Genomic DNA, 56,894 nt, shown 5'->3' with positions numbered 1-56,894 from the left:
AGGCAGAGAGGCAGGCAGAGAGAGAGAAGGAAGCAGGCTCCCCGCTGAGCAGAGAGCCCGACGCGGGACTTGATCCCAGGACCCTGGGACCATGACCTGAGCTGAAGGCAGAGGCTTTAACCACTGAGCCACCCAGCGCCCCTCCACAGCAGTTCTTAATCCCTGCCACATTCTCTTCACCAAAGCAAGTCATAAGCCCAGAGCAGTTTTTAAAAACACTGCAACCAAACCGAAACATTTCTTCCCGCAGGACTGATTTTGCGACTTCCTAGTGTCAGAGACAGCAGGGTATACCCGACTTCCCACCCCAGGACCAGGAACTGCTCACAGTGCCTCCGTAACTGCCATACCCACGTCGTTCCATTAGCTCTACACTCCTCAGCTGAGATAACCCGGCTGAGTTAGTCTGGGGTCCTCCAAGATGGCCCGTCTGCACTGAACAGAGCTTCATACTAAATCATCATGTGAACCAACAAATCGCTTCACTTTTACGCCGTTTACTCTGCACTTTCCCGGACAGTGTCAGTTTCATCAGTCTTTTAACAAATACCTGTGGAGGTTCTGTCTCATGTTCCAGCCAGAACGTGCAAGAAGCACTGCGTTGTACCAGGGATTGAGAAAAACCCTTTATTTGAGACTGAGCTCTACTGCCTACCAGGTGTGAGATCTTACGGGGTTTGCCTTTCTTCAGTTAAATTAGGAAACCAATGTATGCTTTAAACATCAGGGGAGTCTCAAAAAAAGTACCATTTAAAATTCAACAAATATTCACTGATTCAAATCCACATGTATTTCCTGTTGGCGGGGGTTGTGCTAGATTATGGGCACACAGTAACGGACAAACAAAATCACACTCTCCCAGGTCTGAAGACAGACATTAAGTCATTTCACAAAACATAGGATCATAAATGAACGTGGTGCTGTGACGAAATCGTGTAGGCACCCTAATGACACAGGAAAAGCTTCCCCCCTGTTCTGGGAGGATCAACTAAGCTAACAGCGAGGATGATCTGCGCGTTAATGGACTGGGAGGGAAGGTCCTATTCGGGCATTCCGTGAGTCCCTCTTTAAATACCTATCAAGTACCTACTGCGCGCTGTGTTGCCACCACCAGGTGGGGATCGGTCTCCGGGTCACTCATTTAGGAAAACAAACAGGAGAATGCGTGCTACTTCAAGGAAGGACGTCTTACCTACCTGGCAAGCCGACTCCTCAGGTCACGGCTGGCCTCGAGGACCGAGGAGGGAAGAAGCAATGGTTTCGCGGTAGCCCCAGCATTCCGATGCGGGTCCCACCGCTGGAAGCCACGCTCCGGCCATTTCTCAGGGACACACTCACTCCACCACGTGCCGGTCACTGTCGCAGGTGCTATGGGCGCGATGAAGACGACGACACGTTAGAACCCTGCCACAGTGCAGCTAGTACCTGTGCGGACCAGGACAAGCCGGGGAGGGGGCGAAGGGGGACACCCCCGAAAACTGTGGCAGGTGCTACGGAGAGACGGAGAGGGCACCGGGATGGGGGCGGGTGCACTTCAGACGGGACGGCCGCGACAGGCTCACAGGGAGCGACACCTGAGCTGAGGGGCGAAGGGCAGCGGGAAGCCGTCCCTGTGACAAGGACACGGGCTCTGAGCCTGGCTTCTGGGACAGCGGTCCTTGGTAGGGACCCCCGGGAAACCCTGCAGTGTGGCCGCCAGCCCGGGAGGCGGGCGTGGAGCCGGCAACCGGCGGACAGCGGAACCTAGGGGTGCCGCTCACCGTCCCGGCGCGCACGGGGTAGCCGGCCACACGGAACTCAGCCCCGACAGTCAGCGCCGCGCCTGCAGACACCCCGTCCGGGGCGCGGAGGAAGCCGGGGGCAGGCGCCAGCTTCGCAAAGCAGCCTGGAGCGCGGGCACAGTCCGGGGCCACCATAACGGTCTACGTTTCCGTAACCGAGGGCTGACGACTTGGCCGTGCCAGGCGACACTCTACTTTTTAAAAACTCTGCGGGTGGGGACGCCGGGACTCTGACGCGCCACGCACGCCGGAAGCGGGAGCCCACCGGAACCGGAAGTCACCGGCGGCCGCTGCCAATAAGGGTACTGAGACGGGGGCGGGCCGAGGCGTGGCAGGACGGGTTTCGCGAGAAGGGCCGTAGCCAATAGGGACGCCGCGGGGGCGGGCCGAGGCGTGGCCGGGCGGGTCTCGCGAGAAAGGCGGCGGCGGCCAGGGCGGCTGCGGCGCGGAGCGGCGGGCCGAGCGGCGGCTGGGGCATGGAGGGCGCGGCGGGCGAGCGGGCCCCGCTGCTGGGCGCGCGGCGGGAGGCATTCGCGGGCCGGCGCGCGGCGTGCGCGGCCGTGCTGCTGACGGAGCTGCTGGAGCGCGCCGCCTTCTACGGCGTCACGGCCAACCTGGTGCTGTTCCTGAACGGCGCGCCGTTCGGCTGGGAGGGCGCGCAGGCCAGCCAGGCGCTGCTGCTCTTCATGGGCCTCGCCTACCTGGTGTCGCCGTTCGGCGGCTGGTTGGCCGACGCGCAGCTCGGCCGCGCGCGCGCCATCCTGCTCAGCCTGGCGCTCTACCTGCTCGGCATGCTGGCCTTCCCGCTGCTGGCCGCGCCCGCCACGCGCGCCGCGCTCTGCGGGGCCCCGCGCCCCACGCGCCTCCGCAACTGCTCGGCGCCGCCCTGCCCCGACGCGCCCGCCCGCTACTGCGCGCCCGCCGCGCTGGGCGCGCTGGCCCTCGTCGGCCTGGGCGTGGGCGCCGTCAAGGCCAACGTCACGCCCTTCGGCGCTGACCAGGTGAGCGCCGCGCGGGAGCGCCAGGTGCGCCCAGGTGCGCGCGCGGGGCGCCGGGGAGGGACGGCCCCGTCGGTGGACGGGCGCTGCCCTCAGGGGAGGGGCCTCCGGGAATGAGGGCGAGGTGGCGGCTGTCAGAAGAGCGGTCCGGGACACGCCGGCAACAGGTGCAAAGGCCCTGGGGCCGGGAAGGGAGCGATGCCCTCGTCGCAGAAGCCGCTTCAGTAACAGTCCTGCAGCGGTCTATAAATGGATCAAGTCAACACGGGTGGTACACGCTTCAAGTTCCCCAACGTTCTATATCAAATACCTTTCAGAGAACCTAAAACAGAAGTGGGGAGAGCGGTGGTAGGCTGGGGCCAGGTCCTGTGAAGCCTTTAAAAGACTTTGAGGCGTGTTTTGAATAGAGTAGGAAGCCTTTGTGGGTTCGGGTGGGAGTAACATGATCTGCTGTTCGTTTCTATAAGCGGGGCTTCAAGAGCCCAGGTGTGTGCCTGGCAGCTGAGGCCTGACAGCCAAATCTGGTCCACTTCCCGTTTTCGGGGCGCCCATAGGCTGAGAATGTCGGTGGTTCTTAGGTTCCTGAGTGGTAGAAAAAAAGCAGAGTCTTTTGTAGCAAGGGAAAGTTTTAGGAAATTCAGATTTCGGTCGCCGTAGATAAAGCTTTATTGGAACAGTCCTGCCTGTTGCTTTTCGCACACTGGTCTGGGCGGGGGCCACTTTCACGTGCCGCAGCAGCAGAACAGGGAGTTGTGACCAAGACTGGATGTCTCTTAGAACCCAAAGTCCTTACGTCCTGTTTCGTCACAGAAAACGTTTGTGGCGTGGTGAGGAGATGGGCAAGGGAAGTGATGACCACCGGCGTACCAGGTGGGAGTCCATTACACTGGCCCAGTTAGAGGGACTTGGACTAGGGTGGACTTGGTGGACGCGGATTCAGGAGGGCGCATTTAGGACAAGTCGTGTTGTAGAGTCTGCAGCAGTAGGGAGGACGATGCCTAGGATTTTGTGCTGAAGAACCGTGTGATTGTACCGACGGTGCTGTGCACCAGGCCCTGTGCGCCATCCGGTCTTAGTCCTTGTGATACCGCTGCTGCTGTTGTGCCCATGTCAGAGATGAGGAAACCAAGGCTCGAGAGGATAAAGCATTTGCCGCAAGTCGCACAGCTAGTACAGGACTGAGCCAGCGTGCAGAAGCCTGTGCTTTGAATGTGAGCTTTAGGTAAAGGACCTGTGTCAGGCTCCCCTCGAAACAAGGTGGCACATCCTAATGATGTTGGGAGTGATAGCTGCCTCGTGTCCCAAATTCTTCCTTCTCTGCACCAGGAAATGTGCTTTACCCACATGAACTCATCGGACCTCATGTGAATCCATACCTGCTTTTCCAGTAAGAAGATGGAGGTACAAAAGATGACTTCTTTTTGTTGTAGGGCGTGGTCAGGCCAGCGGGGTAGTCTGGGTCTGATTTCTCGATCTCTGCTTTAACTGTGGCTTCGAGATGGGCATTGTGGGACACAGTGTGGCTGGGGCGGACTTGGGTGTCTGGGTCCAGGCTGGTGGCTTCGGCCCTGCTGCCGTCAGTGAAGGCACAGCCTTAGCAGCACAGTGAAGCACCTTTAAAACCGGCCCTGTGGGCCACGAGCCTCATGAATGTTTGTCGTGCCCCTCAGTGTCCTTGTTATACTGCCTTAGCTACGCCTCAGGACAGCTTACAGACTGCGCTTGTGTCTTTTACCGGAAACACCTGGGGAGAAGGTTCGACCCACCCAGAACCACAGCAGGGAAGTGGGAGCTGGGTTTGGACCCAGGCAGTCCGACTTAAACGTCTGTTCCCTCCAGGCAGTAACGGACCAGCAGTTAACGTTTCATAAAGGAATGGTGTTCTTGTAGAGGTTATCGAGAATGCGAGACGGAATGGGAACTTTTTTCACGTGTAATAACACTTGGACGTTAAAAACAAACAAACAAAAACACTCTTTCTTCTATGAGATAACTGGTCTAATCTCTTCAAATATTTAAAAAAAATTTTTTTTGTTCGTTTTCATTATGTTCGGTTGGCCAACACGGAGGGCTTCATAAGTTCTCGTGGTAGCGTTCAACGATTCACGAGTTGCTTATGACACCCAGTGCTCACTCCAACACGTGTCCTCCTTGGCTTTATTTTTAGGTTCCCGGGTGTTGCAACTTTTAAATCTTTCAGCCTGATGAGTATTTCATTTATAGCTACAGAAAAAGAGAACCAAGGATCTAGATGCAGGGTCTATAAAAGCGTATGTTTCACTGTTCCCTTCAGTTTGGGCATAAGATTAAAACGTTGAAGTGCACGGTTGAGATCATACCCTGAAGTGATGTGTGGACAAAGTAGATGGGATAAAGTGATGGGATAATGTAGATGGGGTCCCTGGGCGCCCTGGCACCTCCCCCAGCCGTGGGCATCGGTACGGGCTATGGTGGGAAGGAAGGCTGGGCACGCCATGCCACGTGATCCAGAAGTGAATGCTGATACGTCCTTCCGTTCCTGTTGTACGAAAGTGCCTGGAATGGACAAACCCATAAAGACTGGAAGAGCAGTGGCAGCAGGGGGCCGGTGGAGAGCGACTGGGAAGTGCCCGTGAAGGAACTGGGTTTCTTGGTGGTGTGATGAAATGTGGAATCGGATAGTGCTTGTGGTTCCTCAAGTGTGGGGAGGCTCAAACCCACGGAGACAATTGTACCTCAGAATGGTGAATTGTTTCATATGTGGACTGCGTCGGCAACAAAGCATTTAGGAGGGAAACGTTGGTGCCCTTCTGCCAGGGTCCTAGCTCCGTGGCCAGCGGTGCTGGCTTGGGGCAGGGGGTGTGACTCCGAGACCCGGGTCTGGGCAGGAAGCCCGCTGGGCTGGACGACTGCACTCGTCCTCAGGATGACTTACCTGCTCCTCTCCTGGCTCTTCTCATTTTGAGGAACTCTGACTGTGTTTCTAAAGTACTTTTTATGCTCTCTCACTCCCCGCACCCCTTATCTCTGAAACAGGGCCTATAGGGATTGTTCTGAATGAGAGATGGCCGGGGTCAGGCTGTGCAGCTCTGGGGGGTGTCTGCTGGCTTGGGACGGTAGGTGTGCGGCTGACGACGCCGAGGTGATCCACAAGGACCCCGGTCGCGCCAGCCCCTTCATTCCGCCCAGTGCCCCACCTGTTGCAGAGATCACAGTGTCCTTTCGAACAGAGAACTGAAAGAAGAGCTTACTGCACAGATGGCAGAGAGCAAATGATACATTTTTTTTTCTGATGGAAAAGAAGTGGCAGCCTTGCGCATCTGAAGGAGTCTTTCCGAGCCAGCCGGCTGTCTGCCTTACTGGGCCGGTCTCTGGTCTTCGAGCTGCGCTTTTCTGAGCTGACTGCAGTGGCCTCTGTTGACCAGTCACATGAGAGGCTGTTTGCCCTCGCTGGGGAGGGCGGGAGGCCCCCCACACTGGTGCTGATGTAATGGGACCAGCGACGGGCTCGCCAGCTCTGGGCACAGAAGCATGTGATGTGTAGTTTGTAGGAGCTGGCTTCCCATTTCTAGAAAAAAAGCCACTGGTGTGTTGTTACTTCGGGCCTTAGTAAGAGGCTTCGATTTCTCGAGTAATGTTGGAGAATTCGACGTGGACGTTCCAAGCACTTGACTTGTTCCCGCCAAGTTCTCGCAGGACGATATGCGCAGTGTCGCCGTAGGTGACGAACAGGGCTGATGTGCTTGAGCTAATAATGTATGTTGTCTGCATTAATCGCAGATGTTCTGTTTACCGGCCCTCCTCCTTTTGAGGTTCGCCGAGTCCGCCCCTCCCCCCCATTGCTGGTTCTTATATCTTTAGTTACATTTTCTCTGAAACCATTTCTCAGCTTATGGTTTTTTCTTCCCTCTGGTCTGTCTTTGGGTAGCGTGAATATTTGCGTCCAGTTTAGTAACATTCATATATTTTGTGTCCCCATGAGGAGCCGTCTTAGAAATAAGAGAAATTCCCAGGACGACTCACTGATTCTGTCCTCACACCAGCATTGGGTCTAGGACCTCCGCCCAGATCTGACATAGGTGGGAGACAACTTGAAGTTCCTCCTGAGAATGGGTGGTTTATTTAAAACTCAGATTTTCAGTTTGGGATGCTGGTTAGCATGTCATCAGCTCAAGCATGTCTCTTGCCATCACAGTAGCCGTACTAAATAATTTTGGAATACAATTTTTTTTTCTTTTGAGGAGCACACAATTTTGGCTGTTTTATACCAGCAACTTCGATCTCAGAAAAATAGCGATTACGATGTTATACCAAGTTACAGGAATGCTGACAGGGTGCTTTTTTGTATCGGGTACTTGGTTGTCCAGGCCCCACTGAAAACCTTTGTGCTTTGCTGATGGGGATTGTTCTGTGGAACATGTCAGATCTGTGACCTGGACAGAAATCAGCCTCTTAATAACTTGTAAGGAGGAGACAATAGAGGTTCCTCGGACAGCAAGCCTAGGACTGTCTTTGTATGCAACCCAGCATTGACCTTTAGGTAATGAGCTTGTTGAGAAATTGTGTGAGATCACTGGCTAGAGTAGACTGGTGTCTGTGTAAACGTGGACGTTATGGTGAGAAAGGAAGGCGTGTGGGATGTCTGCCCCCCACGTGGGGAATGTTACCTGGTGCCTCTGCTGAGTTCTGGAGATGAACGGTTGTCGAACCCTCCAGGAATCTCTGTCCTTAAGCAGCACGTCTCCTGATTCCCTCCATAGCCTTCTTGGTCTGTGCAGTGTTGGTTTCGGTGTGGGATTTCCTCCGTGCCCCAGATTGATCAAGGCGTGAGCTACACAGCAGTGGTTCTGAAACTTGACTGTGAGTAGAAGTGCCTGGAAAATGTTTAAAAGGCCTGTTCCTCGCCCCCAACCCCAGAGATGGTGACTCGGTAAGTCTGGCCTGAGAGCCTTGTGACTCGGCCTTTCAGGCCGCGTTCTGGTGTTTCCAGAGCACGCGGTCCCCAGATGTTGCTTTGAGAAGCTCTCTTGGATTTCTTGGATGTGAGCTCACTTAAGAAAAACACCACGCAGACAGCATAGTGATTGAAGTTATCAGGTGCTCCTTTGTCAGGGACCCGAGCGTACGTGTAAGCGGACTGTGCTGCGTTTCCTGCAGGTCGCCGTGATGACCGTGACCGTCGTCACCTCATTCTACAGGCTTTTCATCCTCGAAGGTTACCACATTTCAAAGTCTGTTTCCTCCCTGTTGCTTTAGGTTAAAGACCGAGGTCCAGAAGCCACAAGAAGGTTTTTTAATTGGTTTTATTGGAGCATCAATCTGGGGGCAATCGTCTCGCTGGGAGGCATCGCCTACGTCCAGCAGAACGTGGGTTTTGTGACCGGCTATCTCATCCCAGCGGTCTGCATAGGCGTCGCCTTCCTGGTCTTCCTCTGCGGCCAGAGCGTCTTCATCACCAAGCCTCCCGATGGCAGCGCCTTCACCTATGTGTTCAAGATCCTGGCATATTTGTGCCGGCCCCAGAAGCGACTCGGAGAGCAGAGTCACAGTGGGTGAGTGCCCAGTTGTGATCGTAGGCTCGGCCCAACACGACTTCCCCATCGCTGTGAATAAAGTGCTTGTTTCGGTCTGACGCAGGCTGATGTGCAGAGCTCCGGGCTAGTGGTTTAATGGCTCACGTCGGCTCGAGCATGTGCTGTGGCATTACTGTCTTCCCGCAGCCAGACTCCAGAGCTCATGCTTCGTGTATAACTTCCACATTGAACTTGCTCTCACTGCTGATTTAGATGGACCTCTTGCTTGTAGAAAGATGAGGGAGGTAGGGGCGCCTGGGTGGCTCAGTGGGTTAAGCTGCTGCCTTCAGCTCAGGTTATGATCCTAGAGTCCTGGGATCGAGTCCCGCATTGGGCTCCTTGCACAGCGGGGAGCCTGCTTCTCCATCTGCCTCCCCTCCCCCTGCTCATGGTGTGTCTGTGTGTGTGTGTGTCTCTGTCTCTCAAATAAATAAAGTCTTTCAAAAATAAAAAAGGTGATGGAGGTAGAAATTAGCAGAGAGCACAGGAGAGATACTATACATACTGTCTACATTTCTCTTATATTCTAGAAGCTTGGAATTTATTTGAATGAGCAATAAAGCAGTTGCTTACTTTGTAGGTGCCCTTCTGTGCTCTAAGCTGTTGTTTCTCACTTGTGAGTCAACAGCTTTGTGGGTCAGCCTGGACCCCATTGTCCCATGGTCACTGCAACTGCTCTGTGACAGAAGGACATAATAATACTTTGAGATGCAGGTAGGGGAACTACATCATCCCCTTTGCATGGGACTTTCCCTGTTTTAGCACCAAAAGCCCCATGGTCCTGAGGGTTTTAGTGCTGAAAGCCCCGTGTCCCGGGGAAGTCCCAGCAAACTGGGACGGATGGTAGGTCACCGTAGATGCCCGTTAACAAGGGCAAGTCTGGACCTTCAGAGACCTCAGCAGTCCTGGTGTTTATTGAAGCGTAATCTATGGGTAGTACAGTGCGTCCGTCCTAGCTGTACGGTTCTGGAATTATGAGCTTATTTAACCATGGAACCGCGATATGGTCAGGACAGAGAATATTTCCATCACCCCAGAGGAGTCCCAGGGACCCTTTGTGAGCGACTCCCTTGGAACATTGTGATCAAAGTAGGCATCTCTGAGGGGCAGTCTGTCCCGGAGCCAGATGCTGACCCCGCAGGGCAGCACACTCCTGGCTGGGTGGCTCTGACTGCCAGAAGGTTCTGCAGGCCGACTCCCAGACCTGCCTCCTTGTGGCTGGTCTGCTTGTGTCTTACGTGTGCCCTTGGAGTCACATGAATGTCTGATACTGGCTTCCATGTGGGAGGTTTGAAGCTGTCCCAGAAGAGCTCTGATGGCCCTGCCCCTTGGCTCCAGGCTGCTGTGCTTCCCGCCGGTCTCCCAGCTGGTCCTGGAATCCGAAGGGCTCAGTGTGGCCTTCGGACTCCTCATTGAGCACTAGCCGTGGTGGCATCGCACTGGAGAAGCCGTAAAGATTCGGACAGCGCTGCCTTCCTGCTGCAGTGCCAGGACCTGACTTCAGGCAGAAGCGGGTTCACACCCAGATGCTTGTCCTGCGGGTTGGTTACTCACGAGCAACATGAGTTCCTCTGCAGGTTCAGTGTGTCGGTGCGGGTGGCCCCTGGCAGACATTTCCGCAGGAGGACAGTCCTGCTTTGTGGATGGTGTTGGGTTCTGGATGCACACGTGGCCTGACGAAAGAGACTGGGACCTACTGCCACTCGGGAGTCTGATTTCCCATTAGGTTTGGTTTGGGACAGCTGGCACAGTTAAGATAAAACGGGCTGTCTTGAGAGAGGTTGGCGGTCCAGAGAATTCTCAAATTACGCTCTCCTCGTGCACAGAGTCCGAGTTCTGTGACCTTGGGCAGGTGAGTGACCTTGCCAAGCCTGCATTCCCGTTTTGTACAGCGGACAGGGGCTCGTCTTACGCGGTCATTGTGAGGCCTGAGAAGCTGATGTGTGCACAGCTATCAGCTGTGGCGCGTGGCGCGTGAGGAGCGCCTGCTGGCGTCAAGGGCTCGGTCAGGATGCGCTTGCAAACGGTCGGGTCCAGAAACCCAGGCAAGTGCAGCATTGCCCAGCGCTCCTTCATCTGGCCCAGGCTGATCTGTGTCTCCAAGAGGTTGACGCGTGGCAAGTCCACGTGTGTTGTTCAGTTCATCGAACTGAGTGGGACGAGTTGTAAACCTTTCCTGAGGTACATACCTCGTTGAGTTGAGAGTCTGAGAATTCATAGCCCCTCTTCCTGGGAGAGAGCCGCCGTGTGTGCACTCAGACCTGGGGAGTGGGGACACTTCTGGGTCCTGTTTGTGTTTCGTGTCATTTGTGTCTGTGGTTCCACAGTGAACCCTCACGTGTTGCAAAATAATACACCGACACTGTGTGTGAGTTAGGGAAGGCGTCAGGTGCCCGTCAACTTGGCACTTCTTTTCAGAATGTCTTGATGGTACAAGACGAGTAACGTGACCAGTAACATTTCTGGGTGGTTCCCTGTGTAAACATGGGTTTCCTACTGGACACTGACATGTTTTTGGAGAAAAACACGTAGGATGTAATGACTCACTGATAGTATCTGAAATAGGTACGCAAGAACTTTACATTTGCTTTTGCACCCCACCCCCAAATTGGAGAAGCTCTGAATATCTTCAAATAAAGTATGACAGTATCTTTAGAGTTTAGAGTTTCTCTCTGAGTGTAGTTTTCCTGGTTATTTTCCCTGCTAGATAAACCACGTATGATTAGGAGTAGTATTTTTCTGAATTAATTTGTGTCTCTCTAGCACCAGGTAGAAGAGACCTGGGCATGGAGTATGTGCTCAGTAAATGTTTGTTAAATTTAACTTAGCTGTCCTGTCCAAAATTCGGCTAAAATACTAAGTTACAGTTTTCAGTTTTTTGCTTCCTCCTCCTGTTCAGATGAAAAAATATCAATGTTTTATGAGACAAAAATGATTTATAATAGTTGTAAATTGGGTAGGAGTTTATAAACTAGAAAGCATGCACTGCCATTTTTTTCCTGAGTCCCAGAACGGAAGAAGGGAAGAATTCTTGAAGGTAATTATTCATGTCCTGGTATTTCTGACTTTAGAGAATATTTGGCAAATACAGCAGCTTTTTCTGTTTCATCCTTAAGAGTCTAGGAGCATGCCTCACTGTTAGAGTGTTTTGGACCTGTTCATTTTATAAGTAGTGAGACTGTCCTAGAGTAAGCGAGCGCCACTGCTCACACACAAGCTGTGATCGAAATGCCTGAGTTCTGAGCCGACACACCTGAGCCTGAGCGTGAGGCCTGTGGCTGGCAGCAGAGGGTGGGTGGCGTCCCTGGTACCTGGGTGTTGGGCTTTGTGGCCAAGGCCCTCTGGCTCAAATCCCAGACCTGTTCTCCAGCTTTGTTACCTTGGGCACATTCTTGCCCTCTCTGACTGGCTTCCTCCTTGGGGCAGTGGGGCCAGAACACTGTCCTGATGCCTCCTCCCAGGGTCGTGGTCCAGGGTAATGAGAAAGCACCCAGTGGACCCGGCTGCCTGTGACATCGTCACGTTACCATCAACACCACAGCTCTCCCTCCCAGAACAGAGCCCTTCCTCCCGGGCCCTTCGTGGCTGCACTTTCCGTCAACAGCTTTAATAGCAACATGGGTGTTGTGGTTGTGAAGTTTTAAAGCCACCTGCTTCAAAATCCCCATACTCCAGCCTGGTTTTTTTCCCCTCAAACGCTTGTCCAGCGATGTCGCTGGCGTAGTGGCCAGCCTTGTTCGGCGCGGGTGACGGGAGCTGGAGAAGAGACCGGTAGTGTGGCAGGAGCCGCGGGTGCCCTTTGTGGCGAGGCCCTTTATTGGCCCTGTTGGCGCATGCGCAGTGCTGGCCGCTGTGTTGGGTTTGCACAGCTAGTGAGCAGGAGGGCCGGAAAGCAGAGCAGTGCAGCAAGCCGGTTCCCCGCCTCCCTGCTTAATTTGTTGCCACGTACCTGATTTCTGGGGCTGGAAGAAAACTAACTCCTTCATTTTATCTCCCAAAGTGAAGGCCTTGGAGTCCTTCAGCACTCTTCTAAACACAGTCTGTTTGATTCATGTAAGAGGTCTCGCGGAGGGCCGTTTACGGAGGACACGGTGGAGGACGTGAAGGCCCTTGTGAAGATCATCCCCGTGTTCTTGGCTTTGATCCCCTACTGGACAGTGTATTTCCAAGTGAGTCGTGACTGTCACGTAGCCATAGCTTTCTGTCCCCGCCTTCGCTTTGGGCGCCACCAAAGTGCAGGGGTGCTGTGCCCTCCTCTGCGGAGTCTCTGGGATCTTGGAATCCTGTTTCCAGTCGTGGAACTCACTCCTGCTGACTTAGGTGTCCTGAAACCCTTTCCATGAGAGATGCTAAGAGCTGCGGGTGTGCTGCTGTTTTTCCAGGCCCCACCTTTGGGTTTAGTCTCCGTGACTTCTGTTCTAAAGTTGCTCTCCAGGGGACTTGTGCGATGACCAAAGAATTGCTCTGTTCTCAGACCTGAGCCCCACGCACGTCCTCGCGGGGCGGCCTGGGGTGGGCGGCCCGCTGGAGAGCTCCCGCACCTAACGGCACCACTTTTCACATGCAGATGCAGACGACGTACGTTCTGCAGAGTCTCCATTTGAAGATCCCGGCAATTTCCAGTATCACAGCCACTCCTCATACGGTGAGAACTGCTGCGATGATGCGAAAATGCTCCCCGGAGCTTACGTGAGAGGCGGTGCCTGCGGCCGGTCGCAGGTCCTTCTCAGGGCTCCGCGGCTGCTCTGACGGGCGGCATTGTCACTGGAGTGGGGACTTGCGCTTGCTTTAGAGACTGTTCTCCTGTGGGCCGTGTTGTTTCCTGGATGGTTGACAGGTGCCAACCAAACGCTAGTCTTCCTACCTGACTTTTTTCTCTGTGAATGCATAGAGGGACAAACCGCAAACGCACTTAGAAGTGAAAATCTTTTTCAGCTCCAGTATCTTGATACTGAGACTTTTCCCTTAGGAGGTTATACTTTGTGGGAATGGACTTCGCTAGAATAAAGATTTTCTCAGTTAGACATTAGTTGTGAGGTGAGCGACTCACTCCTCCCAAGAACTAACCTTGTCTCGTGCATTTCGATTCCAGTTCCCGGCGGCCTGGCTGACCATGTTCGACGCAGTTCTCATCCTCCTGTTAATTCCCTTAAAGGATAAACTGGTTGATCCCATTCTGAGAAGAAATGGCTTGCTCCCGTCATCCCTAAAAAGGATCGCCGTTGGAATGTTCTTTGTGATGTGTTCTGCCTTCGCTGCAGGTGGGGAGGCGTTTTGGTCTCATTTCTGGAGCTCGGAACTGGCCTTAGCCGCTGTGGGTGACCCGGGGCCCCGTGACGGGCCCCTGGGCACTCTGTGTAGGCGCACCCTAAGAGGACGGGGGTGGGGTGTTGTGAGCAGGAGTTGTTCGTCGCTTTCTGGTTTCCATGATGTGAAGGTTAAGATTTTCTCCCTACGGTTCCGCTGTTTTTCTTCTAGAGCCGAAAGCAGTAAAGTGCTCTGGAAAGTGACTTCTGGCGTGGATCAGAGGAGGCTTGTTCTCTCCCTTCTGTTGAGATCGTGGGCGGCGGTCGATAGCTGAATGGATGAATTTTTATATCGGTCTCAAAGTCGTGGGTTCACCCTTGGCGTTCTTAACTTAGGTCCGCTGGTGACTTTGGTCTGTCCCTGAACAATCGCGTGTGTGTTTCGTGAAGAGAAAGGTTTCCTCAAGTCCAGGTTCACGACCAGCACCCACGCCCAGAGAAGGAGGGGATGCGAGCCAGTGTCTGCAGCTCCCCAGGGCCGATGAGGGGAGTTTTCCGTTGGGGGCCTCACTGTGTTTTCACGGTTCTTACATTCCGGACTGGTAGGTTGGAATATCTTCGCCGACATTCTCAGCTCGCTCTGGAGTTCTTCCTTCATTAATATTTGAAATCATTGGACCATAAGACAGCTTAGTTACATAACAAGAACAGAAAAGCTGATCCTCCCAAACCAACCACGTATCACCCACTGTTATGAGGAATTTAACGGTAAGCACTGCTGAGACAGGATTTAATATTCTGCAGCCGGGTTTCCCAGCAGCCTCCGTGTGCCGTCCCCGGAGTGAACATATTGATATAGTACTTAATAGATACAAAGAAATGAGTCTCTAGGCTTAAGAAATCTATATTCCAGGGACTGGGACATTTTAGAAGACAATTACGTTTTCTCTTGATCAAATAGATAATTAAAGCGAGCTTGTGTCTGGATGAAGTGTTTCCTGTGTGCTCTGTTCATGGTTCTGTTTCTCCTCCAGTCCCGTGGCACAGGGGGATTCAGAGCAAATAAAAACTGAATGGCAGTGGGGCTGTGACTGCGGGTCTCATTAAAGCAGGTCCAGAGATCGTCAGGGCTGTCTGGAGTAACTGCTGGCCGGGGATGCTGTTTGTCTGTCCTGCCTCTTTTGAGCAGCTGCCGCAGGCTCAGCTTTGGCCCCGCAGCTCCCTTCTGTCCCTGTACCGGTGGGGCTCTCTCTGCACCACAGCCATGCTGGTCACATGCCAAGGAAGGGGGTCCTAGTTCTCTCCCTCTGTGAAGGGACGTATCCTTGGTTTTCAGGCATTTCCTGGGAGATTCTGGGTTTGGGCTCCTTTAATACCGTCTTGTCTTTCGATTTGATTCCTGGCTGGGTAGCTTCTGGGGGCCGCTCCGAGAAACAGGGAGGGCATTCCTGTGGTGTCTGCACGTGTTTGTGTAGGAGGCAGCTGACAGCTGAGTGACTGCGGAGAGTGCCCCGTGGGCATGGCAGCCAGTGCTCACCAGTGCCAGTGGAGCGCTCGGCACTTCTCGCCCAGCGCTGGGCAGGACGGGCCGTGCTCTGCGGGGTGGCCTGTGCCTCGGGGCGGGGGCTTGGGGCAGCTGGTGTGGTCACACGGCCCTGAGGCTTTGGAGTTGGAGAGTCTCCCGTAGGAACAGGAACCGCCCACCGTACTCGTGTTATTATACTCGTGTTCTCAAACAGCGGAAAGGAGACTCAGAGTCACTAGTTCAGGGATTTTAAGTCTCTGGTACTTGATTTAGGCACAGTTTATTAAGTTAACAGTGGCACGAGCTTCATGCAGCTTTACTTCCAGCTCAAGCGAGCATTTAAGTGGAACATTAGTAAGCTTTGAGTAGAGATTGAAACTCTCAGCAAACCAACATCTTAATAGAAAAGAAACTTTGCCTTTGAACTTACTCCTCTCCCCCATAATCAATCAATATCTTCCATCTAGAATCACGCCTGCTGGGAATGGTTCGTTCTTTCAAGTCTCTTGGATGAGAATGAGGCAGGTCCTAGGGGTTTCTCAAGCACGCATAAGGGAAAAGGAAGTGTGCTCGTTAGTTAGATTTCCTTTCCCCTTAAAGAACCGTGTGCCCCAGAAAGGACTGTGTGCGTACAGTTCTGGGTTACCGGAGCAGCAGATGCTCGCTGGAGGGAAGGCGAACTCAGAAGCATAAAGAACGAAATAAAAACCAGCCGTGATTGCCCTAGAGGCACTCAGCATTACGGCGGTGTGAACCTGCCTGGTCTTGTGTGTCTGCCCACACCCCCTCTGTGTTTTTGCAAGAACGGGATCCCGTTGCTCAAGCCTGATTGAGAAAGTAAGTGTCAGAAAAACCCGAGGAGCATAGTGAAAGCCGTGTGTGTTACATGTAAGGAGGGAAAATCGTAGATAGAGAGGAGCCGTGGCGCGCGCACACACACGCTCATTCACGGGTCGTTCTCCCACCACCGTCAGAGACCCATGGTTACCGCTCTGCGGGCGCTGGGGAAATGACGGATATGATACATGGTAGATATGTTGTATTTCCTTTGCCCCCTTCGATGACCAGCCCTGAAGCGTCGTGACTGTCCTTCCCCGTCAGCTGTTCCTCTGCAGTCCTCTGTGGTTGGGGCTCGGGGTGCCTGGGAGCATGACTGGGCATTCCTGCGGGGGTTTCTGCAAGTGTAAGCAGGGCGTCCCTTTAAGGCGTTGGACGAGCCGACAGAGTTCCCTTACGGGAAGCCTGTGACTCCGCCCTCATCCCAGCCATGGGCCCACCCATCCGCGTGCCGGCCCCTCCATACCTTTGGTGGTGTTGTGGGTGCTGGTCAGCACGGGCGTAGGCGGGACTCTGTGTGCGGCCTTCGGGGCCGAGAGCATCCTGAAGTTGGGGCAGAGCCTGCTGAGAGCCTTTCCCTGGCTCATATCTGGCATTAGTTAAGCGCGGGTCCGCAGCACGTTTTCAAAAATTAGTATGACATAGTCGATCCGTGGTCATGACAGACGCACGGAGGAGAGCCGGGGAGCCCCCAGAGCATCCGTAACCCCCCCTTCCAGGGTGACCGCGTGATGTCTTCCAAGGACATTTGCTGTTACAGCTAAGTATGTCCTTTTTTTTAAAGAGAAATGAAACCGACTATTCACAGCTTATGACTTAACTCTTCCTGATTCTGTTTTTCTATGTCAATTACACTTAAGTCACGGTGTTTAACAGCTAAACGCGCCGTGTTAAATACACCATCAGTTCTTCCGTCCTCTCGGAGCGGGTGGTGGCTCACTCCAGTCTGTCTCCCGCCAGACCCGCTTGTGCACACGCCCCGGCCATCTGCATGTCTGCCTCGGCTCTCTGTGCCCTCAGTGGAAGGTGTTCAGGCCACGGGCACGAGTTCCGCTGCCAGCTCTCTTGTCAGTGCTCGTTACTTTCTCTGCGAATCTCTTCCCTGAAGGATTTAAACACGGAACGTCTTTGTTTGGAGGCATGTTACAGTGATGACGATTCCCCCCGTTATCGGACCCCAGATTCTGTGTGCAGTTAGGCCCTGTGGCATTTTGTGCCGGCGTTTTCTTGTTCGTGGTGACATGCAGTCAGACCTTTCATTGGAGGAATATTCTTTCTAGTAATTTCCTGTTTTCTTGAACTTTATTTACGGTATTTTGCAGTTTTACGCATGTCTTCATTTTAGGTGCTGTGCATTTTGTACTAGGTTTATTCCTAACCCCTTGGTGTATTTTTGCTCGCTCCCATAAGGAATTTTTTTTAAAAATTCTGAGTTCAAATGAATTCTTTTCAAACGGTCACTTGTTTTCTTCAGACAGCATGGGTTCCCTTCCTGCCGGCAGGTGACTCTCCCTCCCTGCCTCTCTGGTGGGCGGTGTTGGTGGGACTATGGGTTAGTGCTGGGAGAGCTGGCGGTTGTGGAGAGCCCGCCGCCCCCTGGGCTCTGACAGGCGCCTCCAGGGCAGCTCCCCGAAGCTTAGAACTGGAGTTTGAGATGCATATTCATGGTGATGCTAAATTTCTAACCTTTATTTCAAGGTTACTGGGTCTGTTTTGGTTTCCAAGAGGATTGCATCCTCCCCCCACCGCCCCATCTCCGGAAATTGATGGTTTAGTTTTATTAAATTCTTGATGCTCGGGCCTCCTGGGTGGCTCAGTGGGTTAAGCCTCTGCCTTTGGCTCAGGTCATGATCCCAGAGTCCTGGGATTGAGCCACGCATTGGGCTCTCTGCTCAGCGGGGAGCCTGCTTCCCCCTCGCTCTCTGCCTGCCTCTCTGCCTACTTGTGATCTCTGTCTGTCAAATAAATAAATCAAATCTTAAAAAAAAAAAAATTCTTAATGCTCCTTCCTGCATTTCTGAAACAAATGAGTCTGTCCAGAGGGCAGCCTGTGGCAGTCTGCGTTCCTCCACCGCTAGCTGACAGCGGTCTGCGGTCTGACGTTGGGGTCGTATGGCTTCAGAAAGGGAGTTGGTCGGCCCCCAGTTTCTCTGGGCAGGAGAGTGTCACACCGGGGGAATTCCTGTGCTCCCAGGGGAGTTCAGGTCTTTGCCTTGAAAATCACATGAGCCTGTTACTCTCTCAGGAGAAATGGGATGATGTTTTCACCTTTTCCTCAATTTTGTGCAGATTGTGTTTTCTCTTGAAACACTTAGGTGTTTTGTTTTTTTTTTTAATGTCCTGAGTAAACTGTTCATTTTATTGAGTTTTAGAAAAATTATTGGACTGGAGATAAAAATTACCTTTTCAATAAATGCGTTTCCTTCCTCTTTTCCAGTTTCGTGTATTTATGTGCTTTTTTTTTTCTTTTTAAATCAGGCTTGCCAGAACTGTGTGTATGTGATGATTTTTCCGTAGAAGTATGTCTTGAATTTATCAATTTGACTTTCTTTGTGTTTTCTAACAACAGAGAACAAGACAGGATTTCTATTACCTTGGGTTTGTTTTGTGATTTTCTCTCTCGTGAGTTACTCCAGCCTTCATTTACTTTTGCTTTTTCTTCCCCATTTAATAGTGAAAACCGTGGAATGGCATGAATTTGCCTGTCACTGACACTTTGGCAGGTCTCATGTGCTTGGATTTGTTGTAATTTTGTCGTCTTCTAAGGCGCCTGAACCTGCGTTTTACTTCGTGACCCTGCTTGATTCGGAGAGCGGTTTTCCTCGTACTGAGGCTGATCCGTGGGTCGGTGGTGTCTCGTCTTACTGTGGAGTTGGGAGAGGTCATGGCTTTACAACTCCCGCCTTTGGACTGCAGGCCCTCCTTTCTGGCCTGGTGGCACTTTCTGGAAATGTTCATAGGGAGCGGAACAGGATAGATCCTCTGTTGGAGCTCCATGGGCTGTTTTATCGGACGCGTTCTAGCAGGAGCCCCGACCCGTGCGGCCTGCGAGGGGCGCCAGAGCCCTGCGGATAAGCGTGCAGCCCAGGAGCGAGTGGCGGACTGCGCATCGTCTGCTGAATGGGCCTGGGTCCTGCCACACCCTCTGTCAAACACCGTGTGGGTCTCCCAGTGCGACCCCACGAGCACACACCTTTGTGTCCCCAACCCGTTCACTGAATCCTGAGCTGTGGGTCGTGGCCACGGGGGCCAGGGTTTGCCTTTGGGCCTCCGGATGGCAACCCTTGCACCAAGCAAGCCTCGTGGTTTTTGTCCACTTGTTCGGCTGACAGGGACTTGGAGAGCCGTGTGTCTGTCACGGTGTCACTGTGTCTTTCTTCTCTGGGGTTAACTGTGTCCCCTGGGGGAGAAGCAGTCCCGAGCCCGCGCCTGCAGCCAGATTTTCGTGCCGTTCCCCTTTCCAGAGCGTGGCGCGTCCGTCTCTCCGTTCGGGGAGGATGGTGCCGGCGTGTCTGTGACGCTGTGGGCAGAGGGCCGTGCGTCGGTGCAGAGGGCGCGTGTGAAATAGAGCGCATCTGTGATGTCCTGTGGGCTTCTCTTGAATCTTTCTCTCTGCTCGTGTCACGTGGCGTCACCTCGTCCTTTGCTGGTGACTGCAGGCCGTCGTCCGCCAGTCCTTCCCCTCCCCGCCCCCCGCCGTGCTGGTACGCCTTCCACCCTCGTCCTACCCACACCCACGGGTTTGCTTTCCTCTGACCTCTGCAGAGCCGTGGGTCACTGAGGAGTGTGCTGTGTCGGCCATTCCGGCCCCTAACGTCACGTGCGTGTGGGTGCTGCCTTGTTAGTTCCCTGCTGTTACCTCCTGACGTCCTGCGCGGGGCCTCAGTGCTGGCGACTCCCTTCCTCCATGAGCAGCGTCTGCGAACAGCGCTCTGTGCCGCTGCCGTCTGCGTGGTCAGCCACGCGCAGCACACCTCCGGATCCTTCCCGACCCACCACAGGAGAGCCCTCCCTCTCCCCACTGGCCTCGTCCTCTGTGTCCCCTGGCCAGCACCTCTGTTTCAGCCTCTCCCCTGATCTGCACAGCGTGCGTGTCGCGGGTAAGACCACGAAGCAGGTCTTGTCCCCATTGGCACCCCCAGGCCCCGCACGCAGGCACACATGTCCTCTCACTGGTCCAGCCTTGCGTGTGGAGAAGAGTGTCTCCAGCTTCAGTTTGCAGCCCTCAGCACGGGCTGAGAGAGTCCTTCCTGCAGACCGGGCTGCTCTAGAATTGCCCAGAACCTTCCAGCTGCACGCTGGTGGCTGGTGCGGTGACCTTGCAGTGTGAGGGGAGCCTCTGCTGACCCAGAGGAAGCCACTCACACTTTGTCCCATGCCCAGAGGACAGCTGTCCCTTGTAGACAAGACCCTTCATGCCACTACCAGAGTCCTGGCAGAGAGAGCCACGGGCCCTGCCATGCCTCAGAGGCCCCATCCAGAGCAGCCAGGAGCCCCAGGCAGACGGCTCTGCACACCCGGTCTGCTCCCGCACTTCCTGCTAGAAGCCAGGGTGTGGAGGCGGGGGGATCGGGGTCCCCTCCACGCGCCTCCAGGGAGGGGATGCAGGTCTTTCTGACAGAGGTGAGCCAGAGGCCTGTCCTTACCGTGCTCCTTTGATAAGTGCTCTCCTGGTGGGACATTTCACGTGACCTGTAGTTTGGGGGCCGATTCCAGAATTCGTCTTCCCCATCCTGTTACTGGTAGCCTGGACCTTCTCATTCTCAGGTTTCTCTCAGACAGCTGACCTTCCTCGTTCTCACGCTTTTAAATACATTGCGCTTGCATAAATATTAAGTACTCCGGCCCATTATGCCATTCACAGAGTTCTTTAGGAACAAGACCGGTGACCTCTCTGACCTAAGAACTCGCTGCTACGCTGTTGCCTCTCCGCTGCACTCTGAGCGGCCTGTGCCTTCCTCACAAGGAGGGGCTGCTTGGGCGCTTGCTCATTTCCCTGTGCAGTTTTGTTGCCCTCGTTGCCCTTGACAAATGACCGAGCGAGATTGAGGGCTGCTGGGGGTGCAAGCTTTCGCCGGGGTTCGGCGGGGAGACGGGCCTCATCAGCTGTGGCCGGGGCTGTAGGCTAATGCCCGGAAGTCAGCGGGCCAGCCTCAATCCCTTAGCATGGCGAGAAAGACGACTCGGAACTCAGTGCCCCCAATGAGTGGATGCGTAATTACGCTCCTCACCGTAGGCGGGTAACAGAAAGCGATCGGGACGGCGGTGATCGGGGGCCATCCCGACGCTGGGGCAAAGCCCGTGTGGGCAGCGTCCGTGGTGTGAGGCGGTGTGAAGACCCGCCGGAAGGGGTCTGGTGGGATCAGTGTTGGAGTAACTGTTTAGGAAGTCTTGAGTGTGCGGTCCTTTAGGTCGGGCGTTTCCGGGGGCGCTGGGCCACACCCTTCCACTTTTTCGAGTAGTCTGTAAGCATCTTGCAGCAAGCCTGTAGTGTTTTAGTTTAATTGCAAACGTTAACGAATAAGTGTTCTATTAACCTCCTTATGAATTTCAGGAATTTTGGAGAGCAAAAGGCTGGACCTTGTCAAAGAGAAAACCATCAATCAGACCATTGGAAAAGTCGTGTATTATGCCGCTGACCTGCCGATATGGTGGCAGGTGCCACAGTACGTGCTGATTGGTGTCAGTGAGATATTCGCCAGCATAGCAGGTGGGCCTTCTCTCGCGCGGGTCTGGGGCTGGTGTGGTGCGGAGGGGACGGGGCAGGATGTCTCCCTGTGCGCTCTGGTAGGACGCACGGAGACACAGGGACCCGTGTTTCATGGCAGCAGCTGTGGTCTTGAATGTGAGTCGGTAATTACGTGGTACCGTGGCTGAGGCTTTTGTTTTGGGGGTAGAAACGGGGCTCCCAGAGACATTTCTATGGCTCATCCACTACCGTGGAGGTGCCACAGAGAGAGAGGGAGGAAGAGGCCGTGGGTTGTTCCTCCCAGGTTGGACACTTCCTGACCACGGCTCTGTGGTTCTGCTGTGGCGGCCCAGGCACTAGCCACTGCCCGAGCTCTGGGTGTGTCTGCTTTATGAAGGACGCAAACCTGTTCGCAAAGTCCTCGCTCCTCCCATGAGCCGTGTGCTGTGGGGTGCGGACAGGCACATTGTGTGCAGACCAGTTCCATGCTGCTGGGAGGGAGGGACGGAATTAATGATGACCAGAGCCCAGATCGATTGTGGGGGATTGTGGTTCCCGCCGCACCTGTCACCAGACTCCGCAGCGTGTGCTCATGACTCTGGAGGGTGAACAGAGTGGTCCTGCGTTTGGAATATGTTGTAAATCTCCACGTGGGCTTGTTACAAAAACCTGAATTTATAGGTGTCTCATTGAGATTATCTTAGATGTGTCGCCTTGAAGATGGAAGTCTTACCCGGAATCTGCATTTTAGTCTGTATGTGTTGTTCATACCCTCCTTAGTTGAGAACAGAGAAGTTTGCTTTTTTAACCATAGAGATCAGTGCAGGAGCCAACACGTCAGACGTCACCGTGACGTGGGAGAGCAAGGACTTGTCCTTTTGCCCCGTGACCGACTTGCAGGACTCTCGTGGTGAATAGAAAGGGCCCCTGATTTCTTGACCTTGTGTTAGATGCAGTCTTCAGAGCAGGGAAGGGAGCCGCCCTGCTCACCCGAGTCCCCACATGGGCCCCGTGCTAACCCTGCCGCACGTTCAGGCAGCGGCAGTGTCGGCCCCGCTCTCACGGAAACAACCTCTTCTTCTGCAGGTCTCGAGTTTGCCTACTCGGCCGCCCCCAAGTCCATGCAGAGCGCCATAATGGGCTTGTTCTTCTTCTTCTCCGGTGTTGGCTCGTTCGTGGGCTCCGGGCTGTTGGAGCTGGTGTCCCTCAGAGCCATCGGCTGGATGAGCAACCACACAGACTTCGGTAAGGGCCGCGCCGTGCTTGAACATGGCCACTGGCCAAACCCGCGCTCTGGCTGCGGCGGGTGGTTGTGTTAGCGGAGGACGCGGGCTCGGGCTGCGTGTGGTCGCAGTAGTGGAGCTCGGCCACCGGGGAGCTGCCTGAGACCCCGCCCCGCCTGGTCCCCTGCGTCCTTGTGCGTTTGCCGGGAGCAGCTGAGCCTCTGGGTCTGCGGGGCTGCTGCTTCCTCGGAGTTCCACGGCTCAGTCCAGTCCGTGTCACCAAGTTGTCTCCATTCACCCGGGTGTGTGTGTGTGTGTGTGTGTGTGTGTGTGTGGTGTTTCTCTTTCCTGACAGCACTTCTACATTTTCTGCTGTTAAAGACACGGATAGATAGTAAGTTCCTTTCTTGAGTCACAGCTGTGACTCGTGACTGTCAGGAGGGGATTTTACGGCTCATGCCAGTAGGGGGCATGGTGGGGCGCTGAGCAGAATCACTTACCAAAGAGAGTTTTGGTGTTCCCAGATTTATGGTAGCTTTTAACTGGGTGCAGGAGTTGAAGGTTTTCCTCTTCTGTCTGGCCTGTGAAAACTGTCTTCTTACTTGTTCTTGTTCAGTCTGCGGCATTTCCGTGGGTCCAGGGCCCTTAGCCACTTTTGGGTCCTAAACCCCCTTGGAACTCTGATGAGAGCCTGGGGACCTGCCCCAGGAAAATACACAATTCCAAAGACCCTTCCCTGACTAAGCTAACATTCCCGTCGTGAGGGGTGAGTTCCAGCCTGTGGAGTCCCAGGGTGATTTCCAGAAACCACAGCCGCTCCTGTGGCCCCGGGAGCCCCAGCCTCGCTGCGTTCCGGCTGTGGGAGCGTCCCCAGGGCTGGCTTAGAGGCCAGGTTAGGGCTTTACTGTTGATCCCCGGGCCCCTGGGCGGGTGAGCGGCAGTGGAGCGCGCAGCAGGTGCACGGTGGCTTCCAGGAATTCTCGCAGGTTCTTGGTGTCCCGTGATCTGTTTTTCTGTGCATGGGACGGACCTTCTACAGACAAATCCTTGATGCAGAGAGCAAAACCCTGTTGATTCTTCTGTTTCTTTGTCTTACTTTTCAGCATATCTTGAAGGATTGGTTGTTTTGATGATCTCGATTGATTGCTTTCCAGTGATTTCATCCCCTTGTCACTGATTATCTTCAACTTTACCATCATTCGCCCTTTATTTCTGACAGTAGCTTCCAGCCCCCCGCTGTGAAGCTTGTCTCCAGTCCTGGTGCCCAACTTGGAGCTGGATCCTGTGTGCCCGTATCATTTTCAGAGCGGTGTGTCTTAGGACAGCCCCACACCATGTTTAGTGCTGTCCTTATTTTCACACCAGTAAGTAGAGTTTCAGCGAGCTGTGGCCACAGCCCCCAAGGCCCCTGCAGCCTGGTTGGCAAGGAGGGGATGTGGATGTGGGAAATGCACAGTGAGCCAGGCAGGTCCCCCCCAGCACCCTCCCACCTGGGGATTTGGGGAGAGAATGGGACCAGGTAATCCCCAGCATACACGCGCAAGTAAAATCTGGCAGTAGAGGTAGCGGCAGGTGTCGTCCTGGGCGCCGTCTGTGCTTTTCCTGGCTCCCTGCTGCCCCAGTCCTTCCCTTCTGCACTTGTGTTCAGGCTGGTGGTGAAGCAGCGGCCTTGAGCTCGCGTAGCCTCTCACGATTGATGTGCGGAGTGGCTCCCTGTGCAGTTACAGGACTGCGGGATGGAGGTGGAGCCCGGCACTGGCTCCTCTGCTCCTTTCCTGGCCTGTTCTCCCAGTTGGCTGGTGCTCGAAGTCCTCGTCATCGTCCTCGTCATCGTCACGTAGATCCGAGATGACTCAGGCTGTGAAGCACACCGATCTTTTTTTTTAAGGGTTTTTTTTTTTTTTAAGATTTTTTTTTTTTTAAAGATTTTATTTATTTGTCAGAGAGAGAGAGAGCAAGCACAGGCAGACAGAATGGCAGGCAGAGGCAGAGGGAGAAGCAGGCTCCCCGCCGAGCAAGGAGCCCGATGCGGGACTCGATCCCAGGACGCTGGGATCATGACCTGAGCTGAAGGCAGCTGCTTAACCAACTGAGCCACCCAGGCGTCCCAGGATTTTCTTTTTATTTGACAGAGAGAGAGAGAGAGATGTCACACATAGAGAGGCAGGCAGAGAGAGAGAGGAGGAAGCAGGCTCCCTGCTGAGCAGAGAGCCCAATGCAGGGCTCGATCCCAGGACCCTGGGATCATCACCCGAGCTGAAGGCAGAGGCTTAACCCACTGAGCCACACAGGTGCCCCAGGGGTTTTTTGTTTTTTTTTTTTAGATTTGTTTTAGAGAGAACATGCATGAGCAGGGGGAGGGGCAGAGAGAGAGAGAGAGAATCCCCAGGCAGACTCCACGCTGAGAGGGGAGCCCGAGGCGGGCCCAGTCCCGCCACCCTGAGAGCATGACCTGAGCTGACTGAGGTCAGTAGTCAGATGCTCCGAAGACTGAGCCCGCTGGTGTGTACGATGTGCAGCGCGCGTCTTGGAAGGTATTGAATCTGGATCAGGATGCGGTCCGTTTCGGGAGGCTGCCCTGGGCCTGCCGGGTCAGTCCGCTCACCGGCCCGCTGGCTGCTCGCGGCCGCGACGCTGGGCACCATGGACTCCTCCTCTTGGCTGTGCTCTGTGCTCTCGGGCTCCGTTCCACACGTGGGTCTGGCTCCATCACCTGCAGTCCGTTCTCTGACCCTGAGGAGAAGCCACGCGGCGAGTCAGTCACGACTCACTGGTCTTTTCTGCTCTCGCTGGGTGTTGGTGATGTTGCGGGTGTGAGGCTGTTGTGAGTGAAGCAGCTGGAGACCTCGCTCGTATGTCTCGGGGGACCTGTGAGCTCATTTCTCCGGGGCCCAGGAGCCTGTCTTGTCCAGTCCAACCTCCCAGAGTTCACCGTCTTCAGGGGTTATTGTCCTTCGGTTTGCGATGAGGCCCAAGAAGTACAGGGTGATGGTGGGCGGCAGACAGGTCTCTGAATGCCCTTTCTGACCCCACACAGGCCGACCCTAGCCGGGAATACTCGTTCTCTTGGCATGCCAGTTTTGAGCTTCGGAAGTTTTAATACTTATTTACATCTTCACTTGAGAGGGAGAGTGAGCACGTGCCCGAGGGAGACACAGGCTCCCCACTGAGCAGGGAGCCCCAACTGTGGCTCGATCCTGGGATGGTGACCTGAGCCGCAGACGGACTCTCAGCTGACTGAGCCCCAAGGGCGCCTGCGCTTTGGAAGTTTGGAGTGACTCCTTAATTTGGGGGCTCCTGTTTCAGTTTTAGCACGTGGAATGACATCATCGGGGTCCCACCAGCAAGCCTGTGCGGCACCGAGGAGCTAAAACAGCAAGTGGCGACAGCAAAGCCCGGGCACTGGGGGGGCTGTGTGGGCCTCCCAGTACCTGGGACGGAGCCCGGCACACTGTAGGGGCTCAGTCACTGTCCTGACTACCGTGTAGACTGTAGGAATGCAGGTGCTACCAGATCCCTTCCCAGGCGACGCATGGGGGCAGCCCTCATCTTCCGCAGCCCACCCGAGCGCTGGTTCGGATGTGTGCTCTGTCTGTTGTTCCTTGTGTGCAGAGTAGAAGCGCCGCGGGGCACTGAGTCAGTGAGTGTGTTTCAGACACAGGGCAAGTTCCAGAACACCCCAGCCTCACGACCCAGCGTCAGACAAACGGGAGCGCCCAGGTCTGATAAGTGAATCAGAGAGCTGCTTCTGATGTGTGTGAGCGAGGGATGCTCTGGAGACGCTGTGGAGCGAGTACATCTTTGCTCATCTGTTGAGAAATGTGTCTGCCTTTTCAGTGGGTGACAGATGGTGGACATGGTAGGACACCTGTGGGCCGTGGCGACGGGGTCAGGCTTTTTAGGGAGCCCAGGGTGACGTGTGTGAGCGTCTCTGGATGTTTCGGTGCAAACATTGTGTTCTGCACACACACTTCTCCACACGGAGCGGTGGTGGTCAGTGGTGGCTGGAAACTCTAGCGGAAAGACTCTCGCTACAGACTTGACGGTCCTGGACCCATGAGGACCATGGGGATGGTCCCAGGCGGGCGCTGGTGACGCCTTTGTGCGTCCCGGGTCCTGTGTGGGGTGCCCTGTGTGCACGCGCTCTGCTCACTGCTGTTGCCCCCATTTCACGGGGGGTGGGGGGCAGCCCAGCCCAGACATGGCAGGCCACTTGGCTTTGAGCTGCACTGGCTGAGCTTCAGGGTCCGTCTGGAACCTCTTCAGCCTGGGTGGGGTGTGTTGGGAACAGAATGGGGCAGCGCGTGCGAAAGGCCGTGCTCAGTGCTTGGGGCAAAGCTGAATGTCAGCTACGTTAGCTGTTGGGACGGAGGATGCACCCGTGTCACCTTGAGGATGCTAAAACCTGAACCTTTTTGAGAAAATTTTAAAACCCTGTGTTAAAAGACTCTGTACGTCGAGTGTCTGTCAGCCGTCTGCCCTGGCTTGTGACGGGCACCGCCGCGTGGGAGGGCGCTTGCTGCCCAGGAACTGCTGCCCGGCACAGGACACGCGCAGCTCCTAGGCGCATGCGCCGTCCGGGCGGGCCCGCGGTGTGGCGTGTGGCGTTGATGAGTGTCCCGGTTCTAGACCTGAGCTGTGGAGAGCGTCACTTTACCATCGGCCTACGGGTGGGTCCTCAGGACAGCTGTGCGCACTGGGTCAGCCCGCAGCCCCCAGAGAAGAGCACCGCGGAGAGAGACCGGGAGGAGACACCACCCCATCCAGTATCACTTCAGGGGCGGCACAGGGCCGTAGTGGGGTGGTTTGTTCCCTTTCCCCAAACTTTCTGTACTGGAAGAATTTAAGGAAAAAAAGACTTTGTCAGCGTTGTTTGGACACTCCCCTCGTTCACCTCGGACGGTTTCCTCCAGCCCGCCGATGGATTCTTGGGAGCCGCGGTCTGAAATAGGTCTTGTTGCTGTGCTTCCCGCGCCAGGTGCTGTGGCGTCATCCTCCCGTCGACCAGTGGGAGACTTTTGCGGGGGGCGGGGGCGTTCACGCCAGAGACCCCGGTCCTGAGCCTGTGGTAGAGACAAAGCTGGCTTCAGAGCAGCGTTTGTGGCGGTTGAAGAAGCAAAGTACTTACGTATTTTGAATAATAGAGATAAGATTTTCCCCTCGTCCTTCTTGTCGTTGTTCTTTTTTTAATAACCGCAGTGAAAGATCACCGTGACCTTGCTAGGAACCGAACTTAGTAGCTGAGCTCTTGAACAGTCCCTAAGTGCGGCTGACGAACTTCCTTCTCCCTCTTTCTCCGCAGGCAATATTAACGGTTGCCATCTGAACTATTACTTCTTTCTTCTGGCCGCGATTCAGGGAGCCACCCTCCTGCTTTTCCTGATCGTTTCTGTGCGGTACGACCGGCAGCGCTCGCGAGCCAGCGGGGCGCCTGCCAGCAGGAGGACCTGACGTCCCGAGGCCACGGCCCGGACTGCAGGCAGCCACGTGCTGAGCAGGAGAAGCTTCTCCGACTTCCTAACCACGTGCGTGGTCCCTGGATTGCGTCTCCTCTTCTCCCAGATGAGCTGGGTAAGTGCCTTTCCGTGGTCCCCCTCTTGGAGCAGACGCAGGCTCCTCATCTGGACCGCCGGGAGCCGCAGGGACGGAAGCTCTCGGCCGAGCCAACGGGGCCTCGGGAGACTGCGTGTGTGTCCGTCGGCGTCCTGGTGTGTTTCCTCCCTGTAGACCGAATGAGCTCACTTTGTTTTCCTTTTTGATTAACGCACGTCTGCTTGTCCGGAGGAATGGGAGGGCTTTTAAAGAGGTAAAAGTCAATGCTGCAGAGATGTTGTGCGAAGGTCACGTTGACGGTTTCTGTCGAGAGATGTGGGTCCCGCCGTTGCCCGGCTCGTCGGTGCGGGCCAGTAGTGAACCTGTTGTGTCTGCTGCTTCAGAAACAACTTCTGTTTTCAGCCATTGACGTCAAATTTTTTTCTTAAGAAAGAACTTGCATCAGGAAATACTTAAGACTGTGTGTCCTATCTCAAGCTACAAAACAATATACAGGGTATTTGAAACCTCGCCTAGTCTGTGTTTCTGGATCACTTCCTTCCGGACACCACTGAGGTTGAAGACCAGTCGTGGAGGACCGTTAGGGACACGTGACTAGGAGCAGAGTCTGTGTCATTCGAGACCGTTGGCAGTGTTACACGTTACCTGTGGACTCGAGCTGTGTGACGTCACCGGCTCCTGGATTGTTCTGGTACTGGATGTGGGGTTGCTAATGTTGTGAAATAAACTGTTCTCTGTTTGTTGCTGTATTTTTGGTGTAACGTTATTACAAAAGCCCCACAAATATGAAGCCCATTGACTGTTCATGGGGGTTCGTACACCGCCACGTGGGAGGTGCAGTTTCCCGAGTCAGCAGGTGACAGAATTAGTGAAATCACTTGCTCTGTCTCAGCTCTTTGATTTTTCCCAGATAGTGATTCTTGCGCCTGCTCTGTATTAAGACAGTTTTACTAATGGAGGAAGAAAATGAACACAAAACCCCTGCACTGTCGTTTGTCTGTAATACACAAAATGGAAAGCTATAGGGAGATCCCGTGATGGCTGGAGTTCTGGCAGAGCGAGACAGACGACTGTTCTCAGTGGGGCTGACGGTGTGAGTTTGGGCTCAGAAGCACCGATCTCACAAATACAGATTCTACTAGAGGTATAATTTATGTCTTCAGGATAGACTGAAAACTGTTAACCTGTGCTGTGAAAAATACATTGTCTCTGTTGAAGGAAGTAGTGGGGAAAGGGAAAAAGAAGGTCGAATGATGGGGCCGGGCTGTGTCCGCCTCGTGCACCTTGCCGTGTTCACGCCCTGGCATGGGGAGGCGGGACACGGGGCACCCTCCCGGGGGTGTCCCCAGATCTCTGCAGGCACCGTCCAGGAAAGTCTCCCAAGTTCGTTGGAGGACTGGCAGGTCAGAGCGACAGCCGTGTCGTTTTCCAGCTGAACTTGGGTTTGTGGGTGATCGCGTTCACCCTGTGGCACGGCGCCGTGGTCGAATACCACTTTCCAGTCGCAGGAGGCCGTCGGGCACGGTGGGCCCACCCTGAAGGCTTGCTGAGTCTGCAGCTTGCGTCAGCCTCGTGCTCTGCTGGGAGAGCTCCTGCCTGCCTTCTCTGTTGGAGGACGACAGGACGGGGCTCTTTATCTCCCCCCAGTATCACAGGCAGATCCAAAGAGCAGGTTTTAAGAGGACGGAGCTTTCCCACATGAGCTTGTGGGAGCAGGACCTTGGTCTGGTTTCAGGGGGACCTGTGAAGCCTATCTGGCGCCATCCCTATGTCCCGCAGTTTCTCTGGGACCGGGGGAGTGGTGGGGGGTGCCTGCTGGAACGTCCCCCATCTCACCAGGGGGGGATTGAGATGCCCCTTGGTGGCGGGTGGGGACGCATAACCCTCTGTGTGTGATGTCACACAGTTTCAAAACTCCACCAGGCTCTGGTGGCTTCCAGATGCTCGGTAACGCGGCACGGACGCTCGCCAGCGCTTCCGAAATGTTCTGCTTGGTACAGGACGGCCCCGTCACATGGAAATGAGAGCACGTGAAAGAGGAACAAAGTGCTGTCATAACCCGAAAGTGACTCACTGTCGTTGAAACGGGCCAGATACTTTATGGGCACTTGCGGGTTGAACAAAGTCAGTGTAGGAGACGCTTGAGAACATTTGTCGTAACAACTCAGTCTTACGGAAACGGGGCCTTTTCCAGGAAATGGGATGTAAAAAGTGCCTGGTTCAAATCGAACATGTGAAATAAAGGAGAAACACAAAATAGAAAGCAAAGGGGGAAAAGAGGCCCACGAGGCAAGGCTGCGTAACTCTGGAAAATCAGCATTTACCGATCTCTGTATCGGCCGCAAGCGCAGGGCTCCCTGGAAGTGAGACCAGTGTGGTGCTGGGGGGGGCGTCGCTCTCGTCCTACTGACTGGACCCAGCCAGCACCGCAAGGGGAGCAGCTGAGTCACGGGCTCTGATGGGGGTACGGGGGACCCGGCAGGAACCCCTTGTTTCTCCTCTGGCTGTGCTGATTTTCCAGAGTTTTGAATCCAGTAAAATGGGTCCACTACGGAGCCGAGGAGGTGGCAGACCGCCTGGTGTTTTCAAGAAACGCAGGGTCAGGCCCTTGACCTGGAGGACTCCTGCGGTCAGGACTGAGCTGGACAGACAGGTCTAGGACCGGTCACTGGCTCAGCCTCCACCTCCTCCCCCAGCTCCCCCAGGCGGAGTCCCAGTCGCTCTCCGCACTTCCTCTTAAACATAGCTCAGTGTCTTCGTCATTAGTAGCATCGCCGGAGCCCAAGCCTGGAGACCTGCCTAGACATGTCCAAAGGGCTTTTTCTCCCTGACGATGACTCCTTGGGGCTGGAGACCCAGATTTGGAGTCATCACGGAGAGATGATGCTTGACGCCTGAGCGCGCAAGCCCCCCGGAGGAGGGATGGGACTGTGGCCACTCGTGGGATCTGAGGTCAAGGAGGTGAGGGCGGACCTTGTGCACCGCATGCCCCTGCCCAGTGAGATGACGCCTTCTGGGGAGTGGTGAGCTCAGTTTTGGAGCCCTGGGTGTGCAGGTGCATGAGGTGCCTGCTTGTCCTGCAGGGTCGCAGAGCAGAGGGCCTGTAGCAGGGGCTGTGGGGTGGGGATGGTCCTCACTTCTGTCCCTCCCTCCTTCCCTCCCTCCGTCCTCCCTTCTTTTCATTTCTGTCTTCTCTGTGCCCTTCTCACCTTCTAAGAGTGCCAGGCGCAGGGAGGACTTCGTGTTCTTTCTTCCTGTTTTTGGAGTGGGGAGAAACAAGCTGTAGGGATGTCAGCGTCTATATAAGGGGAGAGTAGGGGCACGGAGAGCGCTGGACCCTGAGGTAGCGTCCTTGCTGCCTCAGGTGGACCAGGCTGGACTGGGCTCGGGTCCCCCGAGTGGGAAGAAGGGTCATGGTGGGATCGTTTGGAGGCCCCTCCCCTGTGGCAGGGCACAAACCTGCACAGAGGGCCCCAGTTCGTGGAGGACGTCTCCGTGTCCTCTCCATCAGCAAAAGCCTCGGGCAGAAAGGCAAGGGGTGGAGAAGGGTGCGGGAGACGCTGGGTGCCCCCACCACGTGTGTGTGCCACGTGAGGACGTGAGAGCCCAGACGCTCCTCATAGTAGATCCACCTCTCAGGGTCTGTCCTGGCTGAGGAGGACCGGGCTGCGGTACCGGAATGCATGGTGTCCCCCAAAAGTCATGTCCACCCAGAGCCTGCGGTTGTGGCCTTCCTGGAAATAGGATCATGGCAGGTGGAACCGAGGTGGGTCCTGAATCCAGTACTGCTGTGTCCTCCCGAGCAGAGGGACGCTGGACTCGGGCACTGGGGAGACAGAGGCCTGAGGGACACGGCCACAAGCCACGGAAGGCCGGGACTGCCCACAGCATGAGAGGCAGGTGGGGCTTTCTCCCGGAGCAGGAGGGGGGATTTCTGATGTTTCAGACCCCCCACTCTGTGGGACTTGGCCACGCAGTCCCAGAAAATGAGTATGCCAGCCCGACCTGGGCAGCTTCCTGCACTGGAGACGGATTCTCCGACAGTTCCGCAGCTGAGGAAGCTGCGTTCCCTTCCAGGGGCTCCGGGGGAATCTGTTTTCTGGCCTTCTCCATCTGGCTTCACGCGGGCTCCCGCATCCCCCCGTCTGCCCAGTGGGCAACACAGCATCACCCTGGCTACCTTTTTACCGCCTCCTCCCACTCAGAAGTTCTCATGGTTTCACCGTCCGACATGGCCGCTCAGGACCACGTCCCCTCTCAGAGCCAGCGAGGCGGTGCCCCTACGCCCACATGCACAGTGTTCAGGTGTCTGCACATGGACATAGGTGGCGGCTGCTCCTCTGCGGCTGGCCTCCCACATTCCAGAAGGCCAAGCCACTTCTGCGAGCGAGGCTGTGACCCGTCGTCCCAGGAGAAGTCCCGACGCCCCCGAGTGCCTCGCACGCACACTCAGCGGGGTGCTCCCATCGCTCCCTCTGCGCCCGGCGGTGCTAATAGCCAACAAAATTAAAGATTTCGTGCAGATCCAGACATGAGTTTTTATGCTTCCCATTACCGCGTACATTCGCTCGGGGCAAATGCGGACAAGAACAGACTAGCATTTGCTGCAGAAACGGAATTAGGACGCAAGCAGGTTTGCCCATAAACCCCACGCTGGCAGGGGCCCCCGGTGCCGAGAACGCAAGCACGGTCACGTCCGCTTCCTTCCTTCCCGGGTTCAGTCCCGGACCTGTTTCGCTCCATCCTGGACACAAAAGCCGTATTCCCGACCTCAAGAAAGCTACAGCAGCCGTTTGTACCAGTTGCGAGTTAAACATTTACCCCGCTTATTAAGGCACGTTGAACAGCACTTCACCGCGCACGCCGCTCCGGCTACGATCCCGTCTCCGCCAGAGGGACCACTCACCTGCTCAGCTGCTCTCGCTGTCCCCCCAGCAACCTAAGATCCATCAGGGAACTCGGCAAGAGGAGCCCCGGGGCTGCGCTGAGTGACATCCGTGAAGCGGAAATGCGCTGAGATGGTCCCGGCTCTCCTGCTCTCACTGCCTTCCTGGGGGGAGGGTTGGCCTTCGAGGGGAGCCCAGGCTTGCAGAGAGAGGACAGGAAGTGCATCAGGAGAGGGAGTTTCTTTACAAAGAGACGGACCCATTGTATTTCTCGGATAGAGCCCTCAGTGTTGCTAAGGCCCCTTTCTCCTGAACACACACGGCAGAGCTCCTTGGACCTGGCAGATCCCCCGTTCTCAGGCTGCCTGAACCTTCCAGCCCCTACGTGGGCTTCCTTGAGTTATGGAGTCGCCAGGGCCCCACCCGCTGACTGGCATCTTCGACGCCACTCTCACTGCTCGCAGGCGTGGTTGCTGGTGTGGCCGGGAGCCGAGGTGAAGCAGTCCTGCCCTGGGAGCCACTCTCATCTCCGGTCACACCAGGGCCAGCCTTCTTGGGCCAGCGGGCTTGCCTCATTGCCCTCCGTGTGCGCAGTCGCTTGATTCCGTGACGGTGCTGGTGGTGTCTGGCCTGTTAGAATGTCTCCCCCGGGGTGCCTGACATTTTAACCAAACAGGTGCACGTGGGACAGCTGGCCTGTGGCTGACACACGGCAGTCAGGGTTAGAAATGGTAGCATGTGGCCCTCAAGGGGGCCTCTTAAAGCTAGTGAGGCTGCTTGGGTGCCAGCAATACACCATGAGTCTTTCCTCCATTCTCTATCAATCATGGGCTAAAATTCAGATCAGCATCATCACTGACTAAATAATCCCCACCCACTACCCCCTGAACATCCCTGTCCTTATGCTCAGAACCTGTGATTATGTTCCCTTACGTGGCCAAAGGGCCTTTGCAGATATGATAAAGTTTAGGATTTTGAGATGGAGAGATTATCCTGGATCGTCTGGGGACACTTGGAATTACAAGGGTCCTCGTAGGGGAAGGAGGGAGGCAGGAGATCCAGCATCAGAAGAAGTGAGGACAAAAGTAGAGGGCAGAGTCCGGCATTCCATGCCAGCTTGGAAGATGGAGGGAGGACGAGCCCCTTGCTCTACAGGACTCAGCCTCGCTGTGCTCACCCTCCTCCTGGCCCTGCTGTTCACGTCCACGTGCTTTCTTAGTCCACGGGATAAAACCTGCACAGCAGGCCCCGGGAGCCCAGCAACATCTTCTTGGACTGCTTTGACTAATTGCAAATGGGTGACTTATCTAAAGAAATCTCTGTTCACTAGAATTTACAGCTACGCTGCTCCGTGAGTCACGTGTCGATGCTGGAGCTGGAAGGGACGGACGCCCTTCGGGCATGATCACCGGAGCCTCCCAGTGGGTTTACACTTGCCGTTTTTAACTTTAAACTCCATCCAAGCTGGTTAGACCCAGAGGACTTCCTGCTCACTGCTCCTCGGGGCTTAGATATGTCAAAGACATAAACCAGACCACAGAGTTCAGCAGTTTGCTAACATCCTGGACCCCGTACTAAGTGCATATTGTCATCCACGATGAGTCGTGGTGCCTTTGGAAACAGGGAAGTCAGAGGAGACTTGGCCCATTACTGCGGATCAGATGTCACATTCATCTGTGGTTCCTGTCATTCTTCCATTCAAGAACACCCCAGAGCTGCCTGGCTCTCTTTTAAATTGGGGGGAGGGGGATGGAGAGTGGTGCAGCCATGAGCAGAACAAAGTCCCAGCTCCTCTGGAGGGAGACGGACGGTAAACACATAAGCGAACAATAACACGGCTCAAGGTGTAAGGACTGTGGCGCAAATGGTAGAGGATGGTGGTGTAGCCTGATGCCCTGTGGTGAGGCAGTTAATGCAGAGCCAGACTCTGGAAGTGGAAGAAGGCCCTTTCCCGTAGGTCCCTGCCCCTTCCTGCCTCGCAACTAAGCCCATCAGCGTCCATCGGTTCCTGTCCATCCTGCCATCTAGTGGCTGAACGTGGAACTACAGGCTACTTCCAAAAACTGCTAGGGAGTTTTTTTCCGAATGCCTCTACTAGAAAAAAAATGTTGTTTAAGGTTACACAGTGGGAGCTAGTAAATAAATCAGTCCAGGAGAGGCGATGCACAGCACTGTGGTTGTAGCCAACCATGCTGTATCATAAACTTCGAAGCTGGTACGAGACCCGATCTGCCTCTCTTCCCGCGGCCTCCCCTGTGTGTCTCGGTGTTCTCTGCAGTCTCTGACAAGGACACTTGCACTGGGGTTAAGCCCCCCACCCCGATACAGCGTGGGCTCCACTCCATCCTTCCCTTAATTACACCTGCAAAGACCGTCTTTCCAAATACACACAAGGATCTAGGTTGTTATGAATTTGGAGCAATACCACTCAAACCACTGCAGCCAAGAGTGGAAAATCAGGAGATTCTACATTAAAAAAAACGACTACTCAACCCCTGAAGACATCAGAAAATAGGTCAGGATGGTGCTGGGATTCCAGTCCCTAGAGCCTAAGTGGGAGCTGCCTCCCTTGGAAAGGTGTCTTTCTGATTTGTCATGATTCCTCCCTCCGAGGAGGCACACGTGCGCCTCTGCCGGGCTGGGTAATGCATTTATGTCACCTGCCTGGGCCGAGCAAGGTCTGAGTTTCTGGGCCTTGATGTGAGAGAATCAATAGTCAGCAGAAAGCGCTGAATAAGCAGCCGGTCCATTATGGCCGTACAGAGTGAAACAAAAGCACCTTCTCTCGGAAAGTCCCTCAGCATGAAAAATAGACTGCGCGGCTGTTTTCAGGGCCTTCATAACGCTGGGGCATAGGTTAGAGCATAACACCTGGGTGAAATTCTCTCTCTCCAGCAGGGAACTCACGTTATAGCAATTTTTATCACGTCAATGAAGAGAAGCCTTTCCTTCTCACACTCATTAGCCCAGATTTGCTCTTCCTTTCTGGAGGAAAGCTCCTCCAAGAGACAGACTTTATGCAGTCTTCCTTTCTTGTTCTTTGCTGGAGGAAATCTGACTTAGGTTGCCAGTTAGGCTACAAAGGCACCATACTGGAGAATTATGTTGCTGTCATTAAGTTGTATGTGACGGAGTTCATTGGTTTAAATAAACAAAAAGCCCAGATGTGGATTTCAGGTACAGCTGGATCCAGCAACTCACTTTATGTCGTCAGAACTCAAATTCTTTTCACCTCCTTGATACAGTTTTGTCTGTGTTGACTTTACTCTCAGACTGTCTTTCCCCCACAAGATTGCAAGACCTTTTGATCCCCAGGAATCTCGGGCTTTCATTCTACCAGCTTTGAGTCCCGTGAAAAAAATGTTCCACCAGAAGTCTTAGCATTGATCTCACCAGCTAATCAGCAGGATTTAAGACACATGCCCAGGAAGGCTCAAGGCTCTGGTTACCCAGCACCAAGTCACATACCACCCTGGAGAGGGGTCAGAATCAGTTCTCCCAAAGCACACAGATAAAGCCTGGGGGAATATGGCTCCCCAAGGAAGATCAAGAGGACTGTTCCCACAATATGTAACATGCGTGTTCCATAGTTTGTACATATTCTGCTTATTCAGTGGTCCCTCTTCCTGCACTCTGGAATAGTTCTCCAACTTCATTCACAGATACGCCTCCCTGGGTGGCTCTACCTTACTTTCTAAGTAAGATGTCCAGAAACCGAAGCTGCCTCCCCCCACGAGTTATCGTCAGCACCAAACAATATTTTCCTATTAAATCACCAAGCACGGTGCTGCGCACCACTCGGTTCCGCCCCGGGGGTGGTCTTCTGTCAGCCCCATGCACCTCTGTGTGAATCTGAGAGGGCCCTCCTGGGCCAAGGAACCTGGCAGTGGCCTCTAACCTCGGGCTGCGTCCTGCGCAAATAGTGACAAAGCCCAGACTAACGCTTGCAAGCCGGCCAGTGGGGTCACCGGGGGGACAAGCCCAGGGACCTGGGACACTAGGATGTGTGCCTGCATCTGGGGGCGGACAAATAGACGGGGACCCTGAAAATGACGAGGTGGTCCTGGAAGGGGAACCCGGAGCCCAGCAGGGGCCCACAGTGCTTCCAAGTCCCGGGCACTCAGGCACCACTCGGCTTTGCTGTTCCAGGCTTCCTGGGGCTGCTCTCAAGAAGTGTCGTGAGCTGGGGGCTGACACAACAGACAGTCATTGTCTCGGGCTTCCGGAGCCCAGCAGTGCCAGATAAAGCTCAGTGGGCAGGACCGCACTCCTTCTGAAGCCTCTCGGGGAGGCGCCTGCCTTGCCTCTTCCTGCGCCTACTGCAGTCCGCGGTGCTCCTTGACGCCAGGACACACCACTACAGTCTCTGCCCCCGTTGTCGCCTGGCTGTCCTCCCTCTGCGTCATCTTCTCTGTCCCTAAGGACCCCAGCCATTGGACTCGGCCCACCCCAACCCAGCAGGTTGGCCCTCTCCACCTTATTCCACCTGGAAAGACCCTGTTTCCGAGTCAGTTCACAGCACACATCTCTGGGTCTCGGACGTATCTTCTTGGTAGACGCGATTCATCCCACAATGCCAAGTATCATTAACACGTTCTCGAAACCGTCTGTTTTGTCCCACCTCCATGGCAGTGGGCACAGACTCCCCAGGGACACGTCCTACGCCTTCTACTTTCTAGATGAGGAAGGAGGCACATTGTGGTACTCCACGTGCTTGTGGCCTGGGCAGAGGGGGAGAATGATCGGGCCTGCCCCAGGTGTGTGTACGAGAGAGTGTGTACAGGGCCAGGAGCAGCACCTGGCGCACAGGAGAGGGGCCGTGGGTGTCCTTACTTGACGTATTTGAAAAGACAGTGGCATCCTGCCCTTCAGTGGAAAGGCACCCACAGTGAAAGACAGTCGTCGCATCAAACGTCGCAGAAACAGCTACACACGGTCACCTGCCCAGGCACCCAGCTGCTGAACTTGGAGCAGCATTAACGCCATGCCGGCCCCTGTCTCAGACCTTCTCCCTGACCTCCAGGGAGCTTGGAAAGGAATGAGTCTGTCCTCTGGATTGTGTGGGTCATTGCTACTAAATGCCGTCACGGGCAGCCTCAGACTGTGGCCTCATGCGGTGGACTCGGGCTTCCTTCAGGCCCCAGCTTCCCGTGCCTGGGGTCGTGGTGGAGAGGGGTCGCCGCGTGTGCGGCTCCTTCGGGGTGTGGGGGCGGTGAGCGCACCTGGTGCCAGGGCCCGCTCAGCCATCTCCTTGGAGACCAGAGAGCCCTCAGCTGTGGCAGGAGGAGCGGGTGGCTGCTGTGCCAGCTGTCGGCGTCTGTAACATAAAGCCCCCCGTTGTCTCAATGCCGCCCTGACAGTGGGACCTGCCAGCGGCAGAGCTTAGCGACTGCCTCTGCGCACGCACAAACACACGAGTGCATATCTCAGGGCACACAGCATAATGCAGACTTATGCATAAGTACACAGTAATGTGCGTGTGCACGCACGCACACACACACACGCACACACACATTCACTCACACCTGAGGCTCAGCTTGACCTCTGGCTCCTGCCAGCCTCTCCAGACGCCAGCCTGGAGGCCGGGCAGGAGAGGAGACGAGGGTCACTGTAATCCGATCGCAGGGATTAAAGGAGAGAGGGGCCAAGCTTGCCCGTTGCAGCGTAATTCTCTCTCAGGGCTTCTAAGCCTTGCATGCACAGGTCATTCTGCACAGCAGGCCCCTCCTGTTTAAATTAAACGACCCAGAATTCCCTGTTTAGAAAGTAATGCAGAAAGCCTGGCTGTGGTGTAAGGAGTGAGACAAGCCCCCGTGCCCCCGTCCGGGGACGGAGATGCCTTGGAGCCTGCCGCGTGCCGCCGAGTCCTCCGCTGGGAAGTCTGTGGTTTTCTCTCTTTCTTGTCTTTGTTATTTTGTGACACGTTTGTGTCCTAAAGCACATTTTTTCGATTTGTGTGCGGCGAGCTGTTGCGCGGAGAAACGTGCTTCGCCGTCCGTGCTCTGCATGCGGACGCGGCTCTGCCGAGGCGCCCGGCCGCTCGTTCTCGCTGCCACGTGGCTCTCTGGCCCGTGGCCGTGGCACAGTCACTTCATTCGCCATCTGGCTTCCGGCATTTGGGGGACCCAGAGTTTTGCAGGGGCAAACGGACCCGCGTACGGAGCGGCCGGGATGCGTCTGTCGCGCCTGTATCGCCCCCAGAGCGGCAGGTTAGGCTTCCCTCTCTCTTCTACCCGCCGAGCATCTGCTCAGCTTCTAGGACTCTGTCTGAAGTTGTCTGTTCTGACCGGTGCCCCCTCGCCCCGCCACGGGCCAGCAGTGAGGGCATCAGGGTGCTTCAGTTTCCCAGATTGACGTGTGTGATAGCAGGAAACGTGAGCTCTGGAGATCCCTGCGGGAGTTCAAGGCCCAGGCTGCCCCTGGGTAAACTGGGCCCCAGACAAGTGGCTGGGTCAGCATTAGCTTCACCTGTCTCTGCCCGGAGACTCAGAAAAGGACCTGCGGTTCCCTGGGGGAGGTGCGTCCCAGAGGCAGGCAGGGGCGCCAAGGCCACATCAAGCCACGAGAGCCCATGGAGAGCCTGTGCCTGGGTCTGGGATGTGACGGGCAGCCCAGAGCCATCGCGTGGCTGAGCCCAGCATTGGGTAGAAAAAATACATCCCACTCACAGGGACGCCTTCGCGAGGGGCCGACAGGGGGAGTGAGAACATGTGAATTCCCACCACCACCTCATTTGTGCTCCCAATGGCCTCAGGCCAGCCCCCTAGAACCATGGGTTAGTCTAGTCCCAGAAGGAGCCCACGGGGACAGCATGGCCGCAGCAGAGGGCGTGAAGGAGAGAGAAGCCCAGGGAGGGAGGGAGAGGTGTGGTCGCATGGTGCAGGACCTGGAATGTTCCTCGGAGTGAGCCGGACGGTGATGTCAGCAGTGATGTGATCTGAGGTTTTAAAGAACGGCTCCGTTTGCCAGGCAGAGACTCGGGGTGGAGCGTGAAGTCAGGGAACACCAGACAGTGCGAGAGGAGGGGAGGGAAGGGAGCGTTTCCTCCCCAGTAGTTCCGGGCCCCCTCCCTGGGCCACTGGGAACCAGTGAGCGCTCTCGGGGGAGGGGGGGCAGTCTGCGTTTTGGCCTCGAGGACCATAGCATTTCAGTGAGAGGATGTTGGGTGGAGAAGAGAGAGAGTGTGTCACTGGTTGGGGGAACAGCCCTGTAGCGAAAGCTCAGAAGCCGGAAAGAGTCTAGAACACGTACGTCTCAGGAGCCGGTGGTGCGTGCCTACCAGGAGGGCAGCTCTCCCGGCCCTCCTGGTTTTGAAAAGGAAACGTCCATCCCTTTTCTCAAGAAGGATGACCGCTCATTTATCATCTAAGCCGAGACATCCTCGAGAGTGACGGTTTCAGAAAGAACTAACACCCCGTACTTTCGGTATTATCTTTATGGACTGACAGATTGGTTTGATGATGTCCGATCCCTGAGATGTACTCAGAAACTGTTTTCAAAACTATAGTGTTTTCTGAAATGTAAGCTGCATACGTTCCAGAAGAAAACGTTAAATTCCTTATACTAAAAATCTGTTATTACCTTTTACATGAATACTTTATATTAATTTAAGACTAATATAAAGTAGGCTAATTATTCTTGGTGGATGTATTAGAGTTCTCCCGAGAAACAGAACCAGTAGTGTATGTCTGTATATGTGTGTGTTTGGGTGTGTATGTCCCTATAGAGAGACACACAATGACATGTATAATATTTCTATACATAAACAGAATATACACGCTTGTGTAAGTATACACGTACATAAGTATATATATGTATGTGTTTTGTTTATATAAACACATATATAATTGTACAATACGTTTATATATTAACGTATGTATAATATATATGAAACGTGTGTAAAGAAATATGATGATGGGGGCGTCTGGGTGGCTCAGTCATCAAGCATCTTTCGGCTCAGGTCATGATCCCAGCGTCCCGGGTTCGAGCCCCACTCTGGGCTCCCTGCTCAGTGGGAAGCCCGCTTCTCCCTCTGCCTCTAGCTCTATGTGTGTGCTCACTCTCTCTCTAGCTCTCACTCTCTCTGAAATAAATAAAATCTTAAAAAAAAAATGAAATATGAGGAATTATCCCATGGGATGACGGATGCCAGAACATCCCAGGATCTGCCGTCCTGTTCCTTGCAAGCTGGAGGCTCGGGAAGGCCAGTAGTGTGGTTCTAGTCCACGTCAGAGGGCCCGTGGCGTGTGAACGTGCCATTCCAGGGTGGGAGAGGACAGATGTTGCAACTCAGCAGTCCGGCAGAGAGAGGGAGAACACTGTTCCCTCCTCTGCCCTTTCCGTCCCTTCCAGGCCCTCGGTGGATTGGGTGAGGCCCACCCATGTGGGAGAGGGTGGTCTGCTTTTCTCTCAGTGTGCCAAATCCAAGGTCAGTCCCTTACAGAAACACCGTTGCAGACACACCCAGAAACGGTGTTTAACCAGCTGACCGTGAGACTAATCACCATGGGGCACATTCATGTCATTTTATCTGTTTCTCTGGCATATCTGCCTCTAATACTATGCCACGGTTATTTTTCTAAAGAACACTTTTTTTTTTTTTGCAGTAAAATCTATCTAACAGAAGTTTGGAACCAGTGCAACCACATAAAGCACATTTTTATTAAGTATTAAAATATTGGAAGTAATAGACCATTCAGCCCAAATATTTTCACCGATGGTCCTTTTGACCTCCATTCAGACGACCTTTCTTTGACAAATATTCTTACAACATAACACCTGTCAAGTCATTGACCTCTACCTCAAGTTTCTTTTAATATTTTATCAAATTTGGGTCCTACAAAATTGTAGCCTTTCTCAGTTTTTCTCCATTCTGACACAGAATATAAATTTATCTAATTAAATCGATGAACTCTCTTGGAACATTCTTCTCCCAGGTCAGGATATCTCCCAGCACAAACCCATGATTTCAGAATTAAGTCTTGCCTTTTTGCACCATCACTGTTGAGGTTTTCCTGTTCCTCCCTTCCTTCTGGGGGCACACACTTTGACGTCTTCCTGCTCTCCAGCCTTTCCCCTCCCCGCCTCCATGACCGTAATTTACTAAAAACTTTAACAGCTAAGGTCCGTGGTGCTCTTCCGTTGTAACACTCTGACGGAAGAGCTGGTCTGACCCGGGACGGAATGCAGCCCGAGTCGGCAGTTTTCAGCAAACCGCCATCGCAGGATGCTTGGGTGAATTTACAAAGCGGTTCTCCAAAGACTCAGACATTCTAAACCCTGATGGAGTCGTGGCACCGAGCAAAAAGTAGTCTCTGTCTCAGTGACCTTTGCGTACCCGGGTCACCTTCATGGAAACATGTTGAGGTCCACTTCCTCTGAATGTATACAAAATATCTGAACTTTTACGCTGAGAGCTTTATGTCTGTAATCTAGTGCCTCATAACAAGTGACCCCCAAACTTAGTGGTTTAAAACAACGAACATTATATCATGGTTTCCATGGGTCAGCGATCCAGGCAGAGCTCGGCTGCGTCCTTCCACAGGGTCGCAACTGAGCTGTTGGCCAGCATTGCCATCATGTCAAAGTTTGATGGGGGCGGGGAGAAAGATGCTCCCGTAAGTCCACCCGTGTGGCTCTGGGCAGCCTCGGATTCTTACTGGCGGCTGACTGGAGGCTCGGGTGGCTTGTCACACGGCTTCTCCCTAGGGTGCTCACAACACGGCAGCTTGCTTTTCCCACACGGAGAGGCTGGAAAGAGACGGAATTCTGCAGAAGGCAGAATTCTTGCAAACGGCTCAGAGATGACAAACTGAAGGCTTATGTGACATTCAGTTTGTCAGAAGTCAGTGCCTCCATCCCGCCCATTGTCCGGGGGAGAGAACTCCAAGGGGTTGAGGACAGGTGGTGAGGACCACCGGGGTCCACCTAAAGGACTACCTGCCTCAGCATTCATTGGTCTGGGAGGGCAGTTTCCTGTGATCGGGCAGAGCGCGCTTGGTTTTTGCAAGGCAAGTTCGATACAAGGAAGTCCGCCATATGGTTTGCCGACTTAGGACACCATTGCTTTCCTCTCGTGACTTGGTGCCGCCGCAGAGTTCGTGTTCCTGGGATTCCTGTGAAAACAACTACGTTGTCTCCAGCGTGGAACTTGCCGAATTTACAAGAGCGTTCCCGGTTGTAGCCCCCATTCGTCTTCTGCTGAACGCACTTCCAAAAGCTTTGCTTTGATTTCAGTAATTGGGCGAAAAGAAATTGAGCCCTTACTGTAATAACCAATGTCTTATTGGGAGCATTCAGTATAAAATCGGCACCATATTTATCTGTTTGAGAAGCTCGGCTTCTGCTAATGGTGCTGACGCCCCTTACGTCACGGCTAGAACACATGCGGGAGCCCAAGGAATCAAATGCCCGAGCAAAGGCATTTAGAAGAGCGACTGCTCCGATCTAATAGAAAAGCCATAGTTCCCAGGGAGGTGTCAGTGTCCCTAATTCAGCTGCATGTGGGAAACCCTCATCTTGGGAAGAGACCATTCAAATAGCCGCTAATAGTTCTCTTTGTTATGGGAAATGTCAAATACACATACATTTCAAATCAAACCCCGCCCCCCCATGTGTTCCAAACCCAGCTGCCCCAATTACTATTTCCTGTTACTGTTGTGTCCATTGCACCCCATCTACTTCCTTCCTACCTGTGTTATTTTGTAGCAAACCCTAGACACTGTATCATGTTATTCACACATATCATGTCTCTTTGAAAGATCAGAGCTGTAAAAAAAAAAAAAAATCAACCCAGAATACTGTTTTTTCACACCTAAAAAAATTTACAGTGGCTCTATCATCAAGGGGCCGGGAGCTGTTCTGAATTTTAGTTGATTTGTGTTTTACGTACGTGCTCATTTTTGCAGTTCGTTTGAATCAAGTTGCAAATATGGTTTGCGCTGCCACTTAGTGATGGGCCAGCTCTCATTGGGTCTCCAGATCCCGCTGGTAGGGCTCCTTCACTTCCGGTCCCACACAACCTGGATTCACCCAAGCATCGCTAAGTCAGGGCTTCTGTGGCATTTCATGAGGATGAGGACCCTGATTCTTTCCACCCCTCGGCTCTATCTTTCTTTTGACATCTTCCTCCAAGGGTTGACAGGGTGACTACAGGCTCTCCATATCTTCCCAATTCCATGTGTGGGAAGAAAAGCAGTTGTCTTACTTTTGGTGAGGCGGGGGGGCTCCTGCAAGAGTTCTGAGATTCATGGGAGTGTGGTCCACTCAGATCACATGCTTACCCCCCCTTTTTTTTAAGATTTATTTATTTGTCAGAGAGAGAGAGCATAAGCAGAGGGAGCAACCTGCAGAGGGAGAAGCGGGCTCCCCACTGAGCAAGGAGCCCAATGCGGGACTCGATCCTAGGACCCTGGGATCATGACCTGAGCAGAAGGCAGACGCTTAACTGACTGAGCCACCCATGCATCCCACATGCTTACCCTTGAACCAAGCAGGGTGGCCACAGCAATGTCACGTGCCAATTGACTTATGTGTGGATGCTGTCACCTGCCCCTAGAAGCACTGGGCTAAGCGGGGGCAGTGGCTCCACACAACAAAACAGCATCTTTTCCTGGAAAACGGGGACAGAATTCATGGAAAACAATCCATTGTCCTTGGCATCCTTTCACTATCTTTCTTTGGGACCAGATCTTGGCCCTCGCCCTTTTCTTAGGTTATATAGACAGAAGGTCAGGGGAGAACCACGACCGCAGGGCCTGGGCCATCCTGGGGCATGACAGCTCGCCTCCCCAGGACCCTCAGAAGGAAGCCCCTATCCCTTCTCCCTCCCCAGAGCAGTGGATGCCTTCTTGCTGGGTTATTTTTGTTCCATTCAGGTGTCCTGTAAATACTGACTCTCTCTGGGAGCAGCAGTCGCTGGAACGACCTTCAGAATTAGTTTCAGTCACTTGAGATTAAGAAAACCTGTGCAGGGAGAGAGTAAACCCTATGGAGAGTGACGGCAGAGAGAGGAGAGACGTACTGTGGGTAAAGGACTCCTTCATCAGGTGGACTCCGGAGCCCGGTACAGCAAGGCTGGCTGATCCCGCACGGACAGGAGGACGGCACGGACAGGAGGACGGCTCTCAGCGAGCTGGGAAGGAGGGGGAGTCGTGGGGGTGGTGGTTGCGGCAGGCGGAGATTCTCTCAGAGAAGTTACAGAAGCTCAGCGGCCGAGTCCCAGGGCTGGTGGGGGGGTCGCCAGCATGCCTGAGCCCCTGCCTTGTGCGGCAAAGTATCGGCACCTTGCAGCTTCGTGACGTGGGGATTATAACCTCCTGTTGTCTTTACACAGTCCAGGGAGGCGGCAGGTCCTGTTCCACGTTGACAGAAAAATTGGGGTCCAGAGAAATGTACATATCCTTCCTTCATCCAACCAGTGTTTGCAGAGCAGTCTTCATGGGCCGGGGGCTGGGGACGGTGCGGGAGAGGAGCCAGTCCCAAATCCGTGCTCTCGTGGGGCTCCAAGCCCAGTTGGTGGACCATTCAGGTGACAGGAGATGGGCCAGCAGCTCCAGCCAGATGCCGTCACAGCTGGATCACGTAGCGCGGGGAGGCGATGTCCTCCACTGGGGCTGCTTGAAGTTGGGGGCAGGACATGGGAAGGCTGAGTGTGACTGAGTGTGAGCGCTGACTCCGAGTGTGCGGGCTTGTGCCAGGAGCGCGGCCGGGGCTGTGGACAAACGCTCTGTGCGGCCCGGGTTCCTCACAGCTTGGCACCTGGATTCCTAGGGCAGGTGCGCCAGGCGACAGCCAAGCCAAGCTGAAGGCCTTCTTCTAACTTGACCTCAGAGGCCATGAAGTGCCCCATCGGCTACGTTCGGTTTGTTCCAAGTGAGCCACCGAAGCTGGCCCATCCGCAGGAGAAGGAAATGGCTTCCACTTTTCGACAGGATGCTATCGAAGCATTGGCAGACCCGCATTAAACCATCACACGTACACACAGATAAACCCTCAAATCCCAGTGTCTGTGCAAGTTAAGCCAGTGCCCAGGTCACAGTGCTACGTAGGGCTGTGCGGGGTGTGTCTCCGCATCATCCCTGTATCCAGGGTGGCAGGCTCCTCCCGTCTCCTGTGCCTCCTCCTCTGCATTCTCGGGGTCCCTTTCCAGCCCTCGGAATTCTGCGTGGACATCCTTCTGCTCACCTGTCACGGATGGAACACAGCCCCATGGCGTACTTTACGGAAGGGGAGCAGAAGGGTCAGCCCGTCCGAGTGTCCGTGTAGCAAACGGAAGATGGTGGCAGACACTCTGACACTTGCATCAAGACGTGGGATCTGTTCCCCTTCACCTTGAATCCGGGCTGGGCTGAAGGAATCCTCCTTGACTGAAGGAATGGAGCGGATCGGAGGCTAAGGAACAGAGAAGGCGGCTTCTCTTGGTCCCACGAGAGCCCCACACCCCATTTTAGAAGCCCGGCAGCTTTGAGATCGCCGTGTCGTGAGGAAGACCAGGAATGAGCGAGATACTCAGCCAGATCAGCTGGCGAAACAGTGTCAGCTGGGCCTTGAAACACTGACCCCCCCCAACACACACGGGGGACAGTAATAATAATGTGGCCACTGAGATTTGGGGTCATTTGTTATGCCGCAGCGAGTGACTGATACAGCAAGGAAGGAGGAAACACAGACAGTGGCGAGACTTGCCAGGCTCCGCCCCCGCCGCCCGGCTTCCTCGGACACGAGGACCGTGGGCTGTCCTGGAAAGCGGCGGTGAGCCCGACCCGTGGCCTTCACCAATGACGGGTTGTAAATCCGCGCCTCCTGGCTGATTCCAGGCCACCAGTGTGGCATCCGTAGATGGGGATTTGAGCAGGACAGTGCACCTTTGGCCTTCACGAGCCCCCGAGCTAGCTCAAGGAGCACCTGCCTCGAGTCAGAATCTTCCTGAAAGGGGTAGTCACCTCACGTTCAGCGCTCAGGGGCTCCCACGCTGCGGTTTGGTTACATTTGTTGAATCAGGGAACACCCAGTTTCCAGTGGACGCTGCTGAGAAGCAGGAGGGAAATGGCATACAAAGGACATTCTCTGTTCGGAAGCTTTCAGTGTCTTCCCATCTGCCTGGGACTCAGACAGAATCCCCTGAGTGGCCTGCACCAGGGGCCCCTGCTACCTCTTTGACTCCGTCTGAACCCTGACCTCTCGGCCCCAGCAGGCTGGCCTCCTGGCAACCCTGTAACATCCAGGCATGATCCTGCCTCAGGACCTTTGCACTCGCTGCAGCTCCTTCTGGATAGAATGCTCTGTCTTCAAATACTCCATGACTCACTCACCTTCTTCAAGGCTTTGCTAAAGTGTGACCTTCTCAAGAAGATTCCTCCTAAAACCTGTATTTAAAATTGCGAGCTCTCCGTCCTTGCCCTAGGAGCTCACTGTCCTCCTCCTCTGATTTATTTTTCTCCATAGCACTTAACCACCTTTGAACATGCTGCGTAAGTTACATGATTTACTGAAACTGGGTCTGAGGGTGTGGACCTGCTCTGCAGGGCGCGCACAACCCCCCTCCCCCCGCCAGCTATGGGAGGAAGCCTCTGGACAAGGTGAGGGAGGGAAAGAGAGACGAAAAACCTTTAAACCTTCCAGAATTAGATATTCTCCCATCAGAAGCCCAGGAAGAGACGCAGAAAGAGGAGAAAACAGTCCCTTCCTCAAAAGCCTAGTGGTTTGCGTTTGACCCGCTGGAAGGAAATATTAGAAACACAAACAGCAGGAGACATCTCTCTCTCCTCCCTCGGAGGCTTCATCCTTCTTCATGGGACTCCAGACAATGTTGCCTCCCTGCTCAGTGAGTTTCTGGGTGCACCCCTGGGGGCCCAGACCCCCGTGCCTGTGCCCTCCCTCCAGCTCAGGGACATTAAGGTCAGCAGACGTCTGCTGGACGTCTGTCCGTCTGTCCGTCTCGTCTCCCTCCGACGAGCCTGTTGCAAGCACTGCTGTGAGCGGCAGACTTGCATTTTGAGGAGACAGCCGGAGAGATGTGGAAGCCTGCTTGCCCGAGGCTGTGCCAGGCCGGTGGAGAGGCTGGGAGACGCGGAGGAGCCCAAGAACGTTCTCTCCATCACCCGGGGGCGCGGGCAGCCCAGGGGGTGACCCAGGTCAGCGGAACACACGCGGGGTCACGGTTCTTCAAGGGGTTTCCAGTGAGGGGCAGCGGCTGCCTGTGTGTGTTGAAGGTGGTGTGGATGAGCTCAGTCTCAAGACAGGTGTCCAGGGTCCGGCACGGGTCAGGGCTTTGGAGAAGGCTTATCTTTGAGCCTGAGCCCCACTCAGAATGTCAATGGAGGACCTTGGCACTGATGTAAGATGATTCCTTCCCTCCCTCCTTCCTTCCTTCTTTCCTTCCCCACCCCCTTTATCCCTCCGTTCTGGTCCATCTTCCTTTTCTCCTAAGTAATGTCTGTCTGTCCTGCTTGTAGTGAGGGGCTGTGTCTCTGCTCCTCACCAGCCTCTGCACGCCTCCTGCTCTGTGCACAACTGGGGCTCAGCACAGAGCGGTCGGATCAGCAGATGGACCTGGCGGTGGGAGTGGAGGCGAGATCTCCTGGCGAGGCGCGGTCAGGAGCCTGACGCACCAGGAGCGAGCGTGGCGGACGCCGCCTCCCCGGAGGCTCGGAAGCCGGGAGGGTCTGGCCTCGCCCCAGACGGAGATTCATCTACAGCAGTGGTGACGAGGGCTAAAGCGCCGTTCAGAGCACTTGACGTCTGTCCCCTCTGTCCTCAGAACAGCCCTATGGGGAAGGACCTGTTGGCATCCCCATTTTACAGGTGGAAAAACTGCGGCACAGGCAGCTTCCCTGAAGTGATGGGGCCAGTGAGTGGGGCAGCCTGGTTTCGAACTGAGCAGGTTCCCTTAACCACCAGAGAGACAGAGAGCGAGAGAGCGAGAGAGCTCATTGTCATCCATGAGGTTCTAGACACGGATTCCTGCCCTAGCCACGGACTCGTAGGGGACTTCTGCTCTCTGTGTTTTTTTAAAACTAGAAACTTTCTTGAGGTGTAGTTTACAAATAGCGCAGTTTAAGTGTCCCGCTCGACGCAGTGTGAGAACTGTGCATGCCCGTGTGATTGGCCACACCGTGTTCTGTGGGGGTTATGGTTCGAGCGCTGGTGTCATGGCTGGGCATTGTGGCCTCAACCTTGGAGACGGAAAACACGGGGGCCCAGAAGCTGGGGGCTCACCTCTGCTTGCAAGAGCAAAGGTTGAAACCCAGTTTTGACTGGGTCTACACATCCTTCCTGCCTGTTTTAATCAACTCCCACTCAGCCAACCTGGCGAGGGAAGGATTCCTGCCCGGGGACCCGGGGATGACTGGACTCACATTTGTTTATGAGCCCAACAGCAGTTTATGGGCTGTGTGTACCCACAGCTGGGGAGGGAGGACGCCGGGGGCCAAGCCAGGCCCTCGGGGGCTGTGATGGGGAGCAAGAACCCGCAGGGACTGTGGGAAGCCGCCTTCTGAGGAACCGGGGCGGGAACACCCAGCCCCCCAGGAGGGTGTGATCGGCCTGCCTGGACGGTGCCGCGGACGGGCTGACAGCTGGACCCCGCCGCTCCAGGGTGAGCAGGAGCTGCACCTTGTCCCTGCGCTCCTCACCTCATTTGGCCTGGGGACCTGATCTGTGGGAGCAAAGCCAGGGAGATGGTTTCAGGGAGGACTCTCGGGGCCCCTTCTGGTTTGCCCCACATGCCCAGGCAGCACCAGTATCAGGCCTGACATCAGACCAGGCCATCCACTTGCCACGTCTTCTAGGCGACAGCCCTCTGCCTCTCCCCAGCACAGGCTTGCCGTCTCCTGCTGGGATACTGGGCCAGGTCCCTGTCCCTGGCGAGGATCCTGCTGCTGTCGTCCCGTATGTCATTTTGCACATGAACGTGCACTCTGGTGAATGTGACTCCGCATCTGGTGTCTGTTAGACAGCAGCTGTGTGGGGCAGCTTTTTAAGGGAGAGGAAACAGGTTTCAGGGAGTTCAATTAGCTCTCCTCCAGCACGTGGACAGCAGGGGGCAGATGGGAGCCTGGATCCCCCCCACCACCTTTGACCCAGCCCCTCCCCCGCATCCGCACCTGTCACTAAAGGATCGGCCCCCCCGGGGAGCATCCCACTATAGCCAGCATTCCATCCCCTGCCTCATTCAGGGACGGAATCCCAAGTATCCTTGAAATTGAGATGTTTCCATTCAAATCAGATTCCCTGTGTCGGGTATCCGCTGGGGACCTGGCAAACCAAATTCAGCCATAGTGAGAGATGATTGAAGCCATCACTCAAGCTTTCACTGAGTCTCAGCCTGGGAGTCATCCAGCTGTGTCCCCCTGGATGGGCTCTCCATTTTGCAGAACTTTCCACATGGAAGCTCGGGCCTGCCCTCGCGTGGTGAGGGCCCACACCACTCTGTCCCTGCCTGGACGGTTAGCAGGCTGCGGTCAGAGCCGCGGCCACGCTCAAGGGGCAGGCACGTGGCCGGGGGCCTTGAAGGAGAGCAGGCCACGTGCGCACCATCATCGCCGGACCGTGGGATGCCTACTGTGTGCCGACACTGATCCCAACAGCCACGCGTCCACGCCCCAAACCCCCATATCAACCCTGTGAAGTAGACCCGTTTCTCAGATGCCTCTTCAGATGGGGAAACTGACACGGGGTCACGTGGCCTGCACCCCTTCCAGGGTCTGAGCCCCGTGTTCCTCCTGCTGGGACCTCCCTGCACCTTCCCTCTCCTTGTAGGACAGACAGATTCCAGGCCGAGGATGCCTGGGGCCTCTCTGGAAGGGGCGACCCCTGAAGGGAAACTGACTGACGGTGACCCCGCCAGACGCCTGCTCGTTCAGAGCTCCCCATCCCGTGGGGTCTGCGACGGCCAGGTCTTTGGTTCAGTCACTGCACTGCTGAGGCTGTTGACGGGGACTGGTTTGGGAGTGTGACTCCCTGATGAGAGGATACGGATGTTGGTTAAGCTGCAGAATGTCACTGCGTCACAGGTCCGGAGGCAGAGGTCCCAGACACAGGAGTCTGTGGGGTCGGTTCTAGCCAGGGCTGCGAGGGACAGTCTGCCCGTCCGGCCTCCGTCCTCAGCTTGCCCACGCCATTCCCAACCTGTGTCTTCCCATCAGCCTTCATCCTCGGGGGCTGGTGGTCTGCTATGGCGGCTCGAACACACCGGCCCATGGGCACAAGTCCGGGCTGCACGGGGCTGGTTCCTCCTCGAGGCCCCGAGGGGGTGTGCCCCTGGCCTCTTCCAGCTTCCAGAAGCTGCAGGCTGCCAGCACCCCTCGGCTCTGTGGTCCACGCGGTCTTCTCTCCGCCACCCTCCCATACGGCCCGTGCCCTCTGCCTCCCTCTCAGAAGGATTTGGCCCTGGGAACCCAGGACCACCTTCCTAACAGTGATGTTTGATTCAGTTCTGCTGGCCAGGAAAGGTGACCTCGGGCTCCAGGGATTCGGGTGTGGACCTCCTGGGGCCCCTGCTCATTGGAGCCGCTGGGGGGCCTTCCTGTCTTGCCTCAGAAGACAATGTGAGAGAGAAACCTGTCTGTGTCTTGGCAAGCTGCTGAGATTCAAGGGTTGTTACCACATCGTGGGAATCCAGAATGTCACCATCAGTGGCCTTCTCTAGTGAGGGTCCGAGCTGCGTGTCCGGGGGTGGGGGCAGCGGGAGAGCACGCATGGTGTGCACAGGTGCGCGGGGCTTGCCGAAGTGACAGGGAAACCTTTATGGCTACGAAGGAGGGTCTGGATCACGGTTAACCTTCTCGAAGGACAGGAGGGCTGGGCCATGCTCTGGATTCCGTGTGACGTGAGCTCAGCACGTAGTCGACTGTTTTGCACCAGTGTCTGGTATCTCTACCCTCCCCCCAACCTTCCTCGCTGCAGGCCTGCCCGGCGATGCCATCCTCACAGTGAGATTTCTTCTTTACCTTCCGTGAGAAAGGACGATTTCCTTCCCCGAATAATTACGCCTCCATCCGGCGTCTAATTCCCTTGATTGCCATATCCAGAACACTTTCTTCCTTGCCTCAAAGGAATCCTCATGCCTTTGTTGATGAATCACCTGGCAAGCCACAACTTCTGAGAACTACTGCCTAGCCCCCCCGCCCAGTAATTATTTCCCCGATACTACATGATCGCTAATTACCTTTCCATCGACAGCTCTCCCTGGGGGCTGGTTGCCGCTAAGGTTAAGCTCGAGCCTGATGGGAAACTCAGTCCGATGCACACACTCCGTGGCCCTGCTGAGGACATTCAGAGATAAGAAAGTGTCACTGTTTGGGCACTTAAGTTAAACAGCCGAGAAGTCTTTGTACGTCTGATCAAAGTGGCAAAATGCCGAACACGGACAAACACCTTAACATGCTGGTCAGGAAGAGTGATCGGCACCTGTGAGTCTGGGAGGAAGGTTAAGGAGTTTCCAGCCTTAGAACGTCTCAGCAGAACCCATCCATGAGTGGCTCTGCTAGGACGTTTTCTCCCTCGTCAATCTTTTCCTTCGGAGGGCGGCTCAGCTCTGACCTGCCCACTAGAGCCCCCACAACCGAGGCACCTGCTTCCTCCTGCGCCGAAGGAACCTGCCATTTCTGGGCTAATGCTCACCCTCCCTGCAGAGCCGTCTGCTTCCCCGGACCAGTCACGAGAATCCCGCCTTGCTCAACAGGGGTGGTGGGGAACGTGGCTACAAAACCAGCCCAGCCCGAAGAAAGTCAGATGGGACCATGTGGAGGCGTCAGGCTGTGCTTCTGCTTTTGTAACAGTGAAAGATGCACGGCCACCAACAGCTCGTCCCTTTACCTGCCGTGTGCCCCGGCGGTGCCTGGAAACCTGGCTGCCATCTTGAAACCCTGGAGCAAGCTTCCTGAGGGGACACCCATGCCCTGAACAGAAGGCGGAAAAATCCTGCTCCTCACCGGCCCTCATGATCATCGGAGTTGCGAATTCTGTCAGCTTCCCAACTCTGGGGCTTCTGGTTTAGGAATAGATGCAGGAGTACATTTTTCTTTCGTTGAAGCCACTTGGAGGTGGGCAGTCTGGCAGGAAGCCCAAATGTGGGTCCCTGTGCTGGACGGGACTCCCTCCTCTGAACTTTCTGGGCCTGCTGTGGCCCAGTGTGGACACGTTGGAAGGTGACCTTTGTGTCCCCACTGTGTTTTGCTCAGCTGAGTAGTCCTGGGCAGCAGGTGTCTTAGGATCCACTTCCCCACTCCCCCAGTCCCCAGGAGCAGCTCTGAGTGGACACAGCACAGGACCTACTTCATTTTAAGGAAGGTCTGACCATGTGAGTTACTACGACCACAACCCTCGGGACCACACAACTTAGTGGCATCAAACAGCCATCGGTTACCTTCACGGGTTTTGTGGGTCGGGAATCTGGACAGGTCATCTCTGCCCCGTGATGTCCGGAGCCTCAGCTAGAAGATTCTGAGTCAGGCGCTGCTGCCCTCTGAAGGGTCGTTCCCTTAGGGGCCTGAAGGCCAATGTCAGCGGTTGGCTGTGGGCATCCGTCCCCTCGTGTGGTCTCTCCGTGAAGTGTCTCCCTCCGTGTGGTCTCTCCTTGCGGGTTCATCTCTGGGGTCCCTCTCTGGGGTCCATCTGTGGGGGTCCGTCCCCGTGGGACTGATCTGAGCTTCCTTACAGCCTGGTGAAACTGTTTTCCCCTCCAGAGGGAGCATTGCCCACAGAGAGGCGGGCAGCAGCCGCGTTCTCTTGAAGACCCACATTTGCAAGTCGCGTAGCTTCACTTCTGCTACACGTTGTTGGTGGAGCCGTCACTGGGTCCCATCACGATTCAGGAGGAGGAGATGTGATCCGCGTCTTGGCTACAGGAACGTCTGCCCCCTCGTAAGAACAGGTGGGAGACGGAGGCCGGGGTATTGTTCGGGAAGGTACAGCTTTGTTGCATGTACTTGGCCAGACACCCCCAGTGAAGGCCTTCAGCTCCACAACCACGTGCACCTGGGGCCTTGTTAGGCTCTAGCACAGGCGCTCACCGATATTTTGGGGACCTTAAAGTCTGTCAAACGGTTCTCTTGTGGAGACAGTCCACGTTCTCAGCGACAGAGCTGGCTAACTTAACTATGGTCCGTAACGTACGTGCTCACAACTAACGGTGCTTTTTCACAGTCGCTTCAGGATTTGAAGTGGAAAAATTTTTTCCTGCTGTATCCCTGCTTTCAAATGAAGTTGAGCCGTTCTAGATAGTTTAAAATTTGTTAGGGATAAGCACACTTTAATAGATGTTTCCTAGCCCTGAATTTTACGAGATTGGGTAGTTAATTTGGAGTACACTGTCTGTTGAGAACAAGACTTTGGGTTGAGGAGAGAGGGATAGTTGAGGCTATTAGGAAATGGGAGAATCTGTGTTTTAAGCACTGTGAACGTAAAAGAACACTTACTTCTGCCTGCTGTTTGCAGAAGCTCTTTGGGACGATCTTTCACGAAGACCAATTTTTTTTAACGTGATTTACCTACCTAGTATAACTGTCCTAAGACATGTCTGTAAACTTCCAAAACTGTTTGTGTATTTAGAAAATACACAAGAATCTTTATCAAATCTTGAAATATAAACCTAAAAATGTAAACTTTTATATAAAACATTTTTTAAAAAGGCTCTCCTGTGCAGTGTCCTGCTAGGCAGCTCTTAAAGGGAACGCACTTTGTGTTCAAAAATGAAGGATCACCAACCTAGAGAGTAATTGACTAAAAAAAAAAAAAAAAGAAAGCATGTATAAGAAGGTGGCAGCTAGACTTAAGGAGAAGATGGAATTCTAGTTGTGCGGGGGCCCACGGAAGGCTGCTGGGTTGGATGGTACGGGTGGTGCCTACAAGGGTGTCCCCCTTACAGCAACCTACTGCTTAGAGATTAGTGCATTTCTAGCACATTATAGTGCATTGTAGGTTTGCATAAGTCTAATCTAATAATAAATAATTCGTTAATGGTTTTTTCAACGTTCTGCATCTGTGTTCTATTTTGTTATAAAAACTGGAGCCTGAGTGGCTCAGTCAGTTGGATGCCTGCCTTCAGCTCAGGTCACGATCCCAGGGTCCTGCTTCTCCCTCTCCCGCTCCCCCTGCACGTGCTCTCTCTCCCTGTCTCTCTCTCTCTCTCAATAAATAAATAAAATCTTTTTAAAAAAGAATGTTTAACCTAAAAAGTCAAAACCGTCTGGCAGTCGTTGAACACTTGAGCAGAATTACCCCATGGCCCAGCAATTCCGCTCCTAGGAACACACCCAAGAGAGGGGAAACCAGTGTTCAAACAAAAACCTGTACACAGACACCCGAGACAGCTCTGTACACGACAGTGGAAAGGAGGAGCAGCCTGATGTCCCTCAGTGGATGGACGGATAAATATGATGAGGGGTATCCACGATGCAAACCGTACTCAGCCGTAACAAGGGATGAGACACTGAGCTCTGGGGCAGTGTGGATGAACTTGAAAGCATGCTGCTGGGGAAGGAAGCCAGACGCCACAGATGGCCACACTGTGTCCTTCTGCCAATACGACCTATCCCAAGCAGGGACAGGAAGCAGACTGCTGGGGCCTGGGGGCTGCGAGAGGGCCATGGGGAGGCCTGCAGTGGGCACAGGGATTCTTCTTTGGTGGATGGACTGTTCTGGAACTGGATGGAAGGGATGGCTTCCTAACAACGTGAACGTACCAAATGTCACTGCGCTGGACACGTTAATCCAGGTAATTTTATTCCACGTGGCTCTCACCCCTGCGGCATCAGACAGCAGGGTTTGGAGGGCCGTCTCGTGGTAGACAGCAGTAGTGATGCTGAGGGGACAGTCATGGGCTCACGCTTACTACACCGCGAAGACGCGCGGATCCGTCTCCCAGACCCAGACTGTGTGCGTGTGTGTGGGTGTGGGTGTGGGTGTGTATGTGGGTAGAGCAGGTGCGTTCTCTGCTGGCCCCCAGAGTACCAACCCGCAAGAGCCACTGCCGTCCTGATCCCTCTGTCCTCGCAGATGACAGCCGCGTGCTCAGGGTCCCCTAGGAAGGCAAGGTGGCAATAGAATTCATGTTATTTGTCAGGATCTAGGTCTTTCGTCTTGTAGGATCCTCTCCTTAAAAGAATGTCTGTGCAATCCTCATGAGGGGTGGGGACCCAGCGCTCGATCTTGGGAAGTCCAGGTTTTAACTGCGGTCCTCTGTGACCGACCTCCGGTGGGAGGTCATCTGATGGCAGACGAGACATGTCTGTTGACTGCGACATCGGGAACATGTGGTCAGCTGGCGAGAGGTGCATGTGCGTATCTGTGTGCCCACGTGGTTTGTGTGTGTGTGTGTCTACACATGTATGCATGTCTGTGTGTCCACACGCGTGTATGTTGGCATGTACAAATGTGCATGTCTCCCTCCATATATGCACATGTGTTACATGTAGAGGCAATTGCGTGTCTTTCTGTGTGTGTATGTGTATTTGTGTGCATGTGAGCTCACACGTGTGTGTCTGTGTGCACAGGGGCCGTGACTGTGGGGTTCGCATGTGGATTTCTGCAGGTGTGTGCACCCATCCGCTGAGTTGCCCCCGTGGGGACGAAACCTCGGGAAATCATCATTTGCTGGGATAT

The 56,894-nt window shown here is 54.7% G+C and overlaps 1 protein-coding gene across 1 annotated transcript; it reads left to right on the top strand.

Moving 5' to 3' along the window:
* Nucleotides 1-2,246: 2,246 nt before the first annotated feature.
* On the top strand, nucleotides 2,247-29,153 carry SLC15A4 (solute carrier family 15 member 4). Its single transcript, XM_032846872.1, has 8 exons — nucleotides 2,247-2,782; nucleotides 8,015-8,310; nucleotides 12,332-12,500; nucleotides 12,899-12,976; nucleotides 13,424-13,592; nucleotides 21,494-21,649; nucleotides 22,715-22,873; nucleotides 28,154-29,153. Exons 1-8 carry the CDS (start codon nucleotides 2,258-2,260, stop codon nucleotides 28,300-28,302), a joined length of 1,701 nt encoding a protein of 566 aa, XP_032702763.1. The 5' UTR covers nucleotides 2,247-2,257; the 3' UTR covers nucleotides 28,303-29,153.
* The last annotated feature ends 27,741 nt before the right edge of the window (nucleotides 29,154-56,894 follow it).

Source organism: Lontra canadensis, unplaced genomic scaffold, assembly GCF_010015895.1.
Source record: "Lontra canadensis isolate GAN:19392208 unplaced genomic scaffold, GSC_riverotter_1.0 scaffold182, whole genome shotgun sequence".
Lineage (NCBI taxonomy): Eukaryota > Metazoa > Chordata > Mammalia > Carnivora > Mustelidae > Lontra > Lontra canadensis.
Note: the sequence above shows the minus strand (reverse complement) of the source record. Positions and strands in the feature narration are given on the sequence as shown.

Bases quoted from the DNA above. Each gene is read 5' to 3' on its own strand.
- SLC15A4 (XM_032846872.1), top strand. From the start codon at position 2,258: ATGGAGGGCGCGGCGGGCGAGCGGGCCCCGCTGCTGGGCGCGCGGCGG. The intron at 12,501-12,898 runs GTGAGTCGTGAC...TTTCACATGCAG, and splicing joins ACTGGACAGTGTATTTCCAA to ATGCAGACGACGTACGTTCT. The intron at 21,650-22,714 runs GTGGGCCTTCTC...CTTCTTCTGCAG, and splicing joins GATATTCGCCAGCATAGCAG to GTCTCGAGTTTGCCTACTCG.